The sequence below is a fragment of the Hyalella azteca genome, unplaced genomic scaffold (genome assembly GCF_000764305.2).
Source record: "Hyalella azteca isolate HAZT.00-mixed unplaced genomic scaffold, Hazt_2.0.2 contig7882, whole genome shotgun sequence".
In the NCBI taxonomy this organism is placed as follows: domain Eukaryota; kingdom Metazoa; phylum Arthropoda; class Malacostraca; order Amphipoda; family Hyalellidae; genus Hyalella; species Hyalella azteca.
In genome coordinates, this window is record NW_025937992.1 from 131,763 (window position 1) to 203,851 (window position 72,089).

The window sequence follows — 72,089 nt, forward strand, 5'->3', positions numbered from 1 at the left end:
TTTTGACAGTTGTTCTGCAGCAATGGCGACTTACAAAAGTATAAATAATTTAGCTGTAAATGCTATTGTAGTTAATGTAATAGTAACCGCCTTGTAACTCTTCAACGCCACCTTTCACATAGCTTTTTTAATTGAAGAAGGGAAGAAACTGCAGTTTCATTTTTAAACGTATACGATTATCGCGAGTCATATATATGAGATATTGATTCAAACATCAGACTTTTTCAAAGCAGCATTTGACCGTACGTAGAGTGCAATGACGTTGTTCCACGGCATCTTTCATTGACATCATGGATGACACAATGAAAGTCTACCTTATTGGCTACCCGAAGTCTCCGAGTCTCTTATAGATACTATTCGAACAATGTTGTCAATTTGTAAAAAAATTATTAAGGTTGTTAATGTTTCTTTATGAGAAGATGAAGATTCATAGAGAGTTTGTTGTTTATTTATGAAATAAAATAATGAAATTATGTTCTCAGTCGGAGGAGCTTAAGAGGCAATAGAAATAGCGAGTCGCTATATATGCTATATAATGGCTAGTGTGTAGCTGAAGTGCTAGGGCAACACTCGCAGAAATCACAGCCTGAAATTGGATGAATCGAGAGTGCAATTAGACAGAATGCAGGCTAATTGGATGAGCCTAGCAATCCTGTGAGCAAGAATTGTCTCAGGCAGACGATACGTTGAAGAACATTTTGTGAGAAGAGGTCCTTCGGGACTCATAAATTTATGCCCTTCATAGCACCGTCGAGATCTTAGCTCGAACCTTCCAAGAAATGAAGCCCTCACCAATACGGAATTGGCGTTTATGATTTCTCCAAGGAACGCTGCGATGAGACTTGAGTCTATATTAACCAGGTTTCAGGTCTGTGATTTATGATCGTACACTGCATCGGTAATAGAAAGAGCACAGAGAACTGCAGTGTTTGAGCGGCAACTGCTCGCTGTTCCAATAGCTTTAATTACAAGTAATTCGACTGGAAATCCTCATGGGGATACGAGCTTCTAGAGGAGATGAGTTTAACCCACCTATCTATGATTTATTTTTGATCTTGAGCGTTATTGCTGCTTCTGTTTTAGCTGCATTCAGGCCACCAAGAAAATTTTTTTGCATCTTTGATTATCATTTTATACTTAAGATTTCATTATTACGAATTATTGTTTGATGGTTATTTAAATCAAGTGTTGATAACAAAATGAATAGCAATTAAAATATATAAGTAAAAATGTTTGGATAAATAAAAAAATGACTATTTATTCAAGTTAGAACAATAGTCAGATATAATTATTATATAATCATGTTTCTAAAATCTAAATTATGGACGTATACAGGAAAAAACTTGTTAACAAGAATTAAATTTTTAAGCTTCAAATTCTTTTAATCGTCAAAATATACTTTAAAGATCAAGAATATATATTCAGGGATGTAGATTTGAACATTTGCATGCAATAAATAATGAATTGTGTGACAGCGAAACCTAAAAATTCAGTTAGTTTCTAATTTGTCTTTCATTTTGTATTCACATGATAAAATAAGCCATTGTAAAAATTAGCACGTTATTTACCTTAATTTTCCTTCCAAATGCTGAATTTTTTTGAATCAACTAACATGTATCAATATGTTGTAAGGAATAACTATTGCTATGACTCATAATCTAATCGCAATCATGCTGAACTTTTTTGAAAATGAATGATATAAAGAAACAAATAAGCAAAAAATATCCGCAAACCAAGTTTTTATAAAATCCTAGTAATAGAGTTATAAAAACGTCAATTAGCAATCATAACGGTAAATTGTATAATATTCTTTCTTTCGAACTTATCTATTGTCCAAATATTTTTGATCTTATTTAAATGTTCTCAATAAAAGTTAATCACACATAAGAATTATTCTCTTACTTAATCATGATTCTTTCCACTCGGCAGAAATCAAAGAACTAATTAGAGCTGTGAGAATTTTTTTAGAATATCTTATATCAATATCAGCAACGAGTCCGATTACCTAAGTTCACAATTACAGCTGAATCCACAGGAAACATGTTAGAAACGTGAAATTATTTTGCCCTCGCCAAATATTGCACAGGGGCAACAAGTCCATTCATGGCGAAGGGTTTCATCAGACCTGAGAGCGATCGCACGTCATTAGTAGCGCAGGGACCCATAAATTACCTCGCAGTCCTCAGTAATTAGACGTCCGAGTCCTCCTCGATCGGCTGAATGCAAAGTACAGATGCTCGCGCCCTCTCGCGGCGCCACGTAACAAACTTTCCAGCCACTAATGACTCGTTCAGAGTGGTGTCTGACTGAGTGTTTTATGAGAATTATGTGTGAATACAAGCGAAACACATTTATTTTTCACGACTTAAGATCAAATTCCCCCCTTCAAAAAAAAAAAAACTCTTTTACTGTTGCAAAAATTGCCGGAGATGCACCATGGTAATAAGAAGTTGCACAATTTAATGTTGTGGGTGTACTTCAAATGAGTGTTTGGGTTTCAAGTCAGAATGTAGTAGAAAGTTCGAATGTATTAAAAATAAAAATTTTTCCGACTACGCTTTTGATATATTAATATAAAAAATATCATTCAGGATAACATAGAAAAAAACAATACATGTAGTGTGAAAAAACTTGAATGGGCGTTCGCGAAATCGCGTTATCAGCGTCGACAAGTCAGCGTCGGCACTCGGCGTGAACGCAGTTTAATGGGACCTCGTTTGTTAAACTGAGCACAACTTAGTAAATTAGATAGTGTACGATTGAAGGTCTCAAATTGCTGAAGTTAAACTACAGTGTGCACTGGAGCGTAAATGGTTAAAAAGAGGAAGAAATGTCATTGTTCGGCATAGAATTATTGTATGTTGTTTTTACGTGGAGCATTGCTGACCAACATGATTTTTCTAATGTGTTGGATTACCAAAAATGATTTGAGTTTGATTACCGAAAATGATTTGAAAAAATACTCTTCTTCATAATACAAAATATTCTTCTTAATACACTAGTAATATATGTATGTATGCATAGGTCTGGAAAGTTGACAATCAATTTAAACTTCAAAAACTGAAGAACGACCACATACGCAGCTCCGCAGCCCTCTGAACACCTAACCCTCTCGTAACACCATACGCTCTGATCAGAGATTTTAGCTCCTGAGCAATGTGAAGTAATGCGTACGAATGAAGCAATTTATTGAGCTTCTCGTCCACTTCATTTTTCGAAGAATCAAAGCTTTACGAACATTCATAAACTTTCCATTCATTTTGCCTTAAAGGCCTTATAGGCTCTTCTATGTATCGCAACTCCATTGACGATTTCCTCTTCATCGCATGGACGCCTGTTATTGAATACGGAGAGAAAAGGTTAATCCTTTAATTATCTTCTGACATGACTTTTGATACGATAAGAATTGCGTTTACACAAAGCGTTTAACTGGATATGCACTTTTAGTAAAAGGAACTTTTAACATGAGGTTAATAGTTAAAAAATTAAGGGCAAATGGTACTGAAATCGGGACTGGCTAAAAAAAAAATACAAATTTTTCTTTATCATCTTTCTGAATAAATTTTTAAATCTTGCACATTCGTAATTGAGTATGGTAGCAAATTTAATTTTAAATTTGTATTCAGTAATCCGGTTGGAGGGATTCAATAAGAGATTCGCTTAAGCGTTTCCAGACTGCAATTTGCTGACAATGAATCCAGGGCTTTAAGAGGTGACAGCTGCTGCTGAGTGCTACGTTCGGTAAGAATATTTGAGCGGTAATACGTGAGCGACTCTCGGAGAGCAAAAAATTTCAATTGGATTGATCTTCAGCAAGAAAAATATAAAGTAAAAAATTCAATTTTTTGGAACAATGAACCTATAAACAACCAGTAATGATCGAGTGTCACCTGAACTACATCTGAGTGACGGCAGTGTTATATCCATCAGAAATAATTTACGTTAAAGAAATACTAGGTAGAAGATACTCCAACTGACCTGAGTCATAGCTAATGACTGACCATCAGCGATAATTAATAAATAAAATCGACTTATAAACTCCGGAAGACGGAAACGGATAGAGTATAATGAGCCAACTCGCTTGTTAAAAGAAGCTAGAAATTTAGTTGTTGGTTTTGGTGAAAAAGTGAAGAAGAAACCATTTGAATCGTAGTTTCTTAAATTGTATTGCTTTTGAGATTTTAATGAATGGCGAAATAATTTTTTCTTTATATATTTCGGAAGAGGTTTCAAGGTGAGAACATGCTGAGAAATTAGAAGTGTGATTCCATTGTTTGTTTTTAATCCTAGTTGAAATCTCACTGCAATTAATAGGAAAGCCTCAAACGCACTTCAAGAGTCGGCTAAATTAGTTTTAAGATATGCCAGTCTCCAGTCTCTACTAAATTATTTTCTGTTGGAAGGAAGTTATGTCTCGACGTTATGACACAATCCTAACGTCTTTAACGTACAACTGCAAGCGCAGCATAAAGGTCCTCTGGCCTATAAGAGCGACATTACAGCTGCTGAGTGTCTCTTTACAGCTGTAACAGCTGCTTCTAGTGCTTATTACTTTGTTTAAAGGGAAATAAACGCGGAACATGAGCAAATGGTTTTGCCACATAAATCATGCGTTGGAGGTGAGGACCGCTAGAAATATTTCAGGAAGCGGGAATAAATGAAGTAAATCTTTTAGTCTCAGGGGTTTTCAAGAAGACCAACAGCTTACGAATAGCTTGAACGAGTCTTGGTTTGTGAAATAGTGATGCTATTTAACAGTTTCTAAACAATCGCTGAAGGAAATTTAGTTCTCGCTCGTGTAAACAAGTCGAGGAAGTTTCACGTACAGCAGCGTATATAAGCCCAGTGCATTCTCCAGAAGCACCGAAGTTTAACCACTCAATAGGGCAGCTTTCTTTAATGGGCAAGGGAAATCATTTCAAAATTTGGTTGCCTATGTTGTACCTGAGAAATGATAGCAGTTAACTCATTAAAATAATAATTGCACACAGAGGCCCCCAACTGCAACAACCCTAAATTGAAACTAATTAACTATTTTTAAATAAATTTAACTAGTTCTTTCAAAATCTAACGTATGTTTACATAAAATGGTTTTACGTCTATTAAAAATTAAAGTCAACAGTGCAACCGTCGTCATTTAAAAAATAACGAAAGAAAGATCATTATTAAAAAGAATCATTTTCTTGATTTTTTATTTCATCCAGGATTTTTTATTCCGCACGAAAACAGCGTTTCAACAGCAGAGATTAAATTCAATTCTGTTAAGGAACGTTATATTTTCGTTTGACACTCAGTGCACTGATTACACTTGGCGTTGTCTCATTTTAGCGTTGGGAGGTTAAAATAACAAACTTAAATACTTGTTTTAAGGTAATTCAAATCTTGCTCAAATGGGCGAGGTATGGAAATTTAATGGATTATAATCGGATGTATAATTAACAAAATTAATTAGGACTACATTTGGACTATTGGAACAAACTCGAGAGTGCTCGGATAAATATAGTCGTAAAATTCTCATCTAATTTAATTTTTCTGAAAAAATTTTAAATTTCTTAATGTAAAACACGAATACATTGAATTAAAAGTAAGGTTGAGAAATTAGTAAGGTTCATGTAGAGTCAAAATAAAAACTTTGTTGGTAAATTGATCCAGTCTTAGTGCGGTCATTTATGTGGATATTATTCCGGACCATCTGTTGGAAATAGGAAACGGCCAATTAATTTTGATATTAATTTTTTTGTTGATTTTTGTTTTGAAAATTTAATAATTTTTAGTGGTTTTGCTGGCAGAAGCACTTGTTTTTGCCTGTAATTAATTTTCGAATAATTTTTCCCTGTAAATATTCAACGAAAATTTAGGCGTTAGATTCTTTTCTGCACTCATGGAAGGCCTCACATGTTCATCTGGCTGAGAAATGCAGACAAGAAGCAGGCCTTCTTTTTAGCGCATTTTCTCATTTATGGAAAAATTGCACTATTGTACTCGCCATGTCCGTCTGTCTGTCTGTCCGTCCGTCCGTGACCTCAAGTTTTCGTCGACGAGAAAATGCGCTCTCTGTCACTCACTGCAGTGAGTACTGAGTTATCATTTTTTATCTTGTGACATGAGGATTTATTCTTTATATTGTGCCGTGACCAGGACTCGAACCTAAGTAAGAGAAACTAAATTCAAAATGAAATAATGCCAATTTATTCTCTTTGTACACTGAATTTTGGCCTTAAATATGGACGCAGGAATGCATTAGCCTTCGTGTATATGAAATTAAAGAAATTCGTACGACGTAGGTCGTTCAACGTGATGAGGTAACAATAGGGCAGTAAAATACTTTAAAGTATATCAAATAACGAGGAAATACGGCTCATTGTACGATTTGCATAGACAAGTTTTTACAATTTTGTTTGTAAATTGAAATAGATTGACGTAAAATAAATTAATATAAATTTACTAATCGAATTAGCAATCAATGCATTAATGGCGTCGAACGTTTAAATCCTTTCAAGCGAATACGACCTAAAACCGAGGGTCGTTTGAACGAGATTAGCGTCGAAACCTGGAATCCTACATCACTTCTCTCTACTTGATATTCAGCGCAAATGGTTGCAGTGCTCATGGATCAGTCGTGGGTCCAGTACAAATCTTGCTCTAGCACTGTCCAAACGGCGCACTTTGCAGGGGGATGAGCGGCAGTTTCAAAGTATTACCGACAAGTGGTGCACTCTCGGACCCGGGAGCTTGCACGGTATCTGCGCCGGACCCTGCCAGAATTAATGAGGCAGACCCTTGGTTCTCTCTAGTGCTGGACGAAATAATGGTAAAGACTGAATAAATCGGAATTGATGTATCTAGTTAGTAGGTGTAGTGACAATTTCAAAGTTCAACGAGGCAGAATTGAGTTGGTTGGAATAAAAATGAGATTTTTCTGGATTCAAAAGTCAAATGGAAAGTCAAGGCGCTTTGATTTAAAGGAGTATATTCATTTAAATATTATTACGATGAATATTGTTCATATATACCACTAGAGTGAAAAATAAGAAAGCGAGAGGGTATATTTGCTGGAAATCAATCCCTCGTTTAGGGTGAGTTTCCTGCATTAATCAAACCCGGAACGAAAAAAAACTTCTGAACTCAGAAATCATTTCGTGCACAATTTGTTGCTGCTAGATCGTTTTAGTGTAACATACCCAGATGGATCTTAAATACACGCAAAATGTGTGAAAAGTTCGCAGCACTTTGAGCTGAAAGTTTATATTAGGAATCGTATCCACACTTATCATACACGGGCCTTCTAAAACCGAACCTCCAGAGTTATGTGGAAGATTTTTCATGTATTCTTCCGGCTGGGTTAGTGCAGATAAAAGATTCAATGAGGCAAAAAAATACGTTTATAGAAATTATATTAAAATTATTAGATCTGATTTCGTCCTTCTATTGAGCAAAAAATCAAGTTTAGCAATAGATCTTTACAAAAGTTTATTTAATTTTTTTTCATTCAAGTTAATCAAGGACATGCCATCCTTGAAAAAGTATATACAAATTAAGAAATTTCAAGGAACCCAACTTTGAAACAGGAAATAATCGTCATCCGCGATTGCCATTGGAGCGTCTACCAAACTTATTAAAAAATGTAACTCAGTACTCACTGCAGTGAGTGACAGAGAGCGCATTTTCTCGTCGACGAAAACATGAAGTCACGGAAGGACAGACAGACGGACAGACGGACGGACAGACGGACAGACAGACGGACGGACGGTTGGGACGGACGGACGGACAGACGGACGGACAGACGGAAGGACAGACGGACGGACAGACGGACGGATAAACGGACGGACAGACGGACATGGCGGACACAATAGTGCATTTTTTTCATAAATGAGAAAATGCGCTAAAAAGCAATCAAAACATGTGCAGAATTATTCAAGCAAACGATGGAAACTTTTAGTTGCACGTGTTAGAGTGCTACAATTAAAACAATAATTCAAAATCCTGCAAAATTCTATGAAAAAAATAACAGATGAGCGCCGCTGCAAATGCATGGCTTCAAATCACGACGCCTGTTTAAGACGGAGTCTTTATTTCAGAAGCTGCCTTGCTTCGCATCGAAAGTCATTTTAAGAGATACAAGTACATAATCACCCTAGCATACAGTTATGCTTACAGATACATGGATAGGACACGAAAGACCTTTATTCACGAGTACAAATTTCGACCTCACTTGATTTACGGCTATGATCAAGATAAAATATAAAATAAAAAATCTTCTACATATACTGCGCCGGTCACACGTAACCTGCTCCGGTGCCTGGAGGACAGTTTCCAGCTCGCTGAGGTCAACGGTCTTGAATCAGGACTTCACGAGAAAGTAATAAAAAATATAACTCAGTACTCACTGCAGTGAGTGACGGAGAGCGCATTTTCTCGTCGACGAAAACTTGAGGTCACGGACAGACGGACGGGCAGACGGACAGACAGACAGACAGACGGACGGACGGACATTGCGAGCACAATAGTTCATTTTTTCCATAAATGAGAAAATGCGCTAAAAACTAACGACCTCCAAAATATAATAAGCATGAGCTTCAAAACAAACATAAAATAATTTTCACCGTTCATTGCAAAAAAATTTCTACAAATTATTTTCAGTTAAATTAATTAACATAATAAACATTCCATGTATCATTAAAAATTTCCTTATTGGGCGCGCTGCCGCTCCAAATTTTAGGCTTCGGTGTGTGCTTTAAATGATATACTTATATATCTTATCAGCACCTGCTGTCATGCGTGAATTTCGAATATCATTGTTGAAATAAATCCGAGATTTCGCTTCGAACTTGTTTGTGAATCTCAAACTTATCCCGGCAAGTCATTTAACTTGTGTGATGAGATCCTCGATTATCCCATCAGAAAAATTCCTTGAAAACTCGCAAATTTTATGCATCTACTTAATGTAGTTCGAACGCACGAGGAAGGGTTGAGCCTCGCGCTTATAACTGAAGGGATTCATAAAAAGATTTGTTCGTATTGACAGCTCTTTATTACACTCGGGTCGCCGACGCAGTATCTTCTATTACAAATGCGTATTATCACAAACGCAGGCTCGAGATTTCCAAGGCAGATGATTACTTTACGTAGAGTTTATTTGCAAAGCCGTAGTTTCACTGTTCGTTGGGTTCTACAGAATCGATCAGTTATTGGATATTCTGTCGATTTAAACTTAAATTGCATCGGTTGTGACCTAAATAAGATATGTAAAGGGATTCATAAAATTTGTTTAGTTCAAACGATTCTATCGAAAACTGTTCTAGTCTATAATTTTTTTTAGAGGAGAAACCATGCTGATAGGAGAAACTATTTGTTACATGTTATGTTAAAATCAAGATTTTTGTATTTATAAAACAACAGCAGTTATTTTACTGGAAAAAATTGTTCATTATTTAATAATCTATCCGAATGTCGTGAACAAATTTCGTTATTTATCAACGATAAGTCTAAATATATGTTATCACATTTTATCCAGATTCCATAAATTATGTTCATATTTCCCATTAAGAATTGTCTTCCGTAATAAGTATGGTAATTATTGCACAAATTTGAAGTTGAGACGTTGCCAACGTATCTCTGATATTGAAAAAAAACTTAGTGTCAATAAGAATATTTGGTTTTTCTAGTCGAAATCACCCCAATTTTTCTTCATGCAAAGCAATTTATACGACCTTCGAACGAACAATTAAGTTTACATTCTTAATTTATATGTAACTTTAATTGAAAAGATAACCTAATAAATTAGGAAATTTTCAGTTAGAATCAATTTTTTAAAGCCGCATTTTTATTTTTCATTTTTTTTTTTTGTTTTACTCAGTGATATTTCACACTATATTTTTTACATAGTGCATGCCTAATCAGCGTGTTACGCAACGCCCAAGATTATACCTAAGATTCAAATAAATTTATTGTCTTGGATTTTTCAGCACTAAAATAATAGAGAGTAGACCCAGGCATATATGAAAGAATCAACAGCTTATAATAGAATTACAACATTATAACACGTGATATTATTCGTTAGAAATCGTGAAACGTTTCAAAACGAAATTTCAATCAACAAGATTTTTGAGAAACCAGTAGCCTGTTATCAATTAAGTGCACATGCAAACTCCAAAATAAATAATATGCAAATAAATAATATGCAAAACTCGTAATATGGAGAAAAACTCGTAATATGCAAACTCCAAGTCTCATCAATGAATTCACTAACCAACATTGAGTTCGATCTAATTTGGAAACAAATTTAATTCTTTAAGATGATTTAATTCAATGACTAAAAGTAAATAAATAATTAAAAAATAAAGTAAAACGGACTCAGCGACTGGGACGACCGTATACCCTGAAGCCAGCGCTGCAGTTGTAAGACGATGAGCGCGTCTCACGTTACCGCCTCTGCTGCCTCCGTTGGTCACATGCTGCAGGCTTGGCCCAAATGTCAATGCTGCTAAATAAAAAGTTTAGTTCTTCAGCACATTGCACAGCTTGCTCAAGATGAGTTTAATATGGAATGAATTTAAAATTGCATATTTGGTTGAATAGTGGATTTATAAACTGATTTAAATGTCAATGCTGTTAAATTAGAAGTTTAGTTCCTCAACACATTGCACAGCTTACTCAAGATGAGTTTAATATAGAATAAATTTAAAATTGCATATTTGGTTAAATACTGAATTTATTTGAACTGACTTAAATGTCAATAATGTTAAATTAGATGTTTAGTTCTTCAACAAATTGCACAGCTTGGCCAAAATGGTTTTAATATGTAACAAATTTAAAATTGCATATTTGGTTTAATACTGAATATATTTGAACTGACATGAATGTCAATGCTCTTAAATTAGAAGTTTAGTTCCTCAACACATTGCACAGCTTACTCAAGATGACTTTAATATGAAATAAATTTAAAATTGCATATTTGGTTGAATACTGAATTTGTTAGAACTTAATTAGTGCTGGTGTGGGTGTAGTAAAATATTGATTTGTGTGGATGTTTGAATGAAATGGAAATTAAAATAAGATTTTTGATAGAATTGATAATTCACTACACAAAGAGCTAAGATAAGCGTTAACATCGGTGATGAAATTCAATAAATTAAAATTAAAGACTGTATATAGTGAGAATATTGTCAATAAATTGCTTGCCTATAAATAGTGTCTTTCACATAGCACATTGAATGCGTTACACGTGGGGCAATCAAAATCTCATTGACAACCATCCTCTTGGCAAGAAAGACAGGTTTTTTGTTTTATTGGTTTTAGGTTTAATTTTATTGCCCATTCACATTTTCCCGCTTATTTCTTAGGCAGAATATTTTAAACTCTCATGTCTGACAACTAAAGATTACACGAAAAAAAATCAGTTGTATCAAAAGCTTACCTGAATATTCTAGGAATATTATTGGCTAAGGCTTAAATAACTTCAAGTGCAATCAATTTGTTTGTCTAACTTTAGCAACGAAAATTCCTTATCATTTGTCGTCTCGATAAATTATTAAATTGAATTAGAGATTTGGGTGCGATCATTCTTTCGCGAAGGTATTTTTAGCAAGTGATTAAATGGATATTGGGGAGAAATGGGTAATTTGGATGATGCACCTCATGGGGCTAACTGTTATGTTAAATATTTTTAAATTTAATAAAGAAAATGGGAGCGAGACGCGTATAACGATTGATTCATTTTTCGGCTTCATATAATATGTAATCCGAAAGAATTGCTCTAAATTTATTCAATAAAAACTCGGTATTAGGTCAAAGTTACGGACAACAAAAGTTTTTTCAGACTATAACTATCATGGTACGCGTTTTAGGAAGAACTATACAAATTTGTGAATTATTAATTTACTTATCAGTGATATCATGCTCACTTCATTAGGGACGTATTGAAGGGCCAATCATCAGGCAGCGTATTCAAGTACACATCACGCTGTGTATCTGAGAACACATATTCAATGCGTATTCACGCACACATCAGCATAGAGTATTATGAGTTCGCCGCATGAGTGTGCGTGGCGCCGCCCGCATGCGCGAAGCTGTGGTACGGAACTCGAGACGTCGGCTGCTTCTGCGTAGCGTCTGGTCCCGCTGCGCAGATGGAGCGTTCTCCTTTTTAGCGCATTTTATCATTTATGGAAAAAAGGCGCTATTGTGCTCGCCATGTCCGTCTGTCTGTCCGTCTGTCCGTTCGTCTGTCCGTCCGTGACTTCACGTTTTCGTCGACGAGAAAATGCTCTCTCTGTCACTCACTGCAGTGAGTGCTGAGTTAAATTTTTTTACTATGGATACGATACCCGTAAACTGTGCAAGGGTTGCACGGTCACAATGCTGACAAAGCATATAATAATATATTGAGTTTGAGATAATGGGAGAGATAAGAATAGGAAAATAAAAAGTTAATGTAAGGCAAATCAGAAAAAATCATTTGTTTAAAGGAGTAAAAATGTTCAAACCAAGAATTCTTACTATTTTTTTATGAAGCAATAGACTCCACAAATGTTGCGGGTAATAGACTCCATAGTCAACGCCCTTAACGTCTCCATAGTCGCCGGCTTTAAATATCGCCAGGATCTATTCCACTAACAAAACTGAACTACATGCATCTTTCTAGCACAATATCAATTGAATTGATATATTGTAAATAATAAATATCAATTGAATTTTATTTTCAGTTCTTAAAATTTGCAGCGAACGACTCTTAAGAGTCATTGAATAAAATTATAAGAGTGTCATTCCAAGAGCCTTCAATCTGGATTCCTATCATCAGCCACCGCCGAGCCTCATGAAAATTTTCCAATCCTGCCACAAATGACGCACGATTTGGTCGAGTGAACGAAGTTTGTTCAACAAAATTGTGCATCAAGTAATCCTGCGGTCCAATGTATTCCGAGAAAAAATGCGATCTGCCAAAGAACGAGCCCAAGCCTCAGGCTAAAATTTGTCAGCGATGCCCAGGAGCGGGTAGCAACGGGGTATTTTGGCCAAAAATTATTCTGTGTGTTAAATCGGGCGCGCGCAGGGAAAATTACATGAGCTCTTGAGAACGGATGCCTGCTGTCGTCTCGAAAGCAGCGTTGGTGTATGCAGAGTAAATATACTATGCCATCAAGGCTGGGGAAATTCTATGCAAATGTTCGTGATATTCCAGCGAAATTTCTCGTGATATCGAGAGTTTGTGGGTCGATTCTCATGCGCCTATGATTGTGACAAGCGACCGTTTCCCTCTCCCCCTTCTCAACTCCTAGTTCCTTGCCCTCGGGCGTCCCCTTCTAGAGGGAAGCTTCTCGTCGAAAAATGTTTTAGAGGAACCCACTGAAAGCAACGCAGATGTGGATCAGCCAATAGTAGAGCTCGCTTCTGCGAAGAGCGTTAGGGCGACCAATCACGTCCAAGTTACGTTCCATACCCGCTAGAATTCGTCCCAAAATTTGCTTGTCCAAAGCCAGGGGCTCGTTTCCATGACGTCACTCGCTAGAGGCCTATGCTCGACCAATAGGACTTACGGAAAAGCCACCAATCTCGGGGCCATGTGTTACCTCAGTAAATCACTTTAACCATTTCCGAAATAAAGTTCATGGATTTCATCGAGGAGTGTGAGAAAGCAGTTTAACTGAGTATGGATAATGCAATTAGAGAAATAACGAGAATTTCCTCCTCGAGAGCTCCAGTTGTAAGTCTTTGCTCTCACAGGAGACAAAATTCTTCGAGTTCTGATAAGATCCCAGTCGACGGAGACAAAATCAAGCGAACTTAACGAGAAGAAATTCTCAACAAAATTACCGATTTTAGGGCGAAAGTCTTTGCAAAGTTTTTGAAGACTCGTTGCTTCTCAAAACGGGTCTTTGATCCTAAATTAAAAGACGTTGAAGTTTTACACGAATTTCTTCTCCAATTTGGTCGAGGAAAATGAAGGAGCGCCCACGAGACTGCGAAGTGGAGGAAGAGAATTTTAGGGCTGCCTAAAATTACTCAGGGAAGTTGAATAATTGTACATTACTCCTAAATATCATTTTTTTTAATTTAGTCACTCACGGTAGATTAACTTAGCATATTAGAGACTATATATTGTATGTAACTAAAAAGCTTCTCTGGATTGTGCTCTCTTAGCTGATGCTGGGTGAATAATTTTCCCCTATTTCTATCACAACAACAAGAGTAGACTTACAATGGGATAGACAGAATGCATTGATACTGAAATTGTCTCAGAAAATGCTGAAATGTAGCTGAAGTTAGTAGAGATGAATGTGGAGGGAATGTAAAATCAACACCAACGATATGCTTTCAATTGAAATTCAGGCGCAAATAAATTTCACGAATAAGATTTTCATCATTAATTTTTATTCAGAGTATTAATTTTCGAAATTCAGCGTAAAAATTCAATGGTAATCGTGACTATTTTATTGTTTTTTTAGGAGCTGGGTAGGATTTTGGTTTATTTTCATTATAGTTCTCTACTGTCAAAACATATATCATAATTTTACCAGATTAAACTGCTGTGTTGAAACCTTAACTTCCAATAACACTTTGCAGCGACAGACTTAGAACGATCTCGGTACTTGCTGTAATGTTTTCAAATGTTGTCCATCAAGAAAACTGAAAGCAGCAATCGTTTGATGGTACATATCGTTTGATGGTGATGAAAGCATATCGTTTGATGGTGATGAAAGCATATCGTTTGATGGTGATGAAAGCATATCGGATGATGGTGATGAAAGCATATCGTTTGTTGGTGCGATGGGCAACGATACTTTGAACTACTCGATGCCGTGAATCATATGCAATATAATTGAGATTTCTAACTTAAAACAGTCAGAAAAATATATGAGTGCTTCTGGGTGCGGCGAAAAAATTATGCTCCCTGACAGATGCTGATTTACGTTTTATAGATTGATGATATCGAGGAATATAGCCTTTTTCATATATTATAGTATAGTTCAACTGTTTTTAACATTGTTTTGGATGCTCTCGATAGCGCAGTAAGTGGTCACTGTTTTAGTTCTTCAATGTTCAATTTGTAAAGTTGTTAAACAATGCCGACTCTAAAATACTATATCAAGCGCGTCTAGAATATTTTCTCGTTTGTAATTGTAATTTATTACAGCCGTCAAATTGAAACATTTGGGGTTCCATGCATTGATCCGAGGCGTGAGGCTGCAAGGACAGAGAGCATTGCTAACGGCTCCTGTAAGGCTGTTATTTTCATGCAAATGATGAGCAGGACGGGCACAATACCGAGGAGAACCTGCATGAAATAAACCCAGGGGGAAATAACACAAGCTCGCAAGAGGGGAGTTTATAATACTGAACAAAATGGATGCTACGTACGTAGATGTGCTATTGTAAGCAGCATAACGTCGGAAGTAATTAATTGTTTGAATAAAATGTGAACAATACAATATTTTATTTTCAAATGTGTATTACCAAGCAGCGTTAGGATCCAATCTAAATGAAACGTACAATAAATCCAAGAACTGATCAAAAAAAGTGCATCGCATGGCTAACGTTTGTGCTGGTGCAGTGGAACAAGCAAGCGTTGAGTTAATATCGGCAAATCACATGTTTAGCTCTAATAAACAATCTATGTATTGTTAAGTTGAAATAACGTTTGTTTTTACGTTTCAATACTCCTTCAAATTGAAACCGTTTTATACTCGTAATTATCTTTCGAATTAATTTTTTATATATTTGAACTTTGATATCTTCTATCTGCTAAAAAGCGGATCGATCGGAGGGTTGCGTGACCTGTCATAGCAGCGACTAACCAAACTCATGATCGAGACTAGCCTGAAATGCCCAATACAGAGGCTCTTTTGGTTCGTTTGTCAATGTTCCTGACTGATACCCAAAGAAAGTTTAAACGTTAAAATAATCGTATTCAATATCCACTTGATACATAGGAACACGAACAGCTTCGATTAATTTTAGAATAAGTGAGATAGTCTAATGAAGTTGAGATCTGGTTAATAGCTCGCTTTCATTAAACGACTCGTTTCACTGCTTATCACCTCTTGTTCTTTGTATGTGTCTAACATCCTTGGATCAAAAGTCCAGTCTTGGAACGATTGTGAGTTGTAAATAAATGAAAAATTCATGCAATACGTTATCCATGCGAATGAAGCACGCAACTTACAAACTACACAACAACGATTGCGGATAACAGATTCAATGTCCCAATGCTCGGTTCAATGTGCTCGGTTTGCTGCGGTCACACCGTCTGGGTTTTCGATGCGCGGCAGCAGCGACACGCTCACCACGGCGTAGGGCTTCAGGAGGTCAATAAAGAGGTACGGGTACATGTCGTCACCGGAGTGGAAGAAGTGATACACATTGTTGGTGATGCCGTCATTGGCGTTCACTGGTTCCCTGCACCAATCAGGAGCCTGTTTACTGACCATTAAATAAATCGCAAGCAAACAATAAACCCTCTAATTTTTAGATCAAACGGCGCAGTAGGAAAAACATATTAGCAAAAGTAATGATAGAAGTACCGATTCAGTAATTTCTGTATACTAACCTGTTTTTTTCACTTTAAGGTATACAGAATATTAATCAGTGATATCGCTAATACGTTTATTATAACAAATCAAAAATATACAAATTAAATCTATAAGTTTATATGTAATAATATTTTGATTTCGAATCTCAAGTTTGCCGCCAAATTCGTATTTTATTCGTGAGGGTTACAGGCAAGCAAGCCCATTAATTCATTATCTATATTTTTCTGATTATAATTATTCTTTCATTCCTATTATACGAGTATTATGGATTCCAAGTACAATGCCTGATGGTTTTCTTATGTTATCCAACATCTGGTAATGATATACAGACTTGGCACTATACAGCACTACAACACCAAAATTATTGTCAGCCCCAATCATTTACAAATTTCTTCGCGGAGATCCACCGCAAAAAAAGAAAAATGATTACTCTCTAAACCCGTATTCGGTAGGTTCCTGCAAGATAAGAGCACTCACCAATTACCTATCAAATACATTTCTACATAACCATTAGTGACGAAAACGGGGAAGCACGTGCTTGACAAGTTTTTGCATTAGTAGTGTAACCCACCAATTGAAAGCCCCTGTGGAGATGGCCACTGACGACGCTTTCACAGACTCGACCAGCAGGCCCTGGCCACCTGCCAGCTGACGGTACAGCCCCGTGTTGTAGGGGGGCAACACACCCGAACCCAGCAACACGCACCCATCTGAGTATCGTGACAAGACTCACGTGAAAAATCAGCTATGAAATTGCCGACTTAATTTAAATATACAAATGTCGGGATTAGAGAAAAGAGAAAGGGTTTTCCTACGTGCGTTTAACGATGAACTAACCGTTCCCTGTGATGGCGTGCACACATCCCACCCGCATGCACATGTTCATGCATGCCGATCTTTTTACGCCGGACTGGCGCTTGATGTGCGTGAAGCAGTTGCCCGAGGCGTAGATGTCCAGGCCGGAGCGCTGCTGCGCGTAGACGGAGTAGTTGCTGGGGCAGGCCATGCCATCGCACAGCCAGTGCCCGGGCACCTGCCACGCCTGGATCAGCGCCAGAAAGAGCGCCAATGTCCAGCTTAATAGCATGACGATCTTGTGTGTGTAAACGGCGCAATGTATTATAAAGCTAGCAAAACGATCTGTAAATCACGGAGCAGTCTGCGAACATAATTTGAGAAATTGATTAATTGCACTGAATTAATCATAAAAATATTTGTATCTTCCAACTAATCTCAAAAGAATTTAAGGCCAGCGGTAATTCAGATATTTATCCAAAATATTCCTAGTGAAATATCACCCATTATTCGCCATCCATCAATTCTATACTTCTTGATCTAAAGCTAAAAGAACTTGGTTCGAGAACTGATGAAGGCGCCGCAAGAATTTCATGAGCATGTAAGGAATTAACAACACAGATCAGCCCAAAACGAGTGACAACGAATGAAAGAGCATTTAAATAGTTAGCCCGAGCAAGTTAGCTATATGTATTTTTTGTCTTACATCTATCTCAAATTATTTTTTCCATTCCGGAAGTGAAGATTGTGGATGAATTTGGAAGCTCACGCTTTGTTCAGTAAACTCTTTTTCTGGACAGAGCGCTTCGAGTTTTCAATCTTGGTCAAAATTTCAAGATGTCTGGTTTAGCCTACATTCATTTAAGTTAAAATATTGTATAGTGAGTATGCTAATGCGCCGTTGCATCATACTTTTTTTACTTAAGGCCAGTAAGCTAGGAGCATGAAAATTTGGCACAATATCATCGAATATTATTGTTCATACGTTACGGCGATATTCCGAGTATTCAAAGACCTGATAATAATAAACAAGAAAATCGAAAACTCATCCGAAAAGAAACTTCTTAGTATCCATGGGAACGTTTCATATATCTATCTTACGAACATGTTGTCCTCATTTGTAAGGATTTTAATACATTCCTTTAGAAAATGCTGATTGAATGGAGGGTTGCGTGACCTGTCAGAGCAACGACTAACCTAACTTATGACCGAGACTGACCTGAAATGCCCAACACCGAAAGGCTACTTTGGTTCGTTAGTTAATATTTTTCGGTGATGCCCAGAGGTATTCCATATGTTTAAATGATTATTTCCAATACCCTCAACGATTCTTGTAAACGTCATGAGTAACTTAATTTGATAACCGAATCCAGATTGAGAGGTTTGTTGAATGGGAACCTTATTAATCAGAATAAATATAAAAAGAAAATGGAATTGAAAGATAACTTAAATAGCTGAAAAATTATGCAAAAACTGGAAGCAACGTTATTACTATATTATATATTATCACCATATCATAGTGGTGTTGGCGCTGAAGAATGGGCATGATGTGGCTTGTCGCCGATTCTTGTACTTTTCGTGACTTGTTCATAGGAGATCTAAAAGCAGGTCCTTTGACCTGATCTTTTCAAAACTGACGCTAGTTTGAAATAGCTACTAGACTTCCACCTGGTTCGATATGGTGCTGAATATTTCAAGTCTGAACATATGATATATTTCTCCATAGCTTTATCTAGCCTGTTCATGAACACGTTCATACCCGTACCGTCAATGATGTAATCACTAATTCAGGAAGGCTGTTCCATTAAACATGCCGGTGACTGGAAGCGAGAAGTGTTGTTGCTTGGATGAGTTGCAACACAGTTTTTTAGTTTATTGCCGTGGTCCCTGATGTTGGTTCTTATTTTAAATTCTAGTAATCCTCTTGGGACCTTGTATTAGTATAAACCCTGAGTATACTTCTATACTTCAATGCGATCACCACGCAGACATCGATAAAAGAGGCTTGGAAGCTTCATAATCTTTAATCTTTCTTCGCAAGACTTCCCCTTCAAGCCATGAATATCCTTGTTGCACGTCTTCGAACCTCTATACTAAATTTTTCTCCTTTTCCTTTATATCTCAGCTGAAATTTTGGTCCTTTGTATCTCAGCTGACGGCATCAAAGGTGGTTTAAACGAACAATTTTACTAAAGTTAATGAAAGAAACAGAATATATGCCCATACGATTTTGAAAAAGACCGAAGGATGGTAATTCGCCGCCCGCAATGAACCGGATATAAAAATCTCAAAACCTTGCAAAATCGTTTCCATTTAAACCAATAAAAAATACAGGTTCATTTGAATACATTTAAAAACAGTGTACGATATTGCACTGAAATTTATTATAAGTAGATAATGCAGAGCTTCCAGTCCAAATGCACGTTATATGCAGGCATAATGAAACTGTAACTAAGTCGGCGACAAAAAACTGTGCAAAGTTAACCAACCACCCACGTAAACTGTCACAAATTGAAGATATGAGATGATCTGATGAAGTCACGTACTTTTTATATACTCGATCTCTGGGAGACGACTCGCTTTACAGTTCAGTCTCTCTTCACTGCGACCAACCTCTATGGATCCTGAGCCGAGTTTTTGCTCAGTTTTACATAAGACTGGTTTCAATTATGCTGAAATAACGAATTCGTGTAGAAAGCTACTCAAGCGACAGAAACACGAAACTTACAAACTACTTCACACCATGAGTGCTGACAACAAATCATGTGTCCGTGTGCTCCCCTGCGCTAACAATTCAAGACTGACAACCATCGTAGAAGAAGTGAAGTTAAGTTAATAGCGATACGTTTTATGCGTCCATTATACCACACTGAACTTATGCATTAATTCTAGAACATTCTCATTGATTTGACCTGAAAGCCCACTAAAAGCCTCTGACACTCGAGACCACGTATGAGCCGGTATATTGCTATCGCGTGCAGCCCTGCATAGCTTAACCTTAACGAGTTCGGCAGCAAAACTCAACCAATCTCTGAGACTTGGAAACTGAGTAAACTGTTCCATATTATAGTGGCTGTCTTTGTTTGAGCTCGTGTTAAGTGACCTCAGGAGCTGATTACTGGGTAGAGACGTTGCTGGTCCACTTAAACCATAATGATTTTATTTCAGTTCAGATGCTAAAGAGTTTAAATAATATTTATTCCTTAACCATCAGGTGCTGCAAGGCAATAATTTATTTCTTTATTTCATCAATTTATTTCCTAAATATAATCCACGATACGATTTTTTAGTCCAACCGTCTCTCCTGTGTGTGCTCTACTGATTCTGGTGCCGGAGAACTCGTAAACTGCGATATAACATCAATTATTTTTTACACGACACTTCATAAATTATTTTCACGATTGCATCTAATGAAGCTTAATGAAGCTAGTTAATCAGACTCTGATCAGAGAGTTGAATTCTACTGCAATTATGCTTATCAGGCAAATTTAATTTGGTGTATAGCAGGTTTATAGGGAGAGCTAGTTACTTCGAAAAAGCTAACAAACCAGATGGGTTTGCGTATCCAGTGTCCTAGGACAGAATTCAATCTATAAAGCTGCCCCGTTTGACGAATATAATTCTATAAGAGAAAGCGATTGCCTATTGAATTATGTAAGTTTACATCATTCTTTATAGGATGACATTCACCCTTCTTCGGCTCCATCCTCCTCTAATTAAACTCAGCATGTATCCTCTTCGAGAGGCTTTTCTTTCAGAGATTGTGCCTGTATGAGCCTTCACTTCATGGGTCGCGTGTGTAGACCTGCACCTCAGTGATCTCCAGATTATGGTACACTCCTCCCTGTTCCTTCTTGACGACGAAGTACCTGCCGCACAGCGGAGTGGTTGGGGTTATGTGATTCCAGTCCGGTATGTTGGTGGCCTGGTCCAGCACGGGCTCTGCGATGAAGGCGAACTGCTCGTAAACGCCTGCGAAGACGCCATCAGTGACCTCCGTGTTGCCCACGTACAGCTGTCCGGGAACAAGAGAATATACGGAATCAGTCGGCTGTTTACGTTGATATTCAACTGATGTTCAACTTTTATCCGAGTAATGAATGCAATAAGCATATTCACAGCGTATGATTGTGCTTGCACTTGATTTTTACAACATAAAATGAATTACTAGCTTACTGACAATGCTTGGGCTCTCCACCGTAATGTTGTGCTGGACTAGGCTAAGCAATGTTGTCCTAGCTAGGTGGCATTTACGGTGCTGTTGCATTCATTGTGAAATAATACTCACTGTGAAGTCGCATTCACTTTATAGTTGCAATCACTTCTATAGTTGCACTCACTTTTGAAGTCACACTCACGGTAATGTTGTGTGCTCGTTGGATGAGTGTCACACCATCTCCAATCTCGATGCGCGGCAGCAGCGACACGCTCACCACGGCGTAGGGCTTCAGGAGGTCAATCAAGAGGTACGGGTACATGTCAGAGCCGGAGTGGAAGAAGTGCAACACGTTGTTGGAGATGCCGTCATTGGCGTTTTCTGGTTCCCTGCAAACATCAAGGGGCACCGGCCAGCTTATCAAGTAAGTAAATAATGCATCACGGAGGAATTGTATTTTCGATTTGTACATCAAGTAAGAGTGCATTATGCAATTACTGCTATTCTGGAGAATCACAAAGGTGCAGATCCAAAATCAGAAGTTGGAACATAATTATGTGAGAATTCATTTTCCACAATTTCAAGATGAATTGAATTAATGGCTGCTTGACAAGTTTTTGCATTAGTAGTGTAACCCACCAATTGAAAGCCCCTGTAGAAATGGCCACTGACGACGCAGTCACAGGCTTCCCTCTGGCAACCTCGACCAGCAGGCCCTGGCCACCTGCCAGCTGACGGTACAGCCCCGTGTTGTAGGGGGGCAACACACCCGAACCCAGCAACACGCACCCATCTGAGTATCGTGACAAGACTCACGTGAAAAATCAGCTATGAAATTGCCGACTTAATTTAAATATACAAATGTCGGGATTAGAGAAAAGAGAAAGGGTTTTCCTACGTGCGTTTAACGATGAACTAACCGTTCCCTGTGATGGCGTGCACACATCCCACCCGCATGCACATGTTCATGCATGCCGATCTTTTTACGCCGGACTGGCGCTTGATGTGCGTGAAGCAGTTGCCCGAGGCGTAGATGTCCAGGCCGGAGCGCTGCTGCGCGTAGACGGAGTAGTTGCTGGGGCAGGCCATGCCATCGCACAGCCAGTGCCCGGGCACCTGCCACGCCTGGATCAGCGCCAGGAAGAGCGCCAACGTCCGGAATAGCAGCATGATGATCGTGCGTACAGAGAGCTGATAATGCAGTAAATTACAATTGAAAAATTACTAAAATCAGCACACTGAACTTATTCCTAAAATTAGGCAGAAATTGAATATACTTCAAATATCGCGACTTTTGTAATCCTATCCTTCAATAAATAAAAAGTTGGTAGTCCGCTGGCTATCAGTACAATTTAATTCATTTTTGGGTTGTTTCCTTTGTTGATTAGTTTATGTAGATCAGGAAACGTAGATTTTGTGTATATATGCATGTATATTTTTTAACATATACCTTCACAACACAGAAACAAAGAGAAGTTATGTCATGTTGAACATTCACAAGCAAAATAATCTCAAATAGTTCTCTACTGTCTACAATTTTATATTAATTTAATATTATCTTTTCTTCTTCATATTCGGAATCAAATGGCTTGATTTTCACCCTATTTTTCGGTAAATTTTTTAATGCGTTTATAGCGTTCTCTCATTCAATGATTCTAGGAATTCGTGAATTAGGATTGTAAAAATTTTCGCAAACTCGTGTTTTAGTTTTCTATTTACTTAAATCCCCTCATTGCCAACTGTTCTGTCGCGTATCTTATAGGGCGCGAACCAAGCTTTGATCGTTACTAACTTATATAACCAACTGACTAAATATTTTCATATATTGATTATATTTTATGGATTAATTTTATGTTAAGCCAATCTGTTATAATTTCCTGTGATCTCATTTGTCAGATATTTTATAACGGTTTCGTACGTGCTCAAGGGTAAGCTTGGGAATAATGTGTTTACATCTGGAGCCACATCCATTGGAAATAATTAATAAATACTACTAAAATTGATCATAGTATAAAATGTGAAGTTTAAAATGTGAAGTGTAAAATGTGGAATGTAAAATGTGAATTATAAAATGTAAAGTGTAAAACGTAAAATGTGAAGTGTAAAATGTGAAGGGTAAAATTTGAAGTGTACAATGTGAAGTATAAAATGTAAAGTGTAAAATGTGAAGTGTAACATGTAAAGTGTAAACTGTGAAGTGTACATTGTGAAGTGTGAAATGTGAAGTGTAAAATGCCAAGTGTTAATAATATATATTACATATATGTAAATGTAAAGTGTAAATACCATCTATGTAAAATGTAAAATGTGACGTGTAAAATGTGAAGTAGACAATGTGAAGTATACAATGTTAAGTGTAAAATGTGAAGTGCACAATGTGAAGTGTAAAATGTGAAGTGTACAATGCGAAGTGTAAAGTGTGAAGTGTAAAACGTGGAGTGTAAAATGTGATGTGTAAAATGTGAAGTAAAAAATGTGAAGTGTAAAATGTGAAGTGTGAAATGTGATGTGTAAAATGTGAAGTGTAAAATGTGAAGTGTAAAATGTGCAGAAGAACCAAAGCTTATCAAGGCTCCATATATGTTTGTTGTACCCTTACATTATGATTTATGTACGATGGGCATTTTCATTTTAAGAATAACGGGGTTAGAACTACCAACAGAGGAGAATATTTGTGAGTTGTCCATCCCAAAGTTGTGAGCTGGTCATCTCGGCGTTTTAATATGAGAGTTAAGGCTCTGGTCATGGTTTAATTTAATATATGGCGTACTGATTCTACTATCATCGCTCTCAACAGGTACTGTAAAATATATCGTAGAATAAGAACTTCACTATCATTTGTACAATATTTTCGTTATAATCTATTATTATTTGTAGTTATCTGAGACCATTATTTTGACTCTAAAGTTTTTCTATTTATACAGTGCTGGAAATGGCTATACGACCACCCAGTTTTCTCCAAACATTTTTACTTGCACAAAAAATATAATATTCTAATTACACGAGGTTAAACTACGTTTAAAAACGGTTCCAACGCTATGCGAAAAAAAAAATTTTCTCAAATACAGTATATGTGTAGAATTGATGAAAATTAGAAAAACCTAGGTGGAAATGGTTATAAGACCAAGATATGTTTTTCCGTTTGTTGATCACATACACTCGTTTTCATAGGCAATCTCACCTCCTTTCGCCATAATTACCTCAATGCATCTTCTCCCCACGCTATTTACCATATAATCCAGTGTCTTTTGAGAAATATTATCTCAAGAACGAAGGATAACCGTGCTCAGGTCACTCATGCACAGATTGGAACTGGCGCTCATTTGGTAAATATCCCTCGCCATGATGCCCCATAAGTTTTCAATGGGGTTGAGGTCAAGACTAAGCGCCGGCCACGGCAACAGAGTAATATTTTGCTCTAGGAACCACGTGTTTGCTGATTTTGAGATTGTGAATTGAAGCTTTGTCATGTTGAAAAATATATGCTCCCTCATGTTTCTCATCGGCAAAAGGGAGAAGTTGGTAAAACAGCGTGTGCCTGTAAGCCACGGAATATTGTCTCCCATGTAAAATAGCTAGAGTTAATTTTCCCTTTCGGCTAAACGCTCTCCAAACCATGACTCAACCACTACAAGATTGCCGCTTGAAAAAAATTCAGGCTGACGGTCCAGTGGTGCCAATAGCATTGCCATCTATCTGGATCATAAAGATTGAACTTTTTACATCACTGAAGATAATCTTGTGCCATCCCTTACCAATAAGCAAATTTTTTCAGCAAATTTTTGTCGGTTGATAATATGCTTTTGTTGGAGCACAGGGGCATTTTTCCTCTTCATGTATTTGAATTTCTTCGAGTCATGCAATATCTAACGGATGCGTCGTGCTGCTATATCAACTCCAGTAGCCAATTTTATAGAGGTAGAGGGAGCGCAAATTTTAGAAGCCTCCTAAGATCCCTGTCGGTTAATTTTGGGGTTGGTCCAGTGTGCTTCTTTCACTCGTAGCCGTTCAGATTAGCAAAAAATAATTGTGCAATGGGCTTTGAGCGTTTTATTCCCAGTGCGATGTCCCGTTGGCTTCTACTGCATTTCAAGAAGGCGAAATTCTGCTCCTTCTCCGCCTCAGTGAGTCTTGTCCCATTTGGCATATTTTTTACTTAAAAAAATATAAGTGAGGACACAGAACTACACCAGAAAGGCCATAAATGACGAAAATCAAGCTATTCTGCATATTGCTGTACCTTTTAAAAGTGAAAATATTACGGAAATATACCAAAATGGAGAAAAAATATCTTGGTCTTAAATCCCATATTTTTTGTGCAAGAAAAAATATTTCGAGAAAACTGGGTAGTCGTATAGTCATTTCCGGTACTGTAATAGAGATGGATTCGGAAGCTTTTCCTGGGGTTTGAATTTCAGAAGTATTAAATGTTACGAAATAGAATTTTTCATGGAATATGTTATTAAGATAGCCCAATTCACCACGGCTGGTTCAAGGAAGTTGACTGGAAAAAACGGATTCGCGATTTAAATTTGCAGTACAGATTGTGAGAAATGATATTGATTGCGGCTCTATTCAGATGGTATGAAATTATGTTGGGTGAAGAGTTTTCCACGATAATTGCCAAGAATTGACTTCGATAACAAAAAGTTGAAATTGACTTCATCACCCGCCAACCATGAAGTACAGACACCCCGTATACCCGTAATACTGTACTAACCCGCCCTGATGTTTTTTTTTCAGGTAGTTTTTTAAATAACATTGTTTTAGCTATTTACTCCAATGCGTGAATACGTAAGAAATATTGTCGAAACGGGCAGCTTGGTTAGCTTGGACCAGTTAAATCTGAATGCAGTAAAGAATTTATCACGACATCATAAAATTCATGTGCACCTAGTTACTTAAGAGACAAAGAAGTTGTATCCCCTGTAAAAATAATAAGAGAACGACTTCCTTTGTTTGAATATATCGCACAGAGCGAATTGTCAAAGAAATCGTTGTCAGGAACTGAGTGGTTAAATTTATCGGCTGATGGTTGAGTGTCAGCATTGATTGTACACATGCTTCTAGAGAAGGAATTTTTTGAGGAACTTTTTGATTTTATATATAAAATAAGTAAGAAAATAATTTCAGATTAGTAAGAATAAATGTTTACAAGATGTTTTTTTATTATTTGTCATCGTAATATTGTTTGGTGGTTTTTTTCTCAGTGAGTATCACGGATTTGGATTAATTTATATGAGATATTTAAAATACTCATTACTTTTAGATTATAATTTATGTACTTTTTCACGTTATAATTGTTTGATATGCAATGAATATTGTGATTTATTAAATATTGATGATTTCACAAGATGACTCAAGGTTTATTAATGAATATCGATACTACATTGAACCATTACAAAAATATCGATAAATTTACTTTTGAAACGTATTGAAAGTTTTGAATTAAATAAATGTACATTTGATGCACCTACAAGATTTACCTTCATAAGGTTACCGCATCAGAGGACGTGTATCAGCGGGAAATTGTGTAACTCATCAAGTTTTATGGTGTGAATTTTTTGCATCCCATATGCAGCATGAATGTAAATATCTCGCATGCACGCAACTCACCAGAGCTGAACGTTTCTCTGTCACGCGTACACCAGCGCAAACAAGTCAAGACTGACAGCCGCCGCAACTAACAAGTAAAAATCACACATCGAGTAATAGCGCTAAAGTTCATGGGTCACTTGATGTACGGTCAACGAAGGTAGTGATCGCTTCGACCCGAACCATTGATTAGACGTAAAAACTGAACAAAGACTTCCACGCTTTTGACCAATCGAGGTCTCGTGCACTTTGAACTTTGTAGTCACCTTCAAAAGTTATTTGGAAAAGCATTCACAGAAGAAACTCATGGTTCTCTTTGAAAATATTTAAGTTTCTTGAAAAGAAATCAAGAATCTGGCATAATAATAAAGTTAAGGTCATCTGTTGCCTTACCTTGGCCCGTCATTGCTCAGTAGAAGATACTTTGTGTGACATCGACGATTGATTGTCGGCCAACACAGCGACCACCAAAAATACACATTTAATTTATTTCCCACTAAATCAAAATAATCGGTAGGTCCGGTTTTCTGCCCAGCCCAAATCAGCCTCAAATACTTCCAAAAGAAACTGTTTGAAGGGAGTAACCAATTGCTTTATATATCAATGATATCGATAGCAGATTTTATTTAATATCAATTCCCTTTCAACCCGTTTGCTGTAAACGGCGCAACGCATTCCATTGTATGCTCATTATTGATGGCTTTTTGAGATATAGCTCGGTCTTTTGATCAGAGTACTTACGATATGTGATTAGCATCTGCGCGGCGTTAACGAATAATATATGGATTATATTCACATATTATAACAGCCTTCAATCATTAAGTCATATTTTGATAAATAACCATCTTATTCAGAAAAACCCTTATAAATAATCATTGGAATGCCTGAATTCTTTTGTGCCAGGAGCTTCAATTTTGTATTGCCATGTACAAAACTTTAGCGCTACCTCTCTTTTCAGTGGAAGGAAAGATTAAATTTCATTGAAGTAATAGTGTTAATAAAATATTTAAAAGATACAGAATTTATTACGTATGAATTGTGTTATGTGAACAAAATAAAACTTGAAGAAAGTGAATTAGCACGAGCTGCTGCGTGATGGAAGTCCTCTGCATCGGGAGCAAGAGCTTCACCTGGCCAGGTGGCTAGGAAAACTGACGCCTTATAGCTTTGTTCCGTGCTGTCAATCCAGTCAAGTAACTAGCAACTGATTTGAATGAAATGCTACCAATTTATATAACAGAATATTAGAACAAGCTGCGTATTAAGGTCCAGAATATCTTCAAACGCTTAAATTTACGGACCGAGCAGATGAGCTCTTAAAATAAGAGACAATAATAAATTGGTTAACTAATGATCAAGAGGGTATTAATATTTAGGTTGAGAGTTGTGAAGTGAAGACAGTTACCCCTAATGGAAACTGGCCAGACAAAAAATTGCCATAACACTCTGAGCTTTAGTGACGGACTAACAACCTGCAACATCCAGTCCTCTCCTGAGCTCTCTTCGAGACCCGTCCTCCGTGAGGAGACGAGCCTTCGCCCCCACAACGTCTCACACTTCAAGGCCGCCACCCCAGACGAGACGCACGCTGGAAGTCTCACTCCATGGTGAAGTTGAAACGGACGACAATGTGAAGATGTGGCGTCGTTGACAGTCGTAAGAGTCTGACTGGTGTACTGTCTGAACCATACCAGAGGCTTGACTTTCAAATTTGGATATGAAGAATTGAGGAAAGTTGCCCACACAATTGCAAGAAATGTTGGGAACAGTGGCCGGCCGTAATTAAATAATGAGCGACTCAAATCCAAATGATAATCCTCTTCCAACGAAAACTATCTTATGAATGATAAGAATTTTATTCATTCGCAGGCTGAATGCAGGCTGAGCTGAAATTTTGTATTGCTTTGTTTGCACTTGAATTGGGTAGCGAGGTCGAGCAATAAAAAAGTTAACGTTATCATAGGGATTTTTTGTCGAATTCAATTTGACGAAGAAATACAATTTATGTCAAAAAATAAATGTAGCTTGCCAGTCAGTCATGTTTGAAAACTTTTTTTTTGTCTACAGGAGATTATTCAGAAGGTCAAAGTAGTTGGAGGAACGAATGAATATCCATCGATCAAGTAGAAATTGCAGGTGGCACCACAATAGCATATGACTCGGTTTGTAGTTCGAATTACTGAAGTATCATTCATAATTGAGCAATCCGTTGTTTTTTCACTTTCTAGAAATTTCTATCGTAGCAGAAATGGTTGATTTTCCTGTCAATCATGACCGAAATCTAAATCATTCCTCAATTGCTGTTCATTAACCGAGCGCAAAAACATCAGTAACATGAAATAAAGTTCCAGATCCCACAGAGAGCAACAGTAAAATAGAGCACTTTAATTCCAACTAATGTCATTAATGAGGTTTTGGCACGCGATGTGCTGGGACCGGGTACTAATATTTTAATAATGTACTATAAATTTTTCTCATGATCGAGTACTATACATTTTTAGAGCAAATCGGAGTTGAAATGATCTGGCTTAAACTTAAAACCTGAATTTATGGTGCAACAATAATTTTTTCTACCTAGACAAAAATTTTGGCGGTTAACAGAGAGCGGAAAAACATCGCAACTAAAAATTTAATTCACCCACCACACTTAATTAATCTTAGAAGAAAATGGTGTGAACAGAGGTATATTCAATAGTCATTTCAGTTCAGTACAAATTAGGAAACAGTTGTTCAAGAGCTAATTCGGCCTTTTTGCAGTAAATATTTTGGAACAGCTCCATCCACCGTAATCTAGGAATAGTGATGGTTTCATTGATCAATTCTCATCGTTTGCGATTTTTTCTTACTCATAAGTGGCAGCTAATTTTTACTCAGGATTTTTGCAAAAAATACCAGTTCATATCTTAAAATGAGGTTGGCAAGTAAAACTCGACAACTTTGTTTGGCGATTATTTATAAGTGAGATATTTTTCCAACAGTGAGGCAATGCGATAAAGTACAATATGCATTTTAAAATTTTCAATCACAAGCCGAAAAGTTCTTGGTTACAAAGCAACGCTTCTATAAATGCATTTGAAATTTGTGTTGTTCAAAAATCTACGTTTCCGATAAACCTTCAGGTTCACCAACAGAGGAAGCTGTCGTTAAATAATGACCACCATGTTTCTATTATTGTATTATTTATATCATTCCTAATTTAGAATTTAACAAATGCAAAATGCAAATGCAATCTGTTAGAAGGTGTATACATGTCAACAGATAAGTTCCTACAGATTATCTGTTTCACATTTGTTAAAACTAAACTAAAAATTATTCGTCCGTAATCAAATATTTTTCGTTTGTTTTGCGCCTAATAATTATTCATGTGAATTAATGATGAATAAAATAATTTCAGCAACTTTAATGCGTTGTAAAGTATGGAGACTTTGATCCAGTCGGTGCCAATTATTTCATGTACTAAAGATAAGTATGAACTTTTAATCACAATTCCATCTTAATTCACGGATACTAAGTGAGTGCAGTCATTCGAGTAAAAACAATGTTGCGACTGAGTTACAACCAAAACTTATGTGATTCAGAGAATTCGTGTTCGCCATTCGCATTTCTTGCAAGAATAATTGATGTGAAATGCTTCACACTAAATAATGCGAATGAATGCATCATTATAATTGCATGTTATTAAGGGATAAAATTTTCTATTAAGGTTAAGGTTCTTCTCTGTTCGTGTTGAATAATTTATGAGAAATTTACGGCTGATGATGGGTTGTGCAGACGTTTGTTAACACGACAGTTTAGCCTGTCAATGCAAGGTAATTGGACCGCATATACTTACCCAGATGGCTAACACAGCGTCGCCGGAATACGAGCATAGCAAAAATCATCATTTATTCTAAATTACCTGGTCTGGTACTAAAATATTGTAATCGAGCGAGAGCGTTTTTTTTATTTCCATTATTTTAATTAGAGTAGTTGGCATCGAAATGAAAAGCGCAAAATCTCTTTAGCAAAGATTTCAATTATAATCAACATGTGCGCGCCCATTTCGGGCAAGGGATATTTGGGTGAAGAGGGGGCCATCAGGTGCACCATATGTTTCTCGAGATTGAAACGAAACCGTAAAGCTGGTCAAAAAAGAACGTTTTCTTCTCACGATCGTTTGTCCATGATTAGTGAAGGTATGTAAAACAAACCGTCCCCTGTGATGACGTGCACACACACTTCCCGCATGCGCATGACCGTACACGCCGGTCTTTTTGCGCCGTACTGGCGCTTGTTGTGCGTGAAGCAGTTGCCCGAGGCGTAGATGTCCAGGCCGGAGCGCTGCTGCGCGTAGACGGGGTAGTTGCTGGGGCAGGCCATGCCATCGCACAGCCAGTGCCCGGGCACCTGCCACGCCTGGATCAGCGCCAGGAAGAGCGCCAAAGTCCAGCTTAAATAACATGACGCTCTTGCGTGTGTAAACGGCGCAGTGTATTAAAAATCTAACAAAACAATCTCTAGAATACGAAGCAGTCAGCGAACATAATTAATTTAAGAAATTGATTGATTGGACTGAATTAACCATAAAAATATTTGTAGCTTCCAATTAAACTCAAGGATTTATGTCCAGTGGCAATTCAGATGTTCATCCAAAATAGACTTGTTTAAATAGCACCCATTATTCTCCATTCATTAATTCTACACTTATTGATCTTGCGTTAACAGAACTTGGCTCGAGAACTGATGAACGCTCCACAAGGATTTCATAAGCATGTAAGGATTAACAACACAGATCAGCCCAAAACGAGGGACAACGAATGAAGGAGCATTTGAATAGTTAGCCCGTGAAAGTTATCTATTTTTATCATATCTTACATACAGTGACACGCAAAAGTACTGAATACATTACAGTTTAATTTATATCTCAAGTTAAAGTACAAGATTTTCCCTAATATTTGGTCAGTATATTGCTAATGGTATATTAAAGAATATTAAAAAGAATATCAAAAAGTAAGCAGTGTTTAGATTGTATTCAACAAAATAGAAAACTTAACCCACGCAACAGTACTAGGTACATGTTCAAAAATGAACAAAAATAACTTTTCTTAAGGTACTCAAAATTCGCTTTTCACTGTAGACGATCCACTGATCTCATTTCGTTATCTAATAGGTCAATCAGAGCAGTTTGCCATTGTTTACAAGATTTGCGTTCCGGTGAAGATCAGCTTCATCTTCAAAATTTAATTTAAAATGGGGAAACTCGAGAGTCGGCGACAGATTTGCGTCAAAAGATCATAGATTGTCACAAGAAAGGGAAGGGGTCTCGAATAATAGACCGAGACTAGCCTGGAATGCCCAATACCGAAAGATTACTCTGGTTCATAAGTTAATATTTTTTGGTGATACCCACAGGGAGTCATTATGTTAAAATAATTATTTTCAATACCCTCATTGATTTGTGAAAACGTCATGAGTAGCGCAAAATTTGATAACCAAATCCAAATTGAGAAGTTTGTTGATTGGGAACCTTATTAATCAGAAGAAATATAGCAAAAGAATAAAGTTGAAAGAGAACTTTATTGAATGAAAATTTAGGCAACAACTGGAAGTACCCATATTAATATATCCAATCATCGCTACATCATTGTGTTGTTGTAAAGAAAAGGCCTTATATGGCCTGCCGCCGATTATTGTACTTTTCGTGACTCGTTCATAGGTGATCTAAAAACAGGTCGTTTGACCGGATCTTTTCAAAATTGACGTAGTTTGAAATAGCTACTAGGCTTTCACCGGATTCGGTATGTTGCTAGGCATTTCAAGTCTGAACATATATTTCTCCATAGCTTTATCTAGTCTATTCTTGAACGCGTTCATAATCGGAGCCTCAACGATGTAATTAGGAAGGCTGATCCACATTTCGGTGATTCGGAGCGAAAAGAAGTGTTGTCGCGTGGATGAATTGCAACGCAATTTTTTTAGTCTATAGCCGTGGCCCCTGGTGCTGGTTTTTGCTTCGAATTCTAGTAATCCTTCTGGAACCTTGTATAAAACATGAGTATACATGTATACTTCAACGAGGTCCCCACGCAGACTTCGAGAACCGAGGCTTGGAAGCTTCATAATCTTTCATCTTTCCTCATAAGACTTGCCCTTCAAGCCTGTAATTATTCTTGTTTCACATCTTTGAACACTCTCTACTAAATTTTTGCCTTTTTCAAATTTCAGTGACCACACGGTTTTCCAAACTCTAGGTTCGGGGGCACGACAGCGACAGCGACAAACAGCTTTATCGGTTACATAGAAGTTATTTACACTTGTCAGCATTAAAACGCAGCTGACACGTATAGGTCGCCTGCCGAAGACCACCACTGCCCTGGATGTAATGGACCATCATGATTCCTGCCTTCCGGAACGTAGCCTTCAACATTTCAAGCCCACCGTATCTAGGCTATGGGTCGAACCAGCCCTCGGTCGAACGGCCACTTGTCGAAGGACGATAAATTTTGGAACAGAACTATGCTATCTGAAACCTAACCTCAGATGCGGTGAACGTAAAATTACGCAATTTAACGATGCCCGGAAGTCAGATTCGACCCGCGGCCTGGTGGTGCTGGTGTACGGCAGGTTCTATGCAAGGCCGGAGGAAGACAAAGCCGAGTGGTTCACGGCTGGTTGGTGGATGTCCGGAGATCCAAGGCGTTCGATTCAGGGCTTATTGGTGCACAAAATTGGTTGTGCACGGCTGCGCTCCCACACGTATTAGCTCAGTTAACTAAACTATCAAGATCATCTCGCAATTGCAATTTATTTGATGCAATCCAAACTGTATTATAAACTTCATCAGCATCCATAGAGCACACGCTTGACACTTAACTCTGGCAGATCGTTTATAGAAGTAACGAACTAAACAGGCCCGAGAACGCTTTCTTGTGACACGCCACTGCGCACTGTTGCCCAGTCTGAAACGCAGAGGTAGGCAGTAGCGCGCTACATGAGATGGTAAACAGTCAAGTGATTGATAATTCTATGCCTCACAATAGATTCATAACCTTACAAATAGCACTCGTGAGACTGAAAGGGCGATAGTTACCGGGGCTACTAATGTCGCCTTTTTTGAACAATGGTGTCTCTTTAGCTTCTTTCCAATCGGCCTGCTAAGTCCATTCGTTCAAGGTTTTTTGAAAGAACACTGTCAGAGGCCCTGCCAGGTCGGTTGCTAAATGCTAATTTTTTGATCAATCTGGGGTGGAAGCCGTCTGCTCCACATGACTTGTTGGGATTCAGAGCGACCAGGCACTTGAGAACCTCTTCTTCGTGCATTTCAAAAAACTTTAACACCCAGCTTCCAGGGCGCTCCTTAAAAGCTGGAATGCTGTTCAAGTCCTCATCGGTGAACACGCTGCTAAAGAACTGATTAAGAACGCTAACCTTCCCTCAGCATAGGATATCTTTCGTTGAACTACTTTCAAATCAGAAAAACCGTCGTTTGTCTGACACTTCGAACTAGCGCACAAAAAGGCTTTCGGGTTCTATTTGCATTTTTGGTAATATTTGATTCGAAGTTTTTCACTGCGGTGCGACAGATTTTTTAGCTTGATTTCGAGCTCTTGCATTAAGGTTATAATCAGCATCATGCGAGTTGGTAAAAAGCGCTTATAGGCTTTTTTCTTGGTCATAAGCTTAGCTGTAACTGTACTGTTCATCCACTGAAATTTTTTGACTACACCGAGCTTAATCTTAGGTACACACGCAACAACTGCAGACACAACCGTCTGCAGTTGATGAAAAGTGCAATGAATCAGTCACAGTCATGTCCATAAATGACCATGAATCAGCCACATTCATGTCCTTAAGGGGAGCGTCTACCCTAAAATTGAAAATTTTTACTTTTTCGGTTTTCATACTAATTTTAAAGCTGACATTCTGCCCTATCCAATGGTACCACTGCCATCTCTCTACGTTGATTTATGATTTCACGACATTTTATGAATGGGGGGCGGGTGGGGGAGTTCTTTAAGTAATTTGAGCTCCTTATATATAGTGTCATGACATTCCATCTCTGTACGTCGATTTTTACGTACACGACACTTCATGAAAGGGGGGCGGGGGGGAGTTCTTTCAGTAATTAGATATGAGATAATTCGCTGTCCACCACTACAAATATAGTGTTTTTGTGAGGTCTGACTCAGTGTGCCTCCGGGCTTTGTAGGGAGAGATGCGCATGTAGTTGCTCCTATCATCCTTGAGTGGAATCAAGCTCCAGAAACGTTTAGTTTGGTATCTATGCTACATTGAGCGCATATTGTGGTGCGCGCGGGACTTGGTCGCGCTCTCCTCAACATTCACACTTATTGTCACGGAAAACCTATCTCCTCCTAGAGTTTCGAAGCTACAACAATGAGACATATACCGTTCGATTTGCAAAAGAAAGATCTACAATTCATCGTAAACGTTTTTCCAATTTTCGTTATAGTTTGGATTTTATTCCGCCAAAAGAGGGGGTGTGGGGGGAAAATCGAAAAATTTCCGAAAAATGCCGCCACACCCACAAAAATGAGAATTTCAAAGAACGTTCACGATGAATTATAGATATTGTCTTTACGCATCGAATGATATGTGTTTCAATGTTGTAGCTCTAAAACCCTAGGAGGAGTAGGATTTCTACGGTACCCCCTTTTTTGGCCGTTTTCTAAGAATTTCACGTTTTCTTTCATTTTTTCGAAAAATTCACACGAACAAAAAAGTCTTAGATTTCTATTTTACATATGTGTACCAAATTTCAGAGTGATCTGTCTGTAAATAGCCGAGATAAATTTTAGGGTAGACGCTCCCCTTAATACAATTCAGAATATTCGCAGCACACGCTGCATCACGGAGTTTAAACATAGTTGCCTTTTGCAAAGTTCAAACGTTCACGCTTCCGAGGTGTCTCTTCTGTATAGCGCTCAATACTGAAAAATAACGATTGGTGTTGCCTTTTGCCCAACGGAGCCTCGTGACGAAGCTCATCTAATATTAATTCTTCACTAGTAAACACTAGATCTGGAATATTTGGGGTGTGCTTACCCCTAAAATGGGTTGCCTTGGTGATGTTCTGGATTAAAAATGAGTCTCGCACAGACTACATATACAGGGATGCTGGGTGATTCGCATCTCTCTGAGAAGATTCATCTGATCAGTCTATTTCTGGATGGTTAAAACCACCAACGATCAACGTATGCGACCTACTGAAAGTCATTTTTGGCCAAAAACTGTTTAGTACTTTATCACTGTCAGAGGAACTGTTAGGTGATCTATACACGGCCCCTCTGTGGAGGCTATCCTTGCCTTTCAGAGAAAGTTCGCACCACACTGATGCTCTAGCTGCTTGAGAATCTGTGCGGTGCGAACTTTTTATTGTCTAGCTGATTGGTGCAGATTACTTAACTTGCTGGGACCCATAAACGGTTATAACACACAGAGCTACACCTCTACTGCACTGCCCTTCATTTAAGTTATGAAAAGAATCAAAACCTGGCAATTGAAATTCAACAGATTCTATTTCCCTCCCCTCCCCGTGATTTGTAGAGAGTGTTTCTTTAATGCAAATACTGTCGATACACTCGTTGGCGATCACATTAACATTTCACTTTGTTTAAAATGAAGTCAGAGTTCGTGTATAAACATTTTTTTTTCATTTCAACACCATCAAGAACAGACTAGACGAAGCTATGCAGAAGCATATGTTCAGTCTTAAAATGCCTAGCAAATTACAGAGCAGGCAATAATTCCAGCAGCTATCTCAATCAATCGTTAGTTATGGAAAGATCGGGTTCCAAAGGCCGGACCCTTGTGAATCAAGTCAGGAAAAATTCAAGAATCGGCAACAGGCCATGGGCCTATTTCTTCAGTGCCGACACTTCTTAAGAGTTTTTGTGCACTTTCAGATTGACGTAGGCGGTTACTTCTTACATTATTTACTGGCTTGGATCTATGGACATGAATCCTATTGTTTACTTGTATTCCAATTCCGCCGACTGAGCGGTGTTATCTTGACATCTTGAGAGCGGTTGACCTGATTTTCCGTGCTTTTCCGCATGATTCTCTCCTGCCATTTCTGGCGAAAATCCGCTCTCTCTAAAGGGGAAAACCCTTCTTAAAAACGGACATGTAGTCAGCGGATTCTCCTAGCTTTCTCGCTGCCTCTAGCACGCTCCAAACCTGTGCAGCATCCTTTCAAATCACCAACAGAGGTCTGCAGGTGTTGACAGCAGCGCCCTTTGAGCGTAGCCTCTTGCACGCTATAATATCAACCGGTGTGTTGAGTGATTTATTGGCACAACAGTATGCAATAAATGCAGCATCAGCCATCACTCGGTCATTCGTATCAGATGCGGTGCTTTCGGGAACTCCAACCACACAATGTTGGACTTTGTACTTTCTCATTCAAATAATTCGCGAAATCTTATATTTCGCTAGCAACTTCGGATAAATTAACTCTCTGGTTCTTTACTTCCGTTTTCTCGTAATTTTTTAGCTGAACTTGCACTTTAGTCAGCTCATTGCATTACGAGCTCAATTTTTCACTCAACGAATGTACCATCTCACTCAATGAGTTTACTACATCATTTAACGATTTCAACTCTTCCACCATGCTCTTCCGCCGGCCGTGCTCTTCCACCGGCTTTCCGCTTTTTCGAGTACAAAGAGTAATTTTCTCGCAGTTACGACAAAACCAATGAGGTATCTCAGTTTTCTAGAGAAATTAGTACTTCTCAGACCTCAACTTCGAAAAACTGATTCAAATGAAATCTTCGCAACGTTCACAGGTAACTGCCTGATCAACCTTGCTCACGGAGATTTCTTCGCAGAACTTGCAAACTTTCATTACCAAATTGGCTGATCTGATTTTGGATTTTTGTCTAGCGGAAATAAAGGTCTTTCTGACTACCTTATTCCTTCTCTGTCCAGCAATCGTATAATGCAAAGAAATAAACACAAATTTAAAACTGAATTGAGTCGTGTCAATTGAAATTCCATCGAAAATTCCGATTCCGGCACGATTGCTGAGCAAGGGAAAGAGATGGTGGTGCGAGGGTATGAAGGGGTCTACGCGACAGACGAGTAGAAAAGGGGAGGGGCAGGATAAAGGTAATAGACAGAGGGGCAGGGTGAAGATAGACGGAGGTGCAGGGTAAAGGTGATAAAGCCCAGCCCAGGAGAAAATAGGGTTAACCGAAAGACACGCCGTATACAATACTGTGCCCTCATTCACTAGCTCGTAAAAGCAACAGGCCACATCAGGCCTATTCCTGAGCACCGACATCACTATCACTATGATACTAGCTTATCCCCATTTTTCGATAAGAAAAAACAAGGAACCACTCTTTACTCGCTTCCATTCTATCCACATTCTCTTCCATTGACTTTATTTCTGTCTTTTTAATGAAACGCTTCAGCAAAATGCGTATATAGAGTTAAACCGGCATAGTGAAAAACCAGTTGTGAGCCCGCACAGCACTCACGTCCGCCTTGTGACACGGCTCAACCGCTGTAACTAATTGTACGCAACTGACATTTTGTATTGGCAAATTTTATTCATTTATTTAGAAAATTTGGTCACTGAGTTTTTCGTAATGAAAAATAATTCTTTGCACTTCATACACTCTAAGGAATCGAAATTAAGTATAATTTACGTTGAAGAAATCTGGTAGCGGGGACTTTTAAGTTTTAAATATCAACTGCATGAGCCGATTCACGTTGAACTCCTAGCATTATGGGCGATTCACTTTTCATTGGACATTCGATTTATTCATGGGTTAATCTGAACAAAATCGAACCTTATTTAAGAATTCAATAAAAAAAACTTTTTACCTCACTCACAAAAATTTATGCATATTATACAACACCAAGATAGAAGAAAGTTTTTTTAGTTCTGTCGAGAAAATAGGATATACATTCAATGCTAGGAGCTGATGCCTGGGATTATTTCCGTATACGAAAATAAAGCTCATTCGAACTCTGGATGACTTAGCTCCGCAAGTGACATTAAAGGTCTGCTTTGAGAAGTATGAGCTTATTCCCACCGGAGACCTCAAAGCTGATCTCCACTGCAGAGGTCGAAGCAAATATCCATCAGACATCATCTCAGCTGACGGCGTCTTAGGTCACTTCAACAGACAATTTTACTAAAGTTGTATGAAAGAAACAGAAAATGTGCCCTTACTGTTAAGAAATAGACCAAAAGATGCTAATTCGCCGCCGCGCTGATGAACCGGATATAAAGTTTTCAAACCTTGCAAAATCGTTTCCACTCGACTCGAACAAAATAAAGGTATATTTTAAATACATTAAAACGCACACTCAATGTTGTTGCATTAAAATTCATTTTGAATAAACAGTGCAAATCTTTCAGTTCAAATGCACGTTAAATGCAAGCATAATGAAACTGTAACTGAGTCGGCGACAAAAAATACGTGAAGTAAATCAACCACCCACGTAAACTGTCATAAATTGAAGATATGTGATGATCTGATGAAGTGACGCGCTTTTTCTTTACTCGATTCTGGGAAACGGCTCGCTTTACAGCTTCATATAGTCACCGTATCACTGTGACTAACATCTATGGATCCTAAGCCAAGTTTTTGCTCATTCTCATTGAAGACTGAGCTCAGTTATGCTGAAATGACGAATTCGTGCAGAAAAATCTACAAGCGACGGAAACATGAAACTTACAAACTACTTCACACCATGAGTGCTGATAACAAATCCTGTGTAACGGTGCTCCCCTTCGTTAACAGCGAGTTCGGCAGCAAAACTCGACTAAATTCTTAGGCCTGGGAACTGAGTGAACTGTTCCATATTATAGTGGCTGTCATTGTTTGAGCTCGAGTTAATTGACATCAGGAGCTGATTATTGGGTAGAGATGTTGCTGGTCCACTTAAATCATAATGCTTTTATTTCAATTCAGATGCTAAAAAGTTTAATTAGTATATATACTTAACCCATCAGATTAGGCAAGGCAATCATTTACATCATCTATTCATTTCCTAAATATAACCTACGATGACATTTTTTAGTCCAAATCGCCTCTCTTGTGTGTGCGCTATTGATTCCAGTGCCGAAGAACTCGTAAACTGCAAAATAACCTCAATAATTTTTTATATGAAAATTAATCGATTATTTTTACGCGTGCATCTAATGAAGTGTTATGATCAATGCGCCTTTTGGTTGATTTTCATTTACAGATCGAATTAATAATTTTCTTATACCTAGTGGCAAACAATTTATTGAGTTTTAAAGTAATCCCAGACCTTTCTACTTATTTAGAATTGCAGTTTTCTCTTCATAACTATTGAATACGTTTGAAGTCTCAGTAGTGTCGTGGGTTCAAACTCTGATAGTCAAATTCACTTCTGAACATTACACCTCGTAATCACGTCTATCATTTCTAACATTGGTAAAATATTACTATTCAAACCGAATACTTCAGTATCGTCGACAATAGACCACTATGTTCACAGATTAAACAAATTACAGTAAATCTTCAAAATTATCCTCAGGTTCTTCATTCACGTTCAACATATTGTTATTATCGTTATTAGTTCTCGCGCAGGAATCCTGTTTAATGTTCACAGCAAATCCATAATGTTTACAACCTGCGATATTGTCCAACTAAACCAGACATCAGAAAATTATATTAATTAATTACTGACATCCGATTTATCTTAAATGATAGCGAAACACTACAAAAGTTTATATTAACCAGCTGGCTTAAACTCTTAATCAGACTCTGTTCAGAGAGTTCAATGGTACTGAAATCATGCTAATCAGGCAGGTCAAATTTTGCGTGGCAGATTTAGAGGGACAGTTAGTTACTTCGAAATAGCAAATAAACCAGATGGGCTTGTGTATCCAGAGTCCTAGGACAAAAATCCATATGTGAAGCATCCGCGTTTGACGAATATAATTCTAAAAGAGAAGAAGAACCATTGATCAGTTCACATCATTCTCTAAAGGATGACATTCATTCTACGTCAGCTCCATCATCCTCTAATTAATCTCCGCATGTATCCTCTTCGAAAGGCCTTTCTTTCAGAGATGGTGCCTGTATGAGCCTCCACTTCATGGGTCGCGTGTGTAGACCTGCACCTCAGTGATCTCCAGATTATGGTACACTCCTCCCTGTTCCTTCTTGACGACGAAGTACCTGCCGCATCGGGGGGTGGTTGGGGTTATGTGCTGCCAGACTGGTGTGTTGGTGGCCGTGTCCAGCACGGGATCTGCGATGAAGGCGAACTGCTCGTACACGCCCGCGAAGACGCCATCAGTGACCACCGTGTTGCCCACGTACAGCTGTTCGGAAACAAGAGGATATGCAAGTGAGGCTACATGTTAATGTGTATCTGCATAAATGTACGCCAATTTAAACTATTAAAAGTAATTTTGGTGCAATGTCATCACAATGACATTGAGAGTATCACGATGACACATCAGAGTACGGGAATAATTGACGTTATGAAAGTTCAACTGTCAGCTCCATTGATCGATACGACCGACTCCGGAATGAAAATAAATTTCTAATTTTAAACATAAATTGATCAATAATGTAATGACTTTGAGTTCTGCATGGTATTATGGTCTTGGATACAAACGTGAACCATGTACAGAATCAGTCGGCTGTAGACTTTGATAGTCAACTGATGTTCAACTTTTATCTGAGTAATGCAATGAATGCAATAATCATATTCACGGCGTATGATTGAGCCAGCTTTTAATCATTAAAACATATAATGAATGACTAGCTCACTGAAAATGCTTGGGCACTCCACCGTAACGTTGCACTCATCACAGCTAGGTGGCATTTACGGTGATAATGAATTCATTGTGAAATAGCACTCACTGCGAAGTCACATTCACTTCTGGAGTTGCACTCACTTTTGAAGTCACACTCACGACAATGTTGTGTGCTCGACCGATGTGTGTCACCATCTCCACTCTCGATGCGCGGCAGCAGCGGCACGCGCATACTGAACTCGATAATAATGAATGTCAAACAATCAACTTACCGTGTATAATGGTTTCTCTTCAAATTTACACTTACAGTGATGTTGTGTGCTCGGTTTGCAGCGGTTACACCGTCTACGTTTGCGATGCGCGGCAGCAGCGACACGCTCACCACTGCGTAAGTCTTCAGGAGGTCAATCAAGAGATACGGGTACATGTCAGAGCCGGAGTGGAAGAAGTGATATATCTCGGTCGAAACGCCGTCGTTGGCGTTTTGTGGTTCCCTGCACACATCAAGAGGCCGCTCACCGGCCAGCTTATCAAGTAAGTAAACAATGCATTACATAGGAATAGTTTTTTTTTGAGTCGTACATCAAGTGAGAGTAAATTTTGCAATGAATGTTATTCTGGAGAATCACAAAGGTGCTGAACTAAATTCAGAAGGCGGAGCATAATAATATGAGAATTCATTTTAGACAATTTCAAGATGAATTAAATGAATGGTGGAAACCATGTTGCCTTGTGTGCACTCAGAAATAAATGTAGAAAAATCATTATGAGCACTCTATTATGTAAATATTAATTATAGGAAGGGAAAACCTTTGAAAATTAACCAAGATTGTGCCAAAGTTTTGGTATCACAATGAGAACGGTTCTCACCAAGCATGCACAACGCAAGTCATCCTGTTAGCTAAACTCAAGCTAATTATCAACAGCAAAACACTTGCAAGCGCTCAGACGATCAACCGCTGAACTTATCATACACTCACTCAGCTATGAGCATAGCACTACTCACCGAACCATTTACAATACATCATTTATACCGCGTTGATTACTTAAAACCTAGAGAAGCATTTTCAATGATAGTATAGAAACCAAAGTGAAGTGGCATATCTCACTTGAGGAAACTTTTGTACCGCCACAGGTAGACATTTGCAAACAAAGCTAACCCAGAGGGAAAGTGTATAAACATTGAACATATAGACGAGTCACCATCGACAACCAAGTTAATAACATCTCTCAGTTATAGCCCAAAACGATCCACCTTCAAATTAAGTTTACCTAATAGTCATAATTCAATATCTATCAAAACATAACATATTCATTATAGAAGAGAACGGGGAAAGACGTGCTTGAGAAGTTTACGCATTAATACTATAACAAACCAATTGGAAGCCCCTGTGTATCTATAATCACATATGCGTACAGTAAGGCCATCACTCACATATTTTGCATTTCCATAGTTTTAATCGTTAGCTATCTTAAAATGTTTATTTTCAGCCTAACGGTTCAATCAAAAGAAAACTTGATTCGCATGTATCAAACACGTACATAACATGTTTTTGCATCATAAGAGTTACTCACAAATTGTAGGGTGGACTTGAGGGGTTTACTGACGACGCAGTCACAGGCTTCCCCCTGGCAACCTCGACCAGCGGGCCCTGGCCACCTGCCAGCTGACGGTACAGCCCCGTGTTGTAGGGGGGCAACACACCCGAACCCAGCAACACGCACCCATCTGTGTGTGGTTACGTGCCTCTGACGAGTGCATAGTGAAATGATCTAAAATAAAAGTGCTATGCGGGCCATCGAATTGACTTGTAATTTGGATTATTAGTTGTAAATTAACCTTCTTCATAGGATTTGATGATTTCTGCATTTATGGTTACTCGTCATGGAATCTCTTTTTTCATGGAATCTACCTAATTTAGCATCGGTTCGATGGAACTGAATGGATGTTTCAAATTATACTTCAGATAATATTTAATGTAATTAGAAGCAGATGAGTACTAATGCAACTCCTGATAGTGATTAATGAATTAATATTTTTGTCGTCTCTTAGGTTTATTTGAATTCAGAGCCTAAGGTCATATACTGTAAATTCCTAAATTGTAAACGAGTTTCAGTTTAATGCATTATTTTTTAAGTATAAGGATGTATATGACTAATAACAATATTATGCTCGGAGAGTACTAGCGAGAAACTTCACGATAATTCTGGAAAGTTGCTGGAAAGCCTTTTTGATTAAGTTAGTCTGCACAGGATAAAATAATAAACATTTCCTACGATTGGGTTTATGTTAAATAAATTGTTAAACTAACCGTCCCCAGTGATGGCGTGCACACATCCCTCCCGCAAGCACCTTGTCATGCATGACAGTCTTTTTGCGCCGGACTGGCGCTTGATGTGCGTGAAGCAGTTGCCCGAGGCGTAGATGTCCAGGCCGGAGCGCTGCTGCGCGTAGACGGAGTAGTTGCTGGGGCAGGCCATGCCATCGCACAGCCAGTGCCCGGGCACCTGCCACGCCTGGATCAGCATCAGGAAAAGTGCCAACGTCCGGAATAACAGCATGATGATCGTGCGTACGGAGAGCTGATAATGCAATAAATTACGATTGAAAAATTACTAAAATCAGCACACTGAACATCAACAACATTTCATGAATTAGGATTGTAAATATTTTTACCAACTTGCGATTTAGTTCTCTATTTACTTAAAACCTCTCTTAGATAACTGTTCAGTCACGTATCTAAGGCAATTAACCGAGCTTCGACCTTAACTTCACTATAACGAACTGACTAATTATCGGCAAATATTGATTATTTATATGAATTAATTTTATGTCAAGCCGATCTGTTTTAATTTCCGGCGATCTCACGTGTCGAATATTTCATAAGGGTTACTTACAGTACCCAGTACTGTCTTACCCAGTACTTACCCAGTCTACTCAAGGGTAGACTGGGAAATTGGTTTACATCTGGAGCCACATCTATTAAAAATAATTAAAAAGTGTAAAATGTGATGTGTAAAATGTGAAGTGTAAAATGTTAAGTGTAAAATGAAGTGCAAAATGTGAAGTTTAAAATATGGGGTGCAAAATGCGAAGCTTAAATTGTGAAGTGTAAAATGTGAAGTTTAAAATGTGAGGCGTAAAATGTAAAGCGTAAAATGTGAAGTGTAAAATGTGAAGTGCAAAATGTGAAGTGTAAAATGTGAAGTGCAAAAGGTGAAGTGTGAAATGTGAGGTGTAAAATGTGATGTGTAAAATGTAAAGAAGAACCATAACTTGTCAAGTCTCCATATTTGTTTGTTGTGCCCTTACATAATAATTTAGGTACGATGGGTATTTTCATTTAAAAATAACGGGGTTAGAACTACCATGAGTAAAAAACATTTCAGTATAATTATTTGTCGTTCATTTATTTAGTGGAAGTCGCACATTGTTAATGGGTGTTCCATAATAACGCTTTAATGTTAGAGTTACGGACTTAGGCTATAGTCATGGTTTTCATTTATATATGGCGTGCTGATTCTACTACCATCTCTCTCAACTGGTTATGTAAAATATATCGTAGAATAAGACCTTCACTATGTTTTGTACAATATTTTCGTTTTAGCTTATTGTCATTTATGGTTATCCGAGACCATTTTGTTCACTTTAATGTTTTTATTTATTTAAATATGCAGATCCGAGTGGGAGAGTTGAAACGGATTGTGGCTCTATTCAGATGGTATCAAAATTATGTAGGGTAAAGTGCTTTCATGCCCAAAAGCCACGATAACTGCCAAAAATTTACTTGATAATAAAAACTGAAATTTACTTCTGAACCCGCCAACCATAAAGTACAGAGACCCCCCGTAAACCCGTAATCCCACAATGCGAACCCGGCCTGATCGTTTTTTAAGGTCGTTCACAAAATAACATTGTCTGAACTAATAGTTATTTTACTCCAATGCATGAATTCATAAGAAATATTAATTAAACTGTTAGCTTGGATCAGTTAAATGTGGATCCCGTAAACAAGTTATCACGTCATCATAAAAACCATGTGCATCTGGTTACTTAAGAGGCAAAAAAGTTGTACCCCCAGTATAAATAAGAAGATAACGACTTCATTTGTTCGAATATTTCGCACATATAGTGCAGTGTCAGAGAAATCGTTGTCAGGAACTGCGTGGTTTAATTTACCGGCTGATGGCTTGGTGTCAGTATTGATTGATTGTACACATACTTCTAGGGAAGGAATCTTTTTGAAGAAATTTTCGATTATATAAATAAAATAAGTAAAAAACTTATTTCAGTTTATAAGAATAAATGTTTACACGATCTTGTTTCTCGTTCATTGCCGTCGTAATAGAGTTTGATTGTTTTTTTTTTCAGTGAGTATCCTGGATTTGGAATAATTTAGAGGAGATATCAATTAAGAATAGTCATTAGTTTAGATAATAATTCATGGATTGATTCACGTTGTAATTGTTTGATATGCAATGAAAATTGTGATATATTAAACATTGATGATTTCACTACATGATGTATACTTATGAGTATCGATACTACATTGAATAAACCATTACAAAAATCTCACTGAAACTATTTTTAATGCATTAAAACTGTTGAGATAAATATATACTTGAAGCAATTACAAGATTTACCTTCAGAAGGTCGCCGCATCAGAGACAAGTCTCAGTGGGAAATTGTGCAACTCATTAACTCTAATGGTTTGAAATTTTTGCATCCCATATGCTACCATATAAATGCAAATATTTGGCATGTACGCAACTCACCAGAGCTGAACGTTTCTCTGTCACGCGTACACCAGCGCAAACGAGGCAAGACTGACAGCTGCCGAAACTAGCAAGTAAACATCACACATCGAGTAATAGCGCTAAAGTTCATGAGTGAGTTGGTGCCATCTCATTTGTCGAATATTTCATAAGGTAATCAGGGAAGGTAGTAATCGCTCGACTCGATTCATTGATTGGACGTAAAAACGAACAATGACTTCCACCCTTTTGATGGAATTTCGTAGTGAAGACTTCTACGCACTTCGAATTCTGTAGTCAGCCTCAGTGCTATTTGAAAAATATTCACAAAAGAAACTCATAGCTTTCTTTGAAAATAGCTTTGAAAACTCAACTACCATCATAAATACAAATTCAATTTATTACCCGCTAAATCAAAACAATCGGTGCATCCGGTTTTCTGCCCAGCCCAACTCAGCCTCAAGTACTTCCAAAATCAACTTATTGAAGGGAGTAACTAATAGCTTTATAAATCCATGATATCGATATTGAATTAAATATCAATTCCCTTTCAACCCGTTTGCTGCAAACGGCGGAATGCATTCCATTGTATGCAAATTAAAATAAGTTGAATATTAAGGTGCAGAATATTGTCAAACGCTTACATTTTCGGACCTAACAGATGGGGTCTTAAAAATGTATGGTCGTCATAAAATAAGAGACTATAATAAATTGGTTAAACTAATGAATATGTATTCAGTTGGAAGGGTTTTATTTTTTGGGTTGAGAGTATTGAAGTGAAGACAGTTATCCATAATGAAAACTAGCCAGAGCTACAAATTGCCACAACACTCAGAGCTTCAGTGACGGACTAACAACCTGCAGCATCCGGTCCTCCCCTGAGCTCTCTTCCAGACTCGTCCTCCGTGAGAAGATGAGCTGTTGCCGTCGCCTCTACATCGCCTCATCCCTCAAGGCTGCCACCCTAGACGAGACGCACGCTGGAAGTCTCATTCCATAGTAAAGATGAAGCGGAAGACAATGTGAAGACTTGGCATCGTTGACAGTCTGAAGGAATGTGACTGGTGGGCGGTCTCTGAACCTTACTAGAGAAGAGAGAGAGACATGTTACTACAACCACACTACTTGAGAGAGAGAGACATTACCGTTAGCACATCTGCCGCTGCCGTTGAAGCCATATTGTATAACGGATATTGACCGAGTCATATAGTGATCTTTGTAGTCCTTTTGTTAGCCCAAGTCTCGTGGTTTCTGTGTATAGACCTGAACATCTTATCTCCCATAGTTGGCATACTACGTTTGCCGCTTCCTTCTCCTTCTTGATAATGAAGTACCTGCCGCAACGGGGGGTGGTTGGGCTCACGTGTCCCCAGTCCGTGGCGCCAGTGATTTGGTTGATCACGGGTTCCCAGATGAAGGCTAATTTCTCGTTCACGCCCGCGAACATGCTACCCGACATCACCATGTTACCCACGTACAGCTGTTTGGGGAAATGCGCACAAACAAGTTTTAATTTCTAGTCAGTAATTTCTAATTTCAGTCAGTACGATTATTAATTTATAAATAATTGTCTCTGTCGTTTATGCCCTTGATGTATTTTCTGTGATAAATGCTAGTAAGGCGATATCAGAGAATATGGAATAAAGTATTTTAGAATTAAGGCGATATCAGAGTATATGAAATGATGTAGTTTAGAGTAGTTCATTTCAATTTAATTTGAAATGAACTACTCTGGATCCGAAACCATTTGAGGACATTCGCATGTTAACTAATATGAAATTTTATTTGCTTCAAGTTATTGGAACAACCACGAAAGATTTACATATTTATTCGAAATACAGCAGTGAACCATGTTTCCATAACGCCTGCTACAGGAAAGAGGCACTCACCATTAAGTTTGTCTCTCTGAGAAATTCGACTCGCAATTAAGTATTCTTGATAGTGAGGTTGCACTCACAGATAGCTTGTGCAAACTCGTTTACGGCGAGGTTGCATTTTGGTTATTGAAAGAAAATGTAGAATTCAACAAAATACTTACTAACACTTTAGTTAAACTCTAAAATTAATCCTTCATTATGCACTTTTGTCTGAAGATTGATTGTTTTCAAATATTTACTGTCGATTATGCCGGTTGCTAATCAGCTATGAAAACAGGCACTTACAAAGTAAAATGTACTAACGTATAAATTTATGGATGAGAGTAATATTAGAGAGTTTTTACCCTTTCGATAAAGTAATTGGCATATCAATTATTTCTAGGTGTTCAACTGACCTTCCCCAGTGATGGCGTACACATATCCCCCAGCATGCCGTTATTTTTGCGCTGCACTGGCGCTTGATGTGCGTGAAGCAGTTGCCCGAGGCGTAGATATCCAGGCCGGAGCGCTGCTGCGCGTAGACGGAGTAGTTGCTGGGGCAGGCCATGCCATCGCACAGCCAGTGCCCGGGCACCTGCCACGCATGGTTCAGCGCCAGGAAAAGTGCCAACGTCGAGCTTACCATGCAGCATGATGATGATGGTGCGTGAGTTGAACAGTCTAATGCACCAAAACAAGTCTAATAAAACCAAAGCTATGAGTTCTAATCTGAAAGGAAAAGAAATTTGCGAAGTTAAGCTGTTAGAAGAAGACAAGAGGTTTGAACAGATACTGAATTAACCTCCGTTTCAGCCGGCTCTAAGATGCTGTCATCAAATTCACTTCATGAACTAAGGTTACTATCGTGCCACACAACGAGTTATTTCAGGATTTTGGCCCTTGTGTGAATTACAAATTTTTGACGATTGAATTAGCAATCGCAAAAATATTGTTATAGAAAATTTGTCCTTCCATGAATTCCAGTAATAAGATTTCCTCCTACCTGCCTCTAATTGTCAGCGAACCCTGTAATGTGTCTTCTGACCGCTGAAGCACTTCTTGAAAGTTTAACATTTTATGTGATGACAAATTTACATTGTTTAAATTTTCATCGCATGACCTTAGTCTCAGGGCTACCTCAAATGAATAAATAGGTTTAATTTTCTCTCCTCCAAATGTCGGTAAAAGCAGATGTCAGTTCATTAATTGTTATTGCCGAGGTGAAGTACTTTACACTTGTCAGCATTAAAATGCACCTGCCACGTATCAGCCAGTCAACTAAACTGTCAAGACCATCTTGCAATTGCACTTTATTTAACGCATTCCTAAATGTAAAATAAACTTTTGTGTCATCGGCATAGCACACGCTTGACACTACTTCTGCAGATCGTTTATAAAAGTAATTTGTGGTGCGCCACCGCGCACTGTAGCCCAATCTGATACGGTTTCGTAGATATTGACACATCGTCTGCCTTAGACCTCACTTTACGCAACAGCCGCCCACACGGAACACTGTCAAATTCTTTGGCTAAAACGCTAAATCGAGGTACACTGCATCCAATGGCTCCCTTCCGTCCAGCAGGCGAGTCCAATCGTTCAACGTAACAGGAGGTTAGTGGCGCATAATCTACCAGCAATAAAGCCATGTTGACAGTCTGATAGGAGATAATTAACAGCCAAGTGATCTATAATGTTATCCCTCACATTAAATTCCATTACCTTACAAACAACACTTTTGAGACTGACAGCGCGATAGTTACCGGGCTCTTGTCGCCTTTTTTGAACAATGGTGTCTCTTTAGCATCTTCCCCATCCGCCAGCAAAGTCAATTCGTTCAATGTTTTTTTTTTTTTAAAGAACACTGTCAAAGGCCGGCCAGGACGGTTGCTAATTCGTATAAGCAATCTAGGGTGGACGCAGTCTGGTCTACATGACTCGTTGGGATTCAGAGCGACCAGGCGCTTGAGAACCTCTTCTTCGTGTATTTAAAAATATGTTATCTTCGAGCCTACTGGGCGCTCCTCATTAGCTGGGATGCTGTTCAAGTCCTCATCTGTGAACACCCGGCATAGAGAACTGATTAATAACGTTAGCCTTGCCCTCATCTGAGGATATCTTTCGTTGATCTACTTTCTAATCATGAATACCGTCGTTTGCCTTACACTTCAAACTAGCGTACACAGCGTAGGCTTTCGGGTTCTGTTCTGCACTTTTGGCAATATTTTTTCAAACTTTTTCACTGTGGTCCGACAGATTTTTTTGCTTGATTTCCAGCTCTTGCATACAGGTTGTAATCAGCATAGCAACGAATTCGTAAATAACGCTTGTATGCTTCTTTCTTGGTCTTAAGCTGAGCTATAATTACTGTTCATCCACTGGGAATTTTCGACTCCACCGAGCTTAATCTCAAGGTGTTTAGTTTAGACACGATGCAACTAGTTGAGTCGACTAGACTAATATTTGTAATGATAAACGTCTTCAGAGGCGACTAGCTGGTGCATTGCACGCAAAGCACCTCAAGTTGTTTCAAGGCAGCCAAGTGTGCCCAGTACCAGTACCGCCTCGGCCTTCGTAATCTGTACAACTGCGTCGCGCTCTATTGCTTGTCTCTAAGCTGCTGTAGTGCGCACAACTGTGGAGCTCACGCTTGCTTCCACTACGCACACAGCTTTCTCGACAACTCCCAACGTCGCACTGGCGCTGCCGCTGGCGGACTGTACCGAAAACACTCTTCTCGTGTATAGGCTCTCAGCCGGCAAAACTGTAGTGGACGCAACTAGTCGCCCCGTGTATAAGCACCTTTATAGTGTAGTTTGGCAGAAGCTGTTCTTTAATGCAGGTTTCGTTGAAGACCAGAGAGTATTTCTTATTGACAATTTTCTTATTATTTTTCTCGATTCGGCGAATTAGGCTCCTGATAGGAAGTGAAAATCCAGCATTCGAAACGTCGTAAAATTATAATAAAATGTCCCTTGGAAACCTGATATTTGGATTTTCACTTCCTATCAAGAGCCTAATTCGCCGAATCGAGAAAAATAATAAGAAAATTGTCAATAAGAAATACTCTCTGGTCTTCAACGAAACCTGCACCTTTATAGGTACACATCTTCACAACCATCAACTGCAGACATAACCGTGTCTTTGAGAAATAACCATAAATCAGCCACATTCTTGTCCTTAATACAGTTTGAATATTCGCCGCACTCACAGCATCACGGAGTTTAACATAGTCGCCTATCGCAAAGTTCAAACGTTCACGCTTCCGAAGTGCCTTTTTTTGTTTAACACTTAATACTGAATAACAATGATTGGCGTCTGGCGATGGCTTTTGCCCAACGGAGCCTCGTGACGAAGCTTATCTAGCATTGATTCTTCACTAGGAAAGACTAGACTTTGGGGTCTGTTTACTCCTAGAATGAGTTGGCTTGGAGATGTTCTGGAGTAAAAATGAGTCTCGCACTGACTCCAAGAACAGGGACGCTGGGTGATCCCATCTCTTGGAGAGGATTCATCTGCCCAGTCTATTTCTGGATGGTTAATGTCAACAACGATAAACGTATGCGACCTACTGAAAGTCATGCTCGGTAAAGGGCTGTTTTGTACTTTATCATTATCAGAGGAACTGTTTGGTAATCTATCTTTGAAGGCTATCCTTGCCTTTCAAAGAGAGTTCACACTACACTGATTCTCTAGCTGGTTGGTGCTCTGTAGATAACTAAACATGCTGGTCCACATATCAAGTTCTAACCCACAGAGCTACACCTCTATTAATTGCACTGCTGATCATTCAAGTTATGAAAATAATTAAAACCTGGCAACTTAAATTCAACAGATACAATTTTTCCCCCCATTATTTGCAGGGAATTTTTCTGTAATACAAATAATGTCAATACACTCGTTTGCGATCACAGTTAACAGTTCAGTTTTTTTCAAATGAGTCCCGAGTTCGTGTAAAAACATTTTAAATCTTTTTGTGCACCTTCATTTTGATGTATTGTTGGGAAAATTTCCCAACCTGGCTATTGAAAATTCCAACGAAGAAGGAGAGCCTACTCTGTCTATATAAGACAGAGGCGCAGCTCTCAAAATCAGCTACTTTAAATGTTTACGTATCTCATGAAGTTATCCGCCGTCCTAACTGTTCCCATTGATCTTGATTTTACGCCACATTTTTCTCGTGTATAACTAATGGTTTTATTTTGTTGTGCACATCCTTTGCCGAGTTACTGATTTATTTTGGGTGCATGCTTTTGTCATCTCCTTTGAACACTTTGGCAGGCCCGTCAGGCTCTGTGATAATTACCTCTTAAAAGAATTAAATGCCTAACGTGAAACCAAACTTAATCGACCAATACCTTAAATTCTTCACTATTAATCTTTGTTTGGCGGGTTCCATTAAATCTTTAACTTGACCTTAAGTTCTCTTTAACTGAAATGCCGAAGTGTTCACTTCTCGTGGTGCATATTAACTTTGTGGAACAGTGGCGACCATTAAATTTGTTTAAGTGGTGCGGTTTGCGACCATTGTTGCAGCCGCGTTTTAACTTGAGAAATTGCAAACAGCATACTTCTGTTAAACTTCACTTCTAAAAGCACTAAAAGTGCACTTATTTTTGATTTAATAAGTGAGCTCTACCTTGAGATAAAATCGTTGAATTTCCGTAATTAAATATTTTAGCAGTATTTGTCCTCAAGCGCCTTAATAATAAAGTCCTTTCCTCATACAGTATACACACTGTTCGGCTTCTGTCTTGCGTGGCCGCCTGGACTTCTAAATTGTTCTACATTTCGAGTGACCTACGATAAAGTCTGGGATTAAAACTGAACTCCAAGCAACGATTACATCTGATTAAATTACTTCCATTGGCCTCTATTTGTTTTGATCCTTTTGAAATATTAGCTTTACACATAGAAGAGGTTTACCTCCAGCGTAGGGAGAAATTTCCCTACAGGTTGCTGTTACTTCTTAGATTTTTTTACAAGTATGGATCCATGGACATGACTCCTACTACTTACTTGTCTTCCAGCGCCGCTGACTGAGCTTGTGCGCCCGGTGTTGTTTCGACTTCTTGAGAATTAATTGTTGACCGGATTTTCCATGCTTTTCAGCCCGATTCTCTCTTGCCATTTCTAGCGAAAATCCGCTCTCTCTAAATAGGTGGAATACTTCACAAAAACGGATTTATACTCAATGTATTCTCTTAGCTGTCTTGCTGCCTTCAGTACGCTCTAAACATGTGCACCATCCGTTACAGTCACCAAGAGATGTCTGCTGCAGGTGTTGGCAGCAGCGTCCTTCAAACTTAGCCTCCTGCACGATGTAATATCAACCCGCGTGCTGAGTGTCTTACTTATAATGACATAAATGAATGAATGTCTGTAATGAATGAATGAATGAATGTCTGTAATAAATGCAGCATCAGCCATCACTCGGTCATTCGTATCAGACGCGGTGTTTTCGGGAAACTCAAGACCACATAATATTGGACTTCCTACGTTCTCTGTTCAGTAATTCGCGGGAGCTTCCGATAGCAACTTCAGATAAATTAACTTTCTGGTTCTTTATTTAAATTTTCTGGTTATTTTTCAGCTGAGCTTTCACTTCTATCATCTCATTGCATTGCGAGCTCAATTTTTCGCTCAACTCAAGCAGTTTACTACATCATTCAACGAATTCGACTCATTGCCGTGCCCTTCCACCGGCTTTCCGCTTTTTCGAGCAAAAAGAGTTCGTTTATCGCAGTCACGACACAACCAAAGAAATAATTCATTTTTCTGGAGAAATGAGTGCTTCTAAGAGCACTCATTCAGAACTTCGAACAGCTGATACAAATTAAATCTTCGCAACGTTCACGGGTGACCGACTGATCAACATCTCATTGCAGTACTTACAAACTTTCATCACTAACTAAGCTGATTTGATTTTGGCTTTTTGTGCATCGGAACTAGTGGGCTTGTTGACTACCTTATTTCTTCTCTGTTCAGCCCTCGTACAATGCATGGAGGTAAACACAAGTTTAAAACTGAATTGAGTTGAGAAAATTAATCTGAACAAAATCGAACCTTGTTTAAGAATTCAATCGAAAATACTTTTTAGCAAACTCAAAAGTTTTATGCTTTTTGTTCAAGACCATGAATATAGTGATTCTCTATAGTATTGGCGTGAAAATCGGATGCACATTCTTTGCCAAGAGATGACGCATGAGATCATGTCCGTGTACGACTTTCGAGCTCATTTAAACTATGGATGCCTTAGTTCCGTTAGTGACATCAAAGGTTGTATGCTTGGAGAAGTATGAGCTTATTCCCACAGAAGACCTCAAAGCTGACCTCCACTGCGAAGGTCAAAGTAAATATCCATCAGACATTATCTCAGCTGACGGCGTCAGAGATAATTTCGACAGACAATTTTACTAAAGTTGTATGAAAGAAACATAAAATGTGACCATTCGATTATGAAATAGATAGATTATGAAATAGGTAATTTGCCACCCGCGATGAATCGGATATAAAGTTCTCAAAACCTTTGTTTTGAGAACTTCGTCAAAACCAAATCGTTTCCTCTTAACTCAATCAGATTAAAGGTGTATTTCAAATACATTTACAAAGTCAATGTTGTTGCATTGAATTTATTACATCAGAAGTAAATGGTGCAAAGCTTACAGTCCAAATGCACGTTATTTGCAGGCATACTGAAACTGTAACTGGGTCGACGACAAAACCTAAGCGAAGTAAACCAACCATTCACGTAAAATGTCACATATTGGAGATATGAAAAGATCTGATGAAGTGACGCGTTTTTTATGTACTCAATCTCTGGGAAACGAGTAGCTTAAACTACTTCACACCATGAGTGCTGACAACAATGACAACTTGTATGCGTCCATTATACCATACTAAACTTATACAGTAATTCTTGAACATTCAAGAGAGATTGTTAGGAGGAGGGAATGAGATTGTTAGGACAAGAGAGTAAAGGTACTTATAGGGTGTGTGGCTGTGTGGGGACCAGTAGGAATGTGAGAGAACAATTCAAGTAAGGCGAATCATTGGTTGGGTTTAATTGGAAGAACAGGAAAAGTGCGTGCGAGTAAGTATGAAGTATTAAGGGAAGGGTGGAAGAGCGTGGCAGTTCCCAGTATTATGTATGGAATGAATGTGATAACACATAGTGATTGTGAGCAAGATAAACTGGAAATGGTACAGAATAGAGTGGCGAGATTGGCTCTAGGTGCCCCCAGGTGGACTGCGGTGGAGGCCATGTGAGGGGACATGGGATGGAGTACCTTTTAAGGTGAGAAGAATGCGATCAGTTTTGAGATATAAAGTGAGACTGGAGCGAATGAACGTTGGACGATGAACGTTGGGCACGAAAGATGTATATGTGGAACATATACATCTTGCTCACCTGTGGAACAGGTGAGCAAACAGGCTCGTAGATGTCGTGCATTGGCACGTGAGTGTAATATGCATGAAGCATGGGTGCGCCAAGGGCCCGCTGGGCCGAAGACGAATGGGTGGTGACAGTGCAGGGTGCGCTTGGGATAGAGTGGGATGAAATAAGTAGAAAAGAGAAATAAATAAGCAAGTGAAAGACTATGGGCTGAAGATGTGGAAGCAAGGAATGAAGAGAAAGAACACCAAAACTATCAGATGACAGCGATGCTAAAATATGAATGTATGTATGATGGTAGTAAAGGTGGGGACCTTCTTTTTTTGTGTGATGGCAGGGGCGCTTGGTGTGTATGGACGTACATACAGGTGGAAAGAGAGGTGGGAAGACAAATTTTTTTTATGTGTGATGGGGATGAGAAGAAAACTGTGGAGCACTTGTTGATGGAATGTGAGGCTCATGAGAGAGAGTGATAGTTTATGCTGGGGGAGATTCTGAGTGAGGGAGGTGAGATTAACGAAGTGGGGTATGAGAAAACAAGCAAAGAGTGGATGGCAATGATTGTGGGCCTGTCTGAGGGAGAAACTGTACTTATGTTTGAGAGTGTGAAGAGATATTTGAAAAAACGTGTAGAGGATGAGGAAGAGGAAGGAGGCGATAAGAGTGGGGTATTGAGGAGTGGAGGTTTGAGAGAGGGGAAGGTGGATAGGCAAAGGTGACCGTGCCGAATGTTTTGGTACCTTGTTTCAATTTTTTTAGGAGGTTGACATGTATCACTGAATGTTTCAATCTTTTAGGATTGCAATGAATACTAATTATTTGAACATTTCAATAACTGCCGGGTGCGACGTGAACTATATATTTTTTACGTAGAAAAAGAATTTTTATGCAGCGTGAATGATTGATCTAAAGGTCTTGACCGGAGGTCATCACGCACCCAATTCCGTTCTCATTGATTTGACCTGAAAGCCCAATAAAAGCCTCTCACACTCGTCTCTTTACTGACCATGTACCTGCCGGTGGATTACTATCGCGTGCAGCCCTGCATATAGCTTAACGAGTTCGCCAGCAAAACTCGATCAATCTCTGAGACTTGGATTCTGATCCATATTATAGTGGCTGTCTTGGTTTGAACTCGAGTTGAGTGACCTTATGAGCTGATTACTGGGTAGAGACGTTGCTGGTCCACTTAAACCCTAATGCTTTTAATTCAGTTCAGATGCTAAAAAGTTTAATTATTATCTATACTTAAACCATCAGATGATGCAAGGCAAGCATTTACATCCTCCATTCATTACCTAAATATAATCCACAATGTGGTTTTTTAGTCCTTAGAACCTCTTGTGTGTGCGCTATTGATTGTGGTGCCGAAGAACTCGTAAACTGCGATATAACTTCAGTAATTTTTTTTAATGAAAATTCATCAATTATTTTCACGCGTCCATCTAATTAACTTTTATGATCTTTTATCTAATGAACTTTTATGAAAAGCAACTTTAGATTGCTTTTCATTTGCAGATCGAGTTGAAAATTTTCTAATACTGAGTGGCAAGCAACTTATCGAATTCCAAAGTAATCCCGAACTTTTCTACCTATTTAGAATTTCAGTTTTCTCTTCAAAAGTATATTAAATGCGTTCGAAGACTCTATAGATAGGGTCGTGGGTTCAAAGTCTGATTGAGAAATTCACTTCTAAACATTATGCCTCGTAATCACGACCATCATTTCTAACATTGGCGAAATATTAGTGAAAACGAACACTTAATTCGATATTGTCGACAATAGACCACTATTTTCACAACTGCTATAAATAATATTCCGATAAAAAATTACAGAATTTCTACAAAATTATTCTCAGGTTCTTCATACACATTCAAGACCCAGGAATTATTGTTATTAGTACTCATGCAGGAATCCTATATAGTTTTCACAGCAAATCCATGGTGTTTAAAATCTGCAAGATTTATCCAACTAAACAAGGCATCAGAAAATCATATTAATTCAAAACTTACATCCGATTAATCCTATAAATGAAAGCGAAACACCGCCAAAGTTGATGTTCACGAGCTATTTAATCAGATTCTGTTTAGAGAATTGAACGCTACTGGAATTATGCAAATCAGGCAGGTAAAAGTTAACGTGGCAGGTTTAAAGGGACAGTTAGTTACTTCGAAATAGCCAATGAACCAGATGGGCTTGTGTATCCAGTGTCTTATAAGGACAGAAATGAATCTGTGAAGCTGCCGCGTATGACGCATATAATTCTAAAAGAGAAAGTGATTGACTACTAAATTATATTAGTTCACATCATTCTTCATGGGATGACATTCATTCTTCTTCAGCTCCATCATCCGCTAATTCATCTACGCATGTCTCCTCCTTGAAAGTCCTTTCTTTCAAAGATCGCGCCTGTATGAGCATCCACTTTAAGGTTCGCTTGTGTAGACCTGCACCTCAGTGATCTCCAGGTAATGGTACGGCCCTCCCTGTTCCTTCTTGACGACGAAGTACCTGCCGCACAGGGGAGTGGTTGGAGTTATGTGCTGCCAGACTGGTGTGTTGGTGGCCGTGTCCAGCACGGGCTTTGCGATGAAGGCGAACTGCTCGTACACGCCCGCGAAGACGCCATCAGTGACCACCGTGTTGCCCACGTACAGCTGTTCGGAAACAAGAGGATTTGCAAGTGAGGCTACATGTTTGGCTGCATAAATTTACGCCAAATTAAAGTGTTAAAAGCAATTTTACTGCAATGTCATCACGATATGTACCACAGAGTACGGGAATAATTCGACGTTCTGAAAGTTATCTGTCAGCTCCATTGATCGACACAACCCACTGCGGAATGAAAAAAAATTCTGATCATAAATCTATATAGTTCAAAATATGTTACGATTTTTAGATCTGGTAATTGGTTGTGGATACAAACTGGAACCAAATCTATAGACATAGACGGAATCGGTAGGTTGCAGAGGTTGATATTCAACTGATGTTCAACTTTTATTTGAGTAATGCAATGAATGCAATAATCATATTCACAGCGTATGATTGTGTTTGCACTTAATTACTACAATATATAATGAATGAATAGCTCCCTGACCATGCTCTGGCGCTTCACCGTAATGTTGTACCCATCATATCTAGGTGGCATTTACGGTGATTTTGCAATTTCGACTATGAAGTTGCACTCACATCTAGAGTTGCACTCACTTTTGAAGTCACACTCACGGTAATGTTGTGTGCTCGTTGAATGAGTGCCACACCATCTCCTTTCTCGATGCGCGGCAGCAGCGACACGCTCACCACAGCGTAGGGCTTCAGGAGATCAATCAAGAGGTACGGGTACATGTCGTCGCCGGAGGAGAATAAGCCGGAGTGGAAGAAGTTATACTTCTCGGTCGAAACGCCGTCGTTGGCGTATTGTGGTTCCCTGCACACCGCAAGAGGCTGCTCACTGGCCAGCTTATCAAGTAAGTAAACAATGCATCACGGTGGAATAGAATTTTTGATTAGTACATCTAGTAAGAGCGCATTGTGCAATGAATATTATTCTCAAGAGTCACAAAGGTATACATACATATTCAGAAGATGAAGTATAATTATATGAGAATTCATTTAGGCAATTTCGAGATGAATTGAAATTGTGCTTTCAGAAACAAATGCTGGTAAATCATTGTAAGCACTCTATTATTTAATCAAATGTCGGAAGGAAATTTACAAAGATTGTGCCAAAGTTTTGGCATCACCACGAGAACGGTTCTCACCAAACATGCGCAACCCAAGTCATCCTGTTAGCTCAACTCAAGCAAGCTAAGCACTTACGGCAGATACACTTTCAAGCGTTCAGCAGATCACCAAACGCTGAACTTATCATACACTTACTCAGCTAAGAGCATAGTACTCACAGTACCATTTAAAATTCATCACCTATATGCCGTGTTGATTACTTAATACCTGGAGAAGCATTTTCAATGAAAGTAGTAACCAAACTGAAAGTGACATACCTCACTTGAGGAAACTTGTACCGCCACAGGTAGACATTTGCAAACAAAGCTAACCCAGAGCGAAAGTGTAAAAACATTGAACACCAAGACGAGTCAGCATCGACCACCAAGTTAATAACATTTGTCAGTCTTAGCTTAAAACGATGTATCTTCAAATTAAATTGACCTAATAGTCATAATTCAATACCTTTCAAATATATGTCAATATACCATTAGCGAAGAAAACGGGAAAACACGTGTTTGATAATTTTTTGCATCAGTAGTGTAACCAATCAATTGAAAGCCCCTGTGTATCTATTCACAAGTGCGTATAGTAAAGCCATCACTCACAGAGGGCGCAGCCGCAGGCCGCAAATTCAAAAATTTTACTCTTGAATAAGCCCTGGAGCCACCGCCTAGCTTCACCGTGCATTAACTTTACTCAGTCTCAGAACTAGAAGCCGCAGACTAAGCTTGAACTCCGTAATCCAGACAAGCGACACACTGCCGAAAGATAATAGCGCTGTAGGTCTCCAGCCTATGCTTAAGCATGCTCGCTCATAAGCAGGCAGTTCCCCATCTGGCTGTACCTACTCCGGCCTAACCTCTTCTGGCCTAACCTATTCACGCTGTCCCGGCTCACAACCTTCTTGCAGCCAATGGCTGGCTCTACCAGCCCACTTGGACCGCCTTTCTAACTTCTTACAGCCAATGAGATTAGAATAGGTCCACTCAGGTTTGTTTTGGTTGGCGAAAGGATGCAGCTTTTATAGGTTAGGCCTGAAGAGGTTAGGCCAGAGGAGGTTTAGCCAGATGCATTATGGCCATGTTTACCTCTAGTAAGCTTATTTTGTGGCTGTGGACATCCGGCGCTATGGCTTCGAGCACTTGACTTCATAGGCCGTTATACCCTCTAGCGTTCTTATACCTATGTGAAGGAATATGAACTAAGTGTGAAGTTTGGCAAAGCTGGCCTCCGGCATGCGCCCCCACTCACATACTTAGCATTTCCACAGTTTCAATCTTTACCGATCCTTGAAATGTTCATTTCCAGCCTGATGGTCCAATCAAAAGAAAACTTGATTCGCATGTATCAAACGCGTAAATAACATGTTTCTTCATCATAAGAGCTACTCACCAATTGTAGGGTGGATTTGAGGGGTATGAGGACGACGCATTCACAGGCTTCCCCCTGGCAACCTCGACCAGCGGGCCCTGGCCACCTGCCAGCTGACGGTACAGCCCCGTGTTGTAGGGGGGCAACACACCCGAACCCAGCAACACGCACCCATCTGTGTGTGGTTACGTGCCTCTGACGAGTGCATAGTGAAATGATCTAAAATAAAAGTGCTATGCGGGCCATCGAATTGACTTGTAATTTGGATTATTAGTTGTAAATTAACCTTCTTCATAGGATTTGATGATTTCTGCATTTATGGTTACTCGTCATGGAATCTCTTTTTTCATGGAATCTACCTAATTTAGCATCGGTTCGATGGAACTGAATGGATGTTTCAAATTATACTTCAGATAATATTTAATGTAATTAGAAGCAGATGAGTACTAATGCAACTCCTGATAGTGATTAATGAATTAATATTTTTGTCGTCTCTTAGGTTTATTTGAATTCAGAGCCTAAGGTCATATACTGTAAATTCCTAAATTGTAAACGAGTTTCAGTTTAATGCATTATTTTTTAAGTATAAGGATGTATATGACTAATAACAATATTATGCTCGGAGAGTACTAGCGAGAAACTTCACGATAATTCTGGAAAGTTGCTGGAAAGCCTTTTTGATTAAGTTAGTCTGCACAGGATAAAATAATAAACATTTCCTACGATTGGGTTTATGTTAAATAAATTGTTAAACTAACCGTCCCCAGTGATGGCGTGCACACATCCCTCCCGCAAGCACATGTTCATGCATGCCAGTCTTTTTGCGCCGGACTGGCGCTTGATGTGCGTGAAGCAGTTGCCCGAGGCGTAGATGTCCAGGCCGGAGCGCTGCTGCGCGTAGACGGAGTAGTTGCTGGGGCAGGCCATGCCATCGCACAGCCAGTGCCCGGGCACCTGCCACGCCTGAATCAGCGCCAAAAAGAGCGCCAACGGCAAGCCTAATGACATTCTAATTTTACCTGGCTAATAGGCAAAATGTATTATGTAGCACACAAAACAATCGTAAGATACTGGGCGATCTGGGAAGAAAATGAATTTCGAAATTGAGCCGATTGAAGTAGTTGCACAAACTTTAGGAATACCAAGTTTACTCTGAATATTCATGTCCAGTAGTTTTCAGATACTTATATAAAACATCCTTAGTGAAATGTCATTCATGAACGCTCCACAAGGTTGTCATGAGTTGTGAGGATTGAGAATAAAGAACAGCGAAAACTGAGGGAAAAGCATATGAAGTAGCAGAGGGTGGAAGAACATTTAAATAGTTTACGTGTGTAAGTTTTATTGTGTGAATGATTATCTTCTTAATTCCGGAGATAGAAGTTATGGAAATTTAAATGCTCATGAGTTCAGCAAACTTTCTCGCCGGTCTACATGCTTAGAATTGTAAATATGCATAGGAATCTTTAGACGGATGGTTTAGCATAAAGTCATTTCAATTAAATTTTACATGCTCATGTGCCGTTGTATCAAATTATTTTCACTTGAGATAATTAAGCTTGGACCGTAAAAATTACACCTCTGGTCATATTTTGGTATGGTCATATTATGGTAGCCCCAATTTGGTCATATTTTTGGTATGTAATGAGGGCTACAATATTTAAATTCCAAGCATTTCAATTTGGCTACCTAATTATATACCTCCGTCCGAATAAAAATCGAAAACTCCTTAAAATTGAAACAGTTTTATAATTATCTTACGAAAAAGTCCTTTACATTTAGGAGATTGATATCTTCCATCAACAATTGCGGATCGATCGGAGGGTTGCGTGACCTGTCATAGCAGCGACTAACTTAACCCTTTACCGCCAAATCGGACTTTCAAGTCGCCTTTCAAAAAAACACTTGTATAGGGACTATTTCTCACTCGTATGGCTCAGCAGCCCAACTGGCCTTCAGATTACACTGCTATGCAAAGCTCTGAAAGAGAATGAGCGGTTTGTTTACATTCGTTCGTCAGTTGCCCAGCGTTGCCAGATGGTATATTTCTATACCAGATTTCACAAATCTGGTATTTTCAGAAGGTGTCTGGTATGAACATTTTAGATCTGGTATATTTGCCTAAATCTGGTATTTTTCTGGTATTTTCTGACTTACTGCAAATTTACTGCATGAAGTTCCACCTCTGAAGTTTGAACTTCCTCCAACGTAGGCGTGGATTATATAGATTACCATCAGAGTGGCGCGAATAGAGGTTTCCCGCCATTTTTGGAACCGCAAGTATACCGCTTGATAAAATAACCCCAATTTAATTGTTAACATTTAACAAAAGTGCTTAGTGCAATATGAGCACGAGAGTGATGATCCTCGATTACTTACTGATCAGTGATGAACTGATGATATGGCCTAGGACGAGTGAGGTTATCGAACCGATCTTTGCGACTCAAGCTCCACCATTTTTGTTTGGTGGTTTTGAATTCTAGAGTTCCACTTATTGGAGTGCCACTTGAATTCTGGGGTGCCATTCAATATTTCACTGATCTTGACAATTATCATCCATTCAGGGAACTGGCTGCCTACTGCATCACTTGTCTACTTTGACTTGTCTCCAAAGCATTCGTGGTGCAAGTGTTTTCACGTCACCTATGTGAAAAACAAGCAACGGAATAAAATTTCAACTAAGGTACTGGAGTCCCTTATTCGGACCAAAAGCTATCTGCTCAACCGCAACAAGTGATCACACCCGAAATGTTAGATTAATGCAATATGGAAGCATGTACGAAAATAAGCAAAATGAAGATGACCTGTTTCCGTGGCTTGTTCATGTTGAGCGAAGAGGAAAAAGTGCCACATTGACACTGATAAAAAAAGGAAAAAGTGTCAATGTAATCGAACACAGGAAAAGAAAATTGTCAAAATGTTCCAGAGGGCAAAAAATATAACGTGTTCAATTTGGCTAATTATCGTCAAGCTAGATAACTGCACAGTACAACATAAGTTAATTTTTTTCTAACCAACGTTTCTGACGAATAGTTTAATTAAATTTTGAGGTATTAGTCTGTTTTTTAACGATAGAATTTCTGGTATATTTTTGGTATTTTGAGCTAGGCAATCTGGTATTCTCGCCAAGAAAAAACCTGGCAACACTGCAGTTGCCCGCCAACTTCCGTGGCGTTATGATATGCGACGCTGCTCTTGTAACTGTCCCTGATTTGACGTGCAATGGAGGATAAACCAGGTTAGAAAATGTTTCAAAATAATTTGTGCATCTTCACTGATATATAAAGAAAGAAAACAATTGCATACATCAGATATTGAGGTGACATTGCTCTAATTCCATTAGTATTTATCGGGTGGATTTAGAAATCCAGTTGGGCTCAAGGTGCCATGAAAGATAGTGGATTTGAAAGTACATCTGGGCGTTGAAGTTGGATAAAATTATGTACAAATTTTTTTTATTTCTAATTTTTGAATGAACAGCGATATTTTTGTCATATGAAAGATAATATTTTATAAATTTCATATTTTTAACATGTTATCAGGAAAACTTTATACAGAATAATCGCTGTTATCCTTTCATTCCCTCCACGAAAGAGATATTGTTTTCGACTGTTTGTTCATTGTAGTTATTTTTTTCAGGATCATCGCGCAACATACTACCTGCTAGTATGTTTTATTCCAAAGCAGCAAAACCCATTGTATTGAGAGAAAAACGCATGGACAGAATGATCGTTTCAGAAGATTTTGACAGTGAATCAGATGGGTTAGATCTATCTGAAGATGACGACATAGAAGATCCTACTTATATATCTATTCTATCTGATGATGAGGATGCAATCCATGATGAAGAAGAAGCTGTAGTCTTGCATATTGATGATGTAGGCGGAAACAATAATGACCCACAAATGGAAAGACCAAAGAGGAAAAAACAAAAATCTAATTATACCTGGAATTCTGTAACAGGAAATCAACCTCCAAAAGAAACTCCTCCTTTTTTGGACATATCAATAGATGAAGATGATGAAATTCTGTCACCCATGACCTACTTCAAAGGGTTTTTTCAGATGATTTTTTGGACCAAATCGTCCACCAATGCAATATATATGCAGTACAGAAAAACCCTAACAAACCTTTGAGTCTTTCGAGAGAAGAATTGGAGCAATGGATCGGCATTTCCTTGAGGATGTCTTTGACCAGGATTGGCTCCACCCGCCAACATTGGTCATCAGAGTGTCTCACTGAAGCGATTGGGGCAGTCATGAGCAGGCAAAGATGGGAGGACATCAAAAGATGTTTCCATTTGGTAGATAATGAATCTATCGACAGAAATGACAAGATTGCTAAAGTAAGACTACTGTTGGATCACCTTCGTCAGCAATTCAAGCAAATCCCTATGACTGAACATTTGTCAATTGATGAGCAGATGGTTCCCTTCAAAGGGGCTTCACGCAGAATCCCTGGTTTATCATTCAAGGATGACAAGAAACTGGCTCTTGCAGGTCGAGGAACTTTTGATGAACATGAAACAAAAAGCGGAGGTACAACTGTGACAGCCATCAAGTGGTACGACAATCGTGCTGTCTGTTTAGCGTCTTCTTTCTCTTCATCTGCTCCAATTGAACAAGCAAACAAGTACGATAAGAAAGCGAAAGAGTATGTAGATGTCCCCATCCCTCATATTGTTAGAATCTACAATGACCACATGGGAGGAGTAGACCTACACGATCAATTCCTTTCATACTACAGGATGTCTTTTCGTTCAAAAAGGTACTACATGCGATTAGTTTTCCATATGATGGACATGGCGGTGATAAACTCCTGGTTGCTTTACCGAAGGGCTGCTGATAAAGCTGAGATACCAAACAGGAAACAAGATTCACTGTCGCAGTTCAAATTGAGACTCTCAAAATCACTCATGATGGCTGGTAAGCAAATGACTCCTCGGCGAGGCCGCCCCTCGTCTGTAGCAAAAGCATACAAGGATAAGAAAATGAAAGGTAAAGCAACTAAGCCCATTCCTGAAGATGATGTCCGACTGGATCGTATCGATCATCTTCCTGACTATGCTGCAGAAAGAGCAACATGCAAAATGCCTGGATGCAAAGCACGAGTTTTGGTGTTCTGTCACAAATGTAATGTCCACCTGTGCTTTGAACGATCTCGCAACTGCTTCAAAAAATTTCACCAAGAATAAGTGCTTTTGAACATGTATTTAGATAATAGATATATGTAGGTAGTGAAGTATTCTGCTGTATTTTTTTAAGTTTTAGAGGGGTTTTATTTTATTCTAGTCAATTGATTCTATTCATTTGCCCAAGTGTATTTTGAAAGCCAGTGTAGATTTTTCCTTCAGAAGCCCAAGTGGATCTTAAAGTCGTGTTTATGTATCTATATACATAAAAATATATTTGGTGATTTCTTCTTATATTGCCTTCCCTTGAGTCAGAAACAACATAAATTCATGATCAAAACATTTACTCACTGCATAAAAATAATTCGGGCGGTAAAGGGTTAACTCATGACCAAGACTAGCCTGAAATGCCCAAAATAGAGGCTGTTTTGGTTCGTTTATCAATGTTCTTGACTGATACCCAAAGAAAGTTTAAACGTTAAAATATTCATATCCAATATCCGGTTGAATGCTCGCTCTCATTAAACGGCTTCTTCACTGCTTCGTCATCAACTCTTGTTCTTTGGATGTGTCCAACATCCTTGGATCAAGGTTCGAGTCTTGGAATGGTTGTGAGTTGTAATGAAATAAAGAATTCATGCAATACGTTATCCACGCGAATGAAGCATGCAACTTACAAACTACACAACAACGATTGCAGATAACAGATTCAATGTCCGAGTGCACCCCTGCACTAACATTGCAAGACTGACAGCCATCGTAAAAAAAGAATTCCTGGTTACAGCCAAAAGTTGTGTGCGCTCATTATACAAGCTCTAACTTTTGGAGTAATTCTAGCATATTCCTATTGATTTGACCTCAAAGTCCGCCAGAAGCTTCTGACACTGAAGATCACTTGCCTTTGCAGTCTTATCCTCTGCTCTGTAGAAGTTCCGCAGCGAAATTTCGCCAATTTTTGTTACCAGGAAAATTAGTGAATTGATCCATATTTTGGGTATTACTATAATACAGATACTGATTCCTGGACAGAGACGTTGCTGGTCCCTTTTCAACAGTAATGCATCATTTTCGGTTCAGGTGCTCAATAGGTCCAATAATCGTCATACCTAAACTGGTAGGTGATGTAACGCTGTCGTTAACATCCAAAAGTTATACCATAATCCACGATGCGATTTCTGAGTCCAAATAGTCTCTTTGTAATGCACGCTGCTGACATCTTTTGCGAAATAACACATAAACTGAGATTTATGGTCAAATATTTATTCATTCTTGCGTGCATCTAATAAACTATTATGATAAATGCTACTTTACATTGAACATTATCTACTAATTTTATTTACCGATTTTTTCATTGCACCCCGTAATCACGTCTACCATTTCTAACATCGCTGAAATGTTAGAATTGTCACGAACACTTCTAAATTGTTGAGAAATATGAGCACACTGAAATTATGTTATTAATTCTCGAGTTGCCATCCTGTTGAATACATCACATATATTCCAATAGTTCTTTATACATATATATGCGACATTGTTCCAACCAAACAAAACATCTAGAAAATATCGGATCATACATATGACTGTATTTGTCTTAAATGAACACTACAGAACGAATGTTTGACTTACTTAAAAGTATTGATGAAGCTCATATAGGGCAAGTATACAACGCATCTGCGAGTAACACTTGTTCCGATTTGATCATGAAGCGAAGGACCGTTGAGTAATGAGTGTAATTCTGCATTATTCAGGCAGGAATACGAAGCTAATTCACAAGACGAATCTAAATTGTACTTGAATGCACTTCGAACCATTTTCTGATGGATTTCATTAATGCCGGAAACTTTTCTGCTCCACGTGCACTCACAAAACCCATGAAGTGAAATAATTTAAAATATGTAATTTGTATAATGGGTGACTTTGCGATATAGCTGCTTGTCCCGTGCTTATCTATCATATGTATATTTAGCTAAAAACACTTCATTTTTTTTTCATCACTTCCTTTTAGATGTTTTAGTTATTTGACGGTTATCTTCAATTAGTTATTTCTACATATTTTTAGTGATTATCTTGTTGTTAACTAACCATGCCTTGTATGTTAACTATAACCATGCCTAATTGCAGTAATAATCTTAGAATTATGGCAAAATTTTCATTTGTGACATAATTTCAAAATATTTTAAAATTATTGGGTTGAGATTTCATTTTATACAATTGACTTCATACTGCAATGCCATAGGTATATAGGTCCATGCACGCTGGTCTTTTTGCGCCGGACTGGCGCTTGATGTGCGTGAAGCAGTTGCCCGAGGCGTAGATGTACAAGACCGTATTTATATAGAACTCATTGCTGTCTTTGTAGTTGCAGATTGTACCAATGGGTAAATTATTCGTTATTGTTTAGACTAAAAAAAATTATTCAATGCCCTGATTAAAATTTTGCTTTGATGTTAATCAATCTCGCTCGTTATGTGCAAGTTTCCACTCTAGAACATATACGGTTTCAGGAACTAGACATGCAACGTGAGAACTAAAGTCAGTAATATGAATTTTTTGCAAATTCTACGATGGCGCTCAACGGGACGATACACACTAAACGAAATTAGTTTCAGAATGAGATTTAATCCCTCCAAAGATTTGGACCAATTTGGCTCAAAGGAATGATCTCGAGAGTGCGGCAAGAATGTAGTGTTGTGCGTAAAAAATTGTTAGGCAACCAATAAATAATAAATTAACTCTTGAGCACTACAGCGATCCAAAGCAATAAAACATAAGCAACTTTAGATAACGAGTAAAATATACGTCGTGATTAAGCATTGATTTGATGCTTTTATAAGTTAACGACACGGTTTTAATATCAGTACAGAATGGATCCCCTAAATTGCTCTCTCCTTCATGGGTGCTCTATTGTCTGTCTCCAGACGAGACACAAAAGCCAGCAGAAGTTTTGACTGGATTTGAAAAGGCACCCCAGCCCCCTCCCTAGCCCACCGCGGGGCCCGCGCCGGCCGCCGTATCGACCCGCCAGCGACCCTCAGTCAGTGGGGCACGAAGCGGGCGCGACCCTCGCCTCGCTACCAAGATGGCCGCCATCCTACTCCATACAGCCAAGAACGAATGAAAACCCCTGCCGCTTCTCAGGGTAAACAAGTATTTATTTATTCTATTGTATTTACTTATTCTATTAAATTTATTCTATTAATTTATTCTATTTATTTATTTATTCTATTAAAACCCCTGCCGAATCTAGGGGTAAACAAGCATTTAATTATTCCAGGGGTAAACAAGTATGGAATATTTTCTTGTGGTAAATAATAATTGTATGTTTTTCAGTGGCAAACAAGTATAGTATGTCATATTGAGTGATGCAAATATCATTTATCGTATGGAAGAAATCAAGAATCACACGTATTTTAGAGCTTAGCAAAATTTAGAACAAGCTTGATTTATAAATCAGCTCAGCCGGCACATTATCTGCCTCAAGAACTTTCTAATGAACATATATTTACTCATCTGGCTATTTCTCATTCGAGATGAATGATAATGTTGTTCTATTGGAGGAGCAAAGCGTTCAAACGATAATATATTCGTATAATACTTATTGTTTAACTGAAGATCAGTAATTTTAAGAGAATAATTTATTCCCCGCAATGATGCTTGGCAACACTTAACCCTTCAACATCCAACAAGTTTGCCGTCACATTTCTGCGATATCTATTCTATTCGGGGTTGCCTTTCGATCAGGGACTTGGCAAACATTTAAATGTCATGCCTACTTTATCATTAATCCGTACTCAAATATTTCTTTAAATACTTCAATTATCTTTTCAGTTGGAACATTAGTTGTATTTTTGCATTTATTCTTATGCCAATCCTAAAGGATCTCTGACCTTTTTGAAGTATGACTAAAAAAAGATATTATATGAGTAGACATCTTGAGTATATTATGTTACACTTATATGTTACTTTATTATGTTGCATTCAACAATAATTAAAAATCAACGAATGAAAGAATATAATGGCAATATCTAAAACTTGTCCTTATCCTGGTCCAACAACGTTCTTTTCACAGTACTCCCAATTGCATTCAATTAAGGCAATCTGCTACTAAAATCTCATGAGCCAATCACTTAATTGCTTGCCATATAAAATAGATCACGCTAGGATCTCCACTTTTATATTTCTCGAGCGATTTCCTATAAAGCACACATAAACAAAACATTTTTCGCTAAAGCTTGAGACAGGTTGCATTTTTTCCGAGAGCAATATGTTTAAATTTTATTGTAAAATCGAACCGAAATTTTTCATTTAATTTTTCTTCTGCTCGCTCTCTCCCGTCGCTTCTTCAAAATTTTGCTTGCCCATTTAATGACATTTGACAATTTTTTCATACTAGTCTGCATCAAGCCCTTGCACTTTTATAAATAATTCAAAATAATGCACGAATTCTAAATTTAGTACCTCAGTGAAAATTAGGAAGCCTATATAAGCCCTCATTCATTATGAGACGCGACTGTAATGCGTCTATAGTATAAAATTCAGATCCTCTCATAAAATAACTTTCACAATACTATTGATGATGTCACAGTTATTGGTGTACAAGAATGAGTAAGTTAAATGTGGTTCTAATTATTAAGTAAAGATATTGAAACTGAAAAAAGTTCTTAAGCGTTCACACTGATTCAGGTAAAATGAGGTATTTTGGGTCAGAATAAGTTTGAGAAGCATATTACAGCTAGAGCGAACTTGCTTGGTCGCTCGAATGACATTTTAGCAATATATAAAATCTGCCCAATCTAATCTGCACTTGAATAAGTTGCAAAAAATATTAAAACTTAAGTCAAATACCTGAGAACCTTCCAACAGTCATCTGTTGACCTAATAAAAACTTTTAGAACTTCGGAAGGAATAAAGAAGTCACGAAACACACACGAACTTCCTTATCTAAAATTAAAAAATATATGGTGCACGTTATAAAAGCCTTGATGGATGTGCAGTCTGAATTTGAATGTGACCAATTTTTTTTCAGAGTACTTTGTTAAACTTGATGTACGGAAAGGTAATTCGCAAACCGCAACAAACTTCGGAGGTTATGCTTCTACGAGGAACTTTAAGTCATTACAAGTAACAAAAGTTATCCAGAACAAAAGTTTGCATCATGAGCGAGGTAGCGTACGCTGCAGAGCTTCTCAAATATTTAAATGGCATAAATGATATGAAGGTCAGGTGCAAAATCTTTAATATATCTTCCAACAGAGATGAGATTTTATTTCATTGTTTAAATTATTACAAATTTAATCGTTGAAGATAGTGCTTATCAATATAGAGGCAAAAATGCTATCCATACACACGGTTGTTAATTCGACGATTTTTGCAACTACATCAACCTTAGGCTATTGAAATCTTATGATACTCTTATCTGCTACTCTATGTACATTTACTCCTGAGTTTGAAACACGAAAGGCCAATAATAATGATAAAAATTTCATCAATAACTTTCAAAAATTGACTTTATTTTCCCCGCGTAATGTGATGCAGTAGGAACCAAAAGTTCTTCAATATTTATCGATGAATTGCGTCTTTTCATTGACCTCGAAATCATTTGAAGAAATCAGTTATACATTTACAACGAAGTTTCGAATTATGCATAGATGTTGTTCGTTTCACACTCTAAAGTTTTCATTAGCGATTTCACGCTATAGAGGTTTCAGGCAAGATAGGGTCGTTCAATAGTGTAATCCTTAACGTTCTATACCACCAGCCGCTACACGTGAAACTATACGCATGCAAATTTCGTGAATTGATTGTTTCGTGCATTTTTTCTTCATATATGATTTATCTTCTAATGTTTTTATTGACCTTCCGCAAAAGTTATTTTTAGGAATTTATGTTCCATTGAAAAGTTCTGCCATATTCTGATCTTCCCTCATTACCGAGTATATAAAGAACTTTAGAAATTTTCGTGAATCGCTAGCGCAAACAAACACACAGTCTAGCACTGCCGTAGGTATTACTGAAATCAGCACAGCC

At 38.3% G+C, this 72,089-nt stretch overlaps 5 protein-coding genes across 6 annotated transcripts; all 5 read right to left on the reverse strand.

Moving 5' to 3' along the window:
• Nucleotides 1-16,214: 16,214 nt before the first annotated feature.
• On the reverse strand, nucleotides 16,215-17,636 carry LOC108681380. The gene is made up of 3 exons (XM_018170399.2): nucleotides 17,367-17,636; nucleotides 17,101-17,239; nucleotides 16,215-16,395 (listed from the first exon to the last, which is right to left on the reverse strand). The coding sequence occupies exons 1-3, from the start codon at nucleotides 17,614-17,616 to the stop codon at nucleotides 16,215-16,217; spliced, it is 570 nt and encodes a 189-aa protein (XP_018025888.1). The 5' UTR covers nucleotides 17,617-17,636.
• A 2,055-nt stretch (nucleotides 17,637-19,691) lies between these two features.
• Nucleotides 19,692-27,127, reverse strand: LOC108681389. Its single transcript, XM_018170407.2, has 5 exons — nucleotides 27,097-27,127; nucleotides 22,401-22,671; nucleotides 22,120-22,273; nucleotides 21,683-21,869; nucleotides 19,692-21,339 (listed from the first exon to the last, which is right to left on the reverse strand). Exons 2-5 carry the CDS (start codon nucleotides 22,648-22,650, stop codon nucleotides 21,109-21,111), a joined length of 822 nt encoding a protein of 273 aa, XP_018025896.1. The 5' UTR covers nucleotides 22,651-22,671; nucleotides 27,097-27,127; the 3' UTR covers nucleotides 19,692-21,108.
• A 13,685-nt stretch (nucleotides 27,128-40,812) lies between these two features.
• On the reverse strand, nucleotides 40,813-44,345 carry LOC125178205. Its single transcript, XM_047881410.1, has 4 exons — nucleotides 44,143-44,345; nucleotides 43,406-43,559; nucleotides 42,138-42,324; nucleotides 40,813-41,389 (listed from the first exon to the last, which is right to left on the reverse strand). The coding sequence occupies exons 1-4, from the start codon at nucleotides 44,309-44,311 to the stop codon at nucleotides 41,159-41,161; spliced, it is 741 nt and encodes a 246-aa protein (XP_047737366.1). The 5' UTR covers nucleotides 44,312-44,345; the 3' UTR covers nucleotides 40,813-41,158.
• Nucleotides 44,346-46,445: 2,100 nt separating this feature from the next.
• Nucleotides 46,446-49,151, reverse strand: LOC125178206. 2 transcript variants are annotated; one of them, XM_047881412.1, is made up of 3 exons: nucleotides 48,858-49,151; nucleotides 47,920-48,065; nucleotides 46,446-47,670 (listed from the first exon to the last, which is right to left on the reverse strand). In XM_047881412.1, the coding sequence occupies exons 1-3, from the start codon at nucleotides 49,092-49,094 to the stop codon at nucleotides 47,550-47,552; spliced, it is 504 nt and encodes a 167-aa protein (XP_047737368.1). In that variant the 5' UTR covers nucleotides 49,095-49,151; the 3' UTR covers nucleotides 46,446-47,549. The 2 variants fall into 2 exon arrangements, with proteins under 2 accessions (XP_047737368.1, XP_047737367.1); XM_047881411.1 differs by having other exon boundaries at nucleotides 46,446-48,065.
• Nucleotides 49,152-57,882: 8,731 nt separating this feature from the next.
• Nucleotides 57,883-61,976, reverse strand: LOC108681381. The gene is made up of 4 exons (XM_018170400.2): nucleotides 61,690-61,976; nucleotides 60,953-61,106; nucleotides 59,060-59,261; nucleotides 57,883-58,491 (listed from the first exon to the last, which is right to left on the reverse strand). The coding sequence occupies exons 1-4, from the start codon at nucleotides 61,937-61,939 to the stop codon at nucleotides 58,261-58,263; spliced, it is 837 nt and encodes a 278-aa protein (XP_018025889.1). The 5' UTR covers nucleotides 61,940-61,976; the 3' UTR covers nucleotides 57,883-58,260.
• Between the last annotated feature and the right edge of the window lie 10,113 nt (nucleotides 61,977-72,089).

Coding starts and splice junctions, on each gene's coding strand:
- LOC108681380 (XM_018170399.2), bottom strand. CDS start 17,616: ATGCTATTAAGCTGGACATTGGCGCTCTTTCTGGCGCTGATCCAGGCG. Junction 17,240..17,366: donor GCACGCCATCACAGGGAACG/GTTAGTTCATCG, acceptor CACGATACTCAG/ATGGGTGCGTGTTGCTGGGT. Junction 16,396..17,100: donor TCCACAGGGGCTTTCAATTG/GTGGGTTACACT, acceptor TGATTGGTGCAG/GGAACCAGTGAACGCCAATG.
- LOC108681389 (XM_018170407.2), bottom strand. CDS start 22,650: ATGCTGCTATTCCGGACGTTGGCGCTCTTCCTGGCGCTGATCCAGGCG. Junction 22,274..22,400: donor GCACGCCATCACAGGGAACG/GTTAGTTCATCG, acceptor CACGATACTCAG/ATGGGTGCGTGTTGCTGGGT. Junction 21,340..21,682: donor AACGAGCACACAACATTACC/GTGAGTGTGACT, acceptor GTTCCCGGACAG/CTGTACGTGGGCAACACGGA.
- LOC125178205 (XM_047881410.1), bottom strand. CDS start 44,311: ATGGCCTGCCCCAGCAACTACTCCGTCTACGCGCAGCAGCGCTCCGGC. Junction 43,560..44,142: donor GCACGCCATCACTGGGGACG/GTTAGTTTAACA, acceptor AACCACACACAG/ATGGGTGCGTGTTGCTGGGT. Junction 42,325..43,405: donor TCAAGTCCACCCTACAATTT/GTGAGTAACTCT, acceptor TGATGTGTGCAG/GGAACCACAAAACGCCAACG.
- LOC125178206 (XM_047881411.1), bottom strand. CDS start 49,094: ATGCTGCATGGTAAGCTCGACGTTGGCACTTTTCCTGGCGCTGAACCA. Junction 48,066..48,857: donor GTACGCCATCACTGGGGAAG/GTCAGTTGAACA, acceptor TTCCCCAAACAG/CTGTACGTGGGTAACATGGT.
- LOC108681381 (XM_018170400.2), bottom strand. CDS start 61,939: ATGTCATTAGGCTTGCCGTTGGCGCTCTTTTTGGCGCTGATTCAGGCG. Junction 59,262..60,952: donor TCAAATCCACCCTACAATTG/GTGAGTAGCTCT, acceptor TGCGGTGTGCAG/GGAACCACAATACGCCAACG. Junction 58,492..59,059: donor AACGAGCACACAACATTACC/GTGAGTGTGACT, acceptor GTTTCCGAACAG/CTGTACGTGGGCAACACGGT.